General features: G+C 41.1%; 1 protein-coding gene across 1 annotated transcript; it reads right to left on the bottom strand.

The window, feature by feature from the left end:
• Nucleotides 1-3,881: 3,881 nt before the first annotated feature.
• LOC104463061 (BDNF/NT-3 growth factors receptor-like) lies at nucleotides 3,882-48,619 on the bottom strand (the record flags this gene model as incomplete). Its single annotated transcript, XM_010075242.1, has 5 exons — nucleotides 3,882-4,459; nucleotides 5,326-5,484; nucleotides 43,068-43,302; nucleotides 46,878-47,052; nucleotides 48,535-48,619. Coding segments are annotated over 5 exons (840 nt in total), but the record flags the coding sequence as incomplete, so codon positions are not given.
• Nucleotides 48,620-52,430: the final 3,811 nt, after the last annotated feature.

The raw sequence follows: 52,430 nt of genomic DNA, 5'->3' as shown, positions 1-52,430 counted from the left end.
CCGCCCAGAAATAAAGGTGTTTTAACTAAGGCTCTAAAGGACCTCTTGATTCAAAGCAGCAGTGGTTCATCCCAGCCCTCATAACAAGAAAATACAACTTCCTGTGCTATCAAAACCTTCATCTTTGATTAGAAACCCTAGTCTTATCCCCAGCCACTCCCTGCTTCCCTGCCTCACATTTTATAGCAGTATCTGAAATTCAGTCACAGGCTGCAACAACCCAGACACAGACTTGTTTTAACACATGTGCATTGTAGTTTAGTCATCCAGTGACCTGATCATTTTCTTGGATTATTTAATTTCTTTTTAAAGTGTTTTGTAGAAGTCTACATCAACCACAATAAAAACAATCTCTCAGGAAGGGAGGTGGGGATATGGGCACAGCAGGAGAGAGAAAAAGAAGAGAGAAAGGAAAAGAAGAAGGAAAGAAGGAGAAAATGAAAGAAAGGAAAAGAGAAAGAAGGAAAGTGGTAAAGAAGGAGCAAGAAAGAATGAAAAATAAAGAAAAAGAAAAAATAGGTAGTTACTTATTAAACAGTAGACAATATATAGGTATATTGTTTTACAAATCAAAACTAATGAAGTCCTACTAGAAAGGGCACACTCCATCATGCATCATGGGGTGCTGTTGCTTTACAGGTATCTGATCTCCACAAGCAGTTCCAAGTTCTGCAGATCTACTGAGAATGAAGGACAGAGTGTGGCGAATGGTGCTATTATTTCTGATGAAATTTGGCGTTCTCATTGTCCTGCAAGTTCTGTTGCAGTCTGAATAGTCCAGCTCATTCTTGGAATTATTTTGTTACTGCAGACGAGTATAAAATGCTAATGGAGCTGCACTGTTATTCTACAACAATAAAGCAACAATAGCACAAACCCAGAAATTACAGTAAAACATACTCTTGTTTTCTGAGCTTGGAAGCTTGTCTGTTCATTTCATTGTGAGAAGTCAACAACTGAGATGGGAATGGAAGAAACGTTTTTATGCAATCATCTGGGGGGAAAAAAGTGCTTGTTGTTGTATCTCTGGCATTCTAGCACTGCCTCTCTGCTGCACACGAGTTAAAAAGTTGAATCTTACAAACACAGGAAAAGAAATATCAAAAGAAAAAAAATATTTTGGTCATCCAGCAGACTTTTTTCAATTTATTAATAGCACTCTAATCATCATTTGTAATAATGTAGGTATATGTAAATTTATACATATACACACAGCCCATACATAATGTGCATGCATGTCTGCACATATATAAATAAAATACAACAGACATAGGCATACATGTATATGCTATGTGTGTGTATATATATATGCCATATGCAAACACACATATATAATATATATTATATATATGATCAGTTCATAGCACAGCCCAGAAAGACTTTTAAATTAGCCTGATTGTCGTATTTACTCAGTGTACACAATTTAGCTGACAGTGCAAGCATGAGGAATATGCACATATACTCACCCGTCATTGTGATTTGAACATATTTCTTCCTCTTCTCTGCTCATTCTGCTACACCTATCCACCTTTTCACGAACAAACGCAAACTATGAATAGCTACAGTTTTTAGCTTGTCTACTGTGATTGTACATTTTATGCACTATCAAGAACATTAATGATATAGGTCAAGGTTATCCACATGGGTAGCTCTGTAGAACATTTGGTCCTTTAGAAGTTTAACATACTGCTATGTTATTGCACAACGCATTGTAACACTATTTATTCTCTGAAATTACTCTAATAGTCTCACTAGTAAATCAAAAAGAAGATGCCACTACGTACATTTTCAGGGTTTTGTGGTTATTTTTGGTATACATTCTTTCAGTGCTTGCAAAACCCACCTGTTTGCTTTCAGGCTGGAGCCTGCTTTCCAATAGAAGAAGCATCTCAGATGCCTTTTTCTTCAGCTCATAAAGAACTAAGACAGAATACAGCAAGTAGAAACTTAGCACCCCTCTCCACCACCTGCAGCCTCCTCCCACTGCACCATAAAGAGTGGACTCTGACACCTTTCTTTTCCACCACTGTTATTTTGAAAATCAGCTTCAAACTCCTTTAAAACACAACATTCAGATTCTCAAGAGAATGGCTTTCACTGGATGCTCAGTCTTTATCTCACTTTCTGTGTGAACTTCCAGGACAGTCTAGATAAAATCTTAAGGCCCATTTTGTAGGAATCTTCCCCTGGCTTTTTGTGTGTTTCCAGTTCAGTAGCAGTTAAGAAATAACATCTAGTTTATTAAAGAAATACTGAGTATGGCTTTATAGTTACACTGTCATGTTTATTTGCAATGCTGCCTTTTCAACGACATTGAGAAGGGTAAAACTTCATCACTGTCCAGTGAACTATTTTCTTTTGAAAATGTTCAGAATCTTTATGAGCTAGCTCTAAAAGCTTCTGAAGGAAAAACCTAAAGTGCCTCAATAAATAATATATGCAAGCAAATCATATATTAAATGTGCTATGGGAACACTTACAAAAATAAAATGCTTAATTTATTAAATAAAATATCCCCAACACAAAGATGAAGGACTATTTTTATCTGGCTCATATCAATAAGAAATAACAAAAAGAGAAAACAGAAAGAAAGATCACTTTTTTTGCAGTAACGCCCCCTCACAGAGGGAGGCAAAAGTCTTGAGGAATAGGTAAGGTAGGTTTTCATTTGTAAGAATTCATATTAAAAATAATCCTAACTCTAAATTTGAAATTGTCAACTTCTGATTTGAAAAACAACAAGTATGCCCATGCAGCTGTCATCAACACAGTGGCCATGCAAATGTTGTACACATACAACGCCAATCCAACCAAAAATAAATTATTTAAGAAAGAGCGGATGTTGGTAATGACATCACTAGTACTAATACAAACATGGTGCTAAGCTCAGGGTCTTTGCACTCTGAATAGTAAGCCTTAACCTCAGAGTAATCTGTTTTCTCCAGAGATCTCTATCCCCTGTCATGGCTCAAACATGACCAGTGATCTCTGTGCTTTAGATTATTCGTGTTCTATCAGCCTATTGTATCTGTCACATTGTAAAGGCATTTGAACATGGCTAATGTCCTACATTAGCCCCTTCTTATGAGATATAAGTTATATTGTTATGAGTTTGCTATGCATATTAGAGTGTACTACAAGATGAGTGATAGTTTCTGCACAAAGGGCATTAATCAACAAAGACCATGCACAGTTTTGCTTGCACGGTTTAAAAAAAAAAGAAAAAGGACTGAGGAAGGAAAGAATATGCTGCTGGACAAGCACAGTATAAGATACACCTGCCCCAGCATCTATAGCTTGTCCTATCTCATCAAAATCCTTAGTTTCAACACATGATCCAGAAATTATTACTGTACATTAATAAGCCTAGCTTCAGCCTTTACTAAAAAAGACTAGCTGGAGAACATTTTTATACCAGTGGCATGACAATATCCTACCAGAAGACAAAATAAGGTGTTTAGTTTATCATGTTGCAATGTAGTTGTACGAAGTGCAGGCAGCATCTTTTCCCCTTTCACTTGTATCTTGCAATGAAAGGTGCTGGCAAAGCACAACGTTGAACAATCCCTTTAGTTCTCAGAAAGACTCTTCAGGGAAAGTGCTAAACCCCCTTTTCCCTTCCATCAAATCATTTCTGTGTTTTTTTGGGGGCGGGGGTTGGATGCCACCTGATCCCCTAGTTTCTCCACACAGTGTATCACACAAGACTGTCTTCTTTCCATCTGGCTTTATCTCCACAAGGAATATGCTTCATGTAGAGAACACCAGTCTTCTTCTTCCACCCACGTGCCAAAGCAAAAAAAAAATTGAGGTGAATCCATAGAAACTCCCAGTAGCTGTACAGCAGAAATCACAAAGTTCGAGTCAAATATATTTTTCCCTTTTTTTCATCCACATCAAAGGCATGAATACAACAAGGCATTGTTAGTTGTGGTGGGCAAACTGAAAAGTCTGCTGATATAACAGATCAGGTTTTTAAGGCCTTTGTCTATGCAGAGTTACAATAATGCAGAAGCCAAATTGATTAGAAAGACAGGAGAGAAGAAAAAATGATAGAAATAGAAAGAAAGAGAGAGGGAGGAGATAGGTCTCGGTAACGTCTAAAAGTCAATACTGTGTCTACAGATGGAGAAGTGTACATTGCTTGCCCTTTGAAAGCTTCTCCGCAATTTTGTCATTAATACTGTCCAAGTTAAGAACATATTTTAATGGAGTTCAGCGGCAGTTGAACACATTCATTCCCGCAGCCCATAAGAAGAAATGCTAGCAGACTTTAGCCTAAAATATCCAAGTAGACTGGAGACGCCTTGGCCAAGTTCTGGAGAAGGGAATGGATTTCTTTGATGTTAAGCCTCATGTGAGGCTCTCGCTGCCAACAGCCCAGCATCAAATCGTATACTTCCTTGGGGCATGTGCGAGGTCGCTGCAGGACTCGACCCTGAGTGATGCACTCAATCACCTAGGAGAAATCATAAGGAAAGGATCAGCACAGCTGTGCCAACTATGTGGGGTCATCCATGGAAGAGTTAATTCCTAATTGCCACAGCAGCCCCATTGTTGGCAGTCACCCAGACAACTCTGCCAAGGGCTGCGTTTCTAGGTAGACACAAGAACAGTGGGATGTGATCTGGAAAAATCACTGTAATGTAAGCTGTCAAGGAGAAATAACTTCATTGATGTTAAGTTCACCCACGTTGCCCCTTCCCATCATAAGGGAATGACGGCCAGGAAGTAATCCCATATCTCCTCTCTCTACCCATTTATCAACCTCACCTTATGTCAGAAGGAGTCTAAGTTTTCACCCTGCTTACACAGATAATCAGCGCCTCTCCCTCCTTCCCTTCTTAAACTTATGAGTATCACTGTGGCTAATCTCTGAAAAGTAGTTACTTGTGACTGCCTGGAAAACGAGAGATCTTCAGATTACTTCGATCTATTCAAGAATGGTTTTGGACAACCACTCTGCAAAAAGGACAGGTATGATACGGAATTGAAATCACCTAAAGCCTGTTCAGGAGATAGCTAAGTTCCTCTTCATTGCCTCGTGGTCTTTCTGAATACCCAGAGCAGACCCTAACCTATACAAAGGAAAAAGCTAAATTACAACTGTTATGGTTCTGCTTGGACAACTTCCATCCACCCTGAGGAGAAAATGGTGAAAAGGAAGAAATTCAACCACAAAGTTCATGACAATACCATAAATACCTGATATTAGGGGTTTTGCCTCTACTAAAAACATTTGTCACTGTCCCTTCTCCAGAGAAGCTATACCAACAGTTATTGTGCCAGTCTTCTCAATGCAGATTGAGAATGTATTACACACACCTCGTTGTTTGAGAGCTGATACCATGGCTGTTTGCCATAGGTAAATATCTCCCATAATACAACCCCCAGGCTCCAGACATCACTTTCTGTTGTGAACTTCCTGTACATGATACTCTCTGGAGGCATCCAACGAATGGGCAGCATGGTGTGACCCCCAACCTGAAAAAAAACAAATGAAAGAGTCAGAAATAATTCCTCCAGACATTCACAAGCAAGAACATCAAGACTTTAAACAAGGAAAATCCACAGTTTATTTTTTTCCCATGTGATATCATTAACTTGCAGGAGCTTTTAAGAACTAGTGATTCATGGTCCAAACTTCTCCCCCTAAACAATCACTACCATGACAGGTTTCTCAACAGAATCTCCAAAAACGTTGTTTCTGAAGGGCAAACTCATCTTTAACACTGACTTGGCACACACCCTATCCAAGGAACAGGAAGCTCTATAAAATTATTAAGTAATTTAGCCTACCAACCCACTTTAAATAAGGCTAGTTTTACTCTCCATTTTAACACTCAGGAAACTATAAAAGATTCATGAAATTAAATCTGCACTGATGATTCTCCTGGAAACTCAGTGATATAAACCAAAATCCATGAAGACACAGTGGTCTGGCTGCATGACAGCCTTGGATCAGGACCTGTATGGTTTAATATCCTAATTTTGAATAGCAATGCTATTTTCTGATGATAATTTCCAAAGTTAATGCATCAAATTATTGTGTTCCACATTAACTACCCAGTCCTACACAGCCTAAAACCAAAATCAGTCCTTTGGATACATTCCCTCGATAATAAACAACCCATAAGACACGGACTCCTACCCTAAATCAACTCATGTTGAATGGGATCTTTCACTGAAAGAATGCCTTTCTGAAAGTCTCTTAGAACATTTTTCATTTTCTCCAGAATGCTATACTTCCTTAAAATTAGGTTCCCTAACCTTAAATTAAATTAAAAAAAAATTATCTGATTTCCAGTCTCTAAACAATTTATTGTTCCTGATATGTCCCATTCTGACAGGATCACATGAATAAAGAAATCCACTCAAGTACTTTTAAAATAGTGAAACTACTGAGATACTGTGCTATACATATATAGACATTCTGATTACTTTTGCATCAAGACAGCTGTGAATATTTCTAAGGAAGTCAGAAAAAAAGGAAAGGTTTTTCAAGGACACCTCGCTTTTGATTAACTTTCATTTTCCTGTCTGAAAATGTATTTAGTTATGAAACCACATTTACACTTTCAAGATTCTGTCAATTCACCATATCATTTCTCCTTGTGGGACTTTATATTTGTTGTTATAAATAATGCTCTCCTTGTTCTCATGTTGAAACAGCAAATGGAAGAAAAACCCAACAGAAGTTCAGTCGGGGTTTACATTATTTCTAAATCACTCAGAACATCCATTTTCAGCTATTTGTCAGTAATTCTGAGTTAGCGCAGCATACCAAAAACACAGCTATGGCTGTGAGAGCTCAACCCAGTTCTGTGCATCACCATGAGACAATGCTAGTACTGACTCCACAGAAACAAAAAGTCGTGCTAAAAGTTTCGCAGACTTGGCATATTACTAGGAACTTCTTCTCCTCTCTCTCTACATGAGATGTCATGCGAGTTGCAATGGAGGAGTGTTTTTGGTTGCGATGCTGAATGAAAGGTAGGGCTCCTGAGTTCACTTCTCAGCCATGTTGTGGATTTGCTTCTAATTCAATGCGGGTTGCTCTGCACAGGTTTCATAGTGTTTCAAAAGGGGACCCAACTCCTGCAGCGTTCCACCTGACTTAAAAACATGCGAGCGCTCCATTGACAGAGAATAGACACACATTTTTAAGTGCTTTGCTCAGGTTCGTCCATTTGTCTCTCTGTTACAGCTTACCCCTCTGGCAGGCAGACTGACTGCATGGTTCTGTGCATCAGTACTTTAAATCATCTTTGACTGAGAAGTCAGTTAATGACGTGGAGAGTTTAAAGTAACACATGAACATGCTGAGATGCAAACAAAGACTCAGTTTCCCATCTTATCACAACCTAAACAGACATGGCAACAGAACAGCTCCAGATCACCCCCATCTTAAGATGTATTTCATTAGAAAGTTAGAAAAGTTCGTCCCTTATAAACATGCAGCCACATACACCCGGACAGAGGGCAAGTGCCATTAAAAGATGGTTAGTGATGAGAAGCTTTTGGTCTCATCAAATATTAAAATGGCTCTTAGATCTGCTCATTATATTGCCTCTGCTACTGGTTCTTTTCAGCAATTTCTTTGACTCATTCCTTAAAAATTAATGAAGGCTATAAACAATAAAATATGTGTCCGTATTTTTTCTTATTTGTCACTTCTTACATCCAGAGATTTTGAAATAACAATTAACAAAAACCCCATAATTCTCCAGATCTTCTTTTCCCATGGTTCCTTGCTACAGAATTATAGTGTATTTGTGGTAGGACTCTATGCTGAATTTCCAGTGTCACTCAGTAAAATGAGCAACACACTTCTAGAGTGATGATGATAAACTGCACACAAATGATGGCTCTGCGATGAACTGATCTGTAACATTACAAACCTAGCTGTCTTTCTCTGCAGTCACAGCAAGACTGACTCATCATTATTGACACCAAGAATTTGATTGACAGATAAGCACAAGCCACACGGCTCTTTGGTGTTCTTCTCACATGATCTTTCCTTGAGTTGTGTCCATTTCCATTCCTGAAGACAGATTTCACTGTGCAGAGTACTTGTCCAGGACTGAGAAGCCCTGAGGTGTCTCCATCTCTATCATTGCCAATATCAACCATTTTAGGCAAAGCTACTATCAACTCCTCAGCACCTTTGTGAAGATAATATTTAATGCCTTGAAAAATATCAATAGAAGTATTATAAAGGGTGCTCTTCTTGCCAGATGGCATTGCAATGAAGACAGGATATCTGTGCAACACTGAGTATCACCTCTGTCAGGCTGAGCATCTACCTGTGGTCCAAGAGCACCTTGAGCACCTTCAGTTTCAACTCTGATTTCAGTTTAGCCACACCAAAAGCACAGATCAGGTCCTGGTCAAAGGCACTTTTCTAAATGCACATTTCCTTCTCTATAAATGATCAGTGGGTGCTGAGTCAACACTCACTCAGCTAAGGAAAGCATTAAGGGCTGTTCTAGGTATATGGTTAAAAGGAAGCACGTGCTTCAGAGCTTTCCTGAACTGAAGCCTAGGACTTGACACCACTGTTTGCAGAATGCCTGAAACAAATTGCCAGGCAGGTGCAAGCTTCTTTTGATCTTTATTGGCCTATTGAGTCCAAGCACCCACAGTTGTGCCATAAGAGCAGTGAAGAGGGGTAGGGTGCCTTTTTTGCTGTTGTTGCCAAACTCTCAGCAAAGCTAAGGGGTGTATTCCAAGAAGGACCAATAAAGGAAAACATGACTACACTGACCAGACTTTAAAGGTGCTGAGTGCTTCAATGAGATGCTTTCTGCATATGCTTTAATAAGAAATGCAAGTATTACACAGCTCTCAAATATAATCGGCATTCTGCAGGATGAAGTCCCTCCTACGCATCTGTAACTGCAGTGCTGGTTGACATACATGATTTTAAAATTATTGTGTGCTAAGCAGACTACAGTTGCAGGTAAGTAACAACTTCATATTCAGTCTAGCTAAGGTTTAAAAGCATTGCAGTTTTAAATTAATATGCTGTCACTTTAAAACCCACACTACAACTGTCATGGTGCAAAAACAACCATTTTATGGATACATCTTTGTTGGTAACATGGACAGTGGGATCGAGTGCATGCTCAGCAAGTTTGCCAATGACACCAAGCTGTGTGGTGTGGTCAACACACTGGAGGGAAGGGATGCCATCTAGAAGGATCTTGACAGGCTTGAGAGGTGGGCCCATGCAAACCTCATGAAGCTCAATGAGGCCAAGTGCAAGGTCCTGCATCTGGATCAAGGCAATCCCGAGCACAAATACAGGCTGGGCAGAGAATGGATGAGAGCAGCCCCGCAGAGAACGACTTGGGGGTTTTGGTCGATGAGAAGCTGAACATGAGCCAGCAGTGTGAGCTTGCAGCCCAGAAAGCCAATCGTGTCCTGGGCTGCATAAAAAAAACCCATGACCAGCAGGTCGAAGGAGGTGATTCTCCCCCTCTGCTCTGCTCTTGTGAGATCCCACCTGGAGTACTGCATCCAGCTCTGGGGCCCCCAACATAAAAAATACATGGATTTGTTGGAGTGCTTCCAGAGGAGGGTCACAAAGATGATCAGAGGGCTGGAACACCTCCCCTATGAGGACAGGCTGCGAGAGTTGGGGTTGTTCAGTCTGGAGAACAGAAAGGTCTGGGGAGACCTCATAACAGCCTTCCAGCACTTAAAGGAGGCCTAGCACAGAGACGGGGAGGGACTCTTTATCAGGGAGTGGAGCGATAGGACAAGTGGTAACAGTTTTAAGCTGAAAGAAGGTAGATTTAGACTAGATGTTAGAAAAAAAATTTTCACTGTGAGGGTGGTGAGGCACTGGAACAGGTTGTCCAGAGAAGTAGTGGATGCCCCATCCCTGGAGGTGTTCAAGGCCAGGCTGGATGAGTCTTTGAGCAACCTGGTCTAGTGGAGGTTGTCCCTGCCCATGGCAGAGGGGTTGGAACTAGATGATCTTTAAGGTTCCTTCCAACCTGAACCATTCTGTGATTCTATGTTTCTATGATTTTATGATATATTTTCTCGATGCTTACCTGAAAGCAGCTGCATTAGAATGGTTCATTTTGATTTAGAATTGCACTTCTACAGATCCTTTCTGTGACTGAAGTACTTGTTACAAATGTCAGTTTATGAAAGCAAGCACTCCTCAGTCCAGTTGTAGCCTTATATTATGCTTATTAGTTGCTTTTAATAGCAATATTGGGCTAGAATCTGATCTAGAAAGCCTAGTGAATTAGCTTCTGCAATGTGCAAACTGTCCACAGGGAGGAGACTGCAATGCCACATCAGTGAACTATGATGTTCTCCAAAGAAGCACTTCCAAGGGGAAACAGCTACATTGTTCCACTTACAAAACTTTTGACAATATAGTGTCATTACCCTTGTCAACACTTTCAGCACTTAAATGAATTTAGCACTTTGAAAAGTGCCAGATAAGCCAACACTGAACAGTTTTTTAATCTATTTTTAAATGTCAAGCATCAAGGATTGCTGTAGAAGCCCCATGCCTTGAAGCAGAGCAGCTAACCAAAGACTTTGCTAAAGTTTGTTTACTTTCTGGCCTCATACATTCCTTATCCTGCTTCACAGGCATTAAGAAATGGTGAATGTCCTGGCTTCAACTGAGACAGTGTTAACTGTCTTCATAGTAGCTAGTGTGAGGCTGTGTTTTGGATTCGTGCTGATAAGAAGGCTGATAACATACTGATGTTTATAGTTGCTGCCAAGACAGTCAAGGACTTTTCAGCTTCTCTGCTGTGCCAGTGTCTGCAGGTGCAGGAGACGCTGGGAGGGAGCACAGCTCCAGTTACATGCCCAGTATATGGATGAGTGTCTGTCCGGAAGTTCTCTCTCTTGCTCCGGGTTCTCCCTCTGGGTAGTCCCGCTCTCGGGGTGGTCTCAGTCTCTTGGAGAGTTGGGCTATTATCTCCAGTCTGGGATTGTGGTTTTGGGACTCTCCCTACTCTGGGATCATTAGCCAGGAATGGGCTGAGCCTTGCTGATCGGGTGGTGAGCAGTATTACTATGTATCACTCGTTTGTATATTTTTATATATTACTACTATTATCATAATTGTTATTATTTCCAATATTATTGTAGTTCAGTTACTAAATTGTTCCTATCTCAACCCATGAGTCTTTTTTCCCTTTATCTTTTTAATTCTCTCCATCATCCCCAGGAGGGGGGGAGGGTGAGCGAGAGGTGTTGTGCCGTTTTGTCTTAATTAAACAGTCAGACTCCTCTTGTCCACACCAGTTTGAAGCAGGCTGCTGCCAGCCAGGGCAGAACTACATGAGGCTTGCCTAATGCAGAAATTTTGGTTTTAAGAAGAAAACCAGGCCTGTAGTATGAAATTCTGTGGAAGTTGATTTTTGTTGCCCAAGAGTCTGCACACATCTATCCATTGATCCATCCATCCATCCAATGTACATCTATCCTTCTTGCACATTAGTGGTACTGCTGTAGAAAAGAGCCCTCAGCTGATTGTCATCAAGGTAAAGGCAGGCAGTCACTGCAATTTCCCTATTCCAATTAAAAATACATCTGTCGACACCCTGCCCTGGTTCCTGTTTCAACTTCTACAGACCAACTGCCATGGGAACCCAAAGCCCTGTTGCCTTATGTTTGTGAGCAAATGGTTATGCCCTCTTACAAAGAACAAGCAAATAAAGCCTTGTACTCCTGCTGGAAACAGGAGGCTGTGGGTGGAGCTGGGGGAAGCTAACCTACAGAGATATGCAAGAAACAGGCCATATGTGGGGCTGCACAGATAAGATGCAAGCCAGGGTTTGGGAAAGATACAAGAAATGTTGCTAAGATGACCACTCAAAAAATTCACAAGAGGTTGGTGCTTTACTCCTTTGTACCACGAAAAGGGAGGGCTGAATGGATTCGCCACATTCTGCAATGCATGCCAGCTGCAACCTTGTTTTACTATAGCAGCACTGGGGGCTGTGGTACTGAGGGTAGATAGAGGGCTTTGCAGCTCCAGAGCCATGCTGCAGGGTGCTGCAAGGGCTGACCAAATGACAGGACAGGGACAAGCTGGAACAGGGAGTAATTGCTCTTCCTGCTAAATGCTGGTGGCCACATTTGGAGAGGTTCCAGCACTCCTGAAGAGGATGTTAAATCCAACCCCCAGCTTTCGCAGACATTGTATTATATAACCCTTTCCCATTTTTTTTTTTTCCATTTCTACCTTTAAATAGTTGATTACTCTGAATTCATGCAGTAAAAAGCACAGCAACCAATTGCATAGCCTTGGAAAACAGGCTTCCTCGTTTACGTTCCGCGTTCCCAGGTTCCCGCAATTCCCACAGAGTGACATTGCAATAATGTGTCACAGTGCTTTGTACATACTCTAAAGACTAGTGATGCTTTTTCTGCCAACAGGATAAAAGTAATTTTTTTGCTTTGTGAGCCCAGTGAACCTGAATCATTAATCCATGGGTTTCAGGCCTGATCCTGCCCAATGTGCTATCTGGCTTGACTGCTGCATTTCTCCAGAGCCTTGCTGATCTCAGATCTTTTACAATTCAGTCTGTTAAGTCTTGAAATCAGCAACACAGTGTAGTATATGCTGTCATGTGACAAGCATGTACTCAGTCTCTTCGATGCAACTGGATCTTAGTTTGTCAAACTGGAACCAAGCAATATCTGTTGATTAATTCGTTCACTCCCTCCTAAAAAATCACTCTGTATACTAGTGGGATTACAGCATTTCAGGCTAGTTTTTGCTATTTATGTTTTGGTCTTCTGACTTGCTTCCCTATCTCAGGATGATATAACTGCAAAGAAATGTTCCCTGCAAAAATTACCATGTCTTATTTCTAAAACCGAAAACCTCTTCTCTCTTGGTGAACATCTATCTGCTCTTTCCCCCTCATAAAATGCTGGCAAATGTTTCTCTCAACACAAGAAAAAGTCAATAATTGTTATTTTAATTTCTCCCATGCCCTGGCCTTGCAGACAAAGTCAATGTTTCCTCTTAAAACACCATCAGTTCTGCCATGTCCACTTGCAGAAAAGCAATATCTTATTTTCACAGTCATAACAAGCCATGCCACTCTAGCACATGAGGTTACTGAATTATAAAATAAGGCAGATTACTAGCCAATATAAAGATGTGTCCTTTCATTTGCACTTTTCACCCTACTTTAGTTCATCTCTATTCAAAGGGGGCTTATGTCTAAATTTCTTCATTAATTCTACCAGTGATCTTGTCAGAAAACTGAAACAACGTGTAGAATAGCATTTATGACATTGTAAACCCTCTCTTCGGTTATGCTATATGAGTTCAATATTGAGTGTGACAAAGAGTGCAACAACTTTGTGTTGCTGGAGATAAAATTCCTCTCATTAGTCTCTATGAAACCATGAACAGTATGGAGAAGATGAAGGCCAACTGCTCAGAGTTTCATATAATGCAAGAACCAGAAGACAACAAATGAAATTTGTAAATGGCAGGTTCAAAACAAACCAAAAGAGGTACCCTATCACATAATGTTCAGTTTCTTGTGGAACTCATTGCCACAAGATACTGCCAACCCCCAAGGCTTACCTAGGATCAAAAGGTGATTAAACACACTCATGGAGGATAAAAAACTGACAAGGGTTATCACACACAAAGATATCATCACTGGCCCAGGAAGCACTTCAGCTGCAGAGTCCTGGAGGCTAAGACTGTACATGAGGGAAATATTAATATATGCTTAACCTATTTTCATACTATTCCTCAGGCACTGGTTACTCACGGTGAGAGCATCCTGGACTAGACGGGCCTTTGGAGAAGCTAATCCTACGTTCCCATGTAGATGGGCCACACGTTGCCATATGCAGCTCTTATCAAACTTCTCAGCCATGCTTATGGAGGGCTAGAAATGATTCTGCCAAAAGGGTGGATTAGAGGAGAGATACCAAAGGGAATTAGAATATGTGAATGACCTAATGTATCTTACAATTCAGCATCTTCCGAGACCTTTTCAAATGCTAAGCTGAAAGGATATAGAAACTGTATCTGTTGCTGTGTTTTACACAACACGGTATCATATTGAGTCAGCCAAATAGAAAGGATAATTAATAAACTGTAGTAGTTACTGCATTACAAAGCACTTACTCTTCCAAGAAAGGAAGATGAAGTGCCCTAGGGTAAGATCAGATGAGTGCTGTGAAGAAGGTGACGTGATTCAGATCTCTGATTAAAAGAAAAGTCCCCTATCAGAGAGACAGAAAGAAAGTTAACTGAGTGGAAATCTGCAGCACTGAAGAGTAACTGATTACAGTTCTTTGGTGTCCCAGGATGAAGTGCATATGAATGGAAAAAAGAAGTCTATTCCTTTAAAATATAATTTATTTTCCTTTAAAATGAGAAAAAAATCTAGTGTTAAACAATAAATGGTAATCTAAGTGAAAGACAAGGAGGTATACTGTGCTAAATTGAAAGGAAAGACAACTTGAACAGTGTATTTCAATGAATTCAGGGAACATCTAGATTTGTTTCTGAAGATAGGAATCCAGGACCCTGACGAAAAAGCAGGGAGTTGAAATTACTATAAGCCACAGAAGACTTGGCATTTTGAACCAGTTGGCCTCTCCTTTCTAAAACATCTTGTATTCTCCTGATTTGCCATATCAAGTTATGCCATAGCATACAGGTACTGACCACTCCAGTGGCACAGCTTGCAACTCAGAATATTGAGCTCATGTGTAGTCCCGTGACTTGCTTTACAAAAAGTTGTCACTATACCACTTGTACCCTACCACTATTTCCACACATGAGTATCTACTGGTTGTACCAGTGGATGAAGAGAGATATCAGGTCCCAGTAGACAATCAGCTGGAACAACTCATGTTGAAATCCTCACAGGCTCTGGGATGATCATCTAATGTCTCCAAGTCCACAGCAAAATGATTTTGCAATGCAATATTAATGAACTACAGCTACTGCCTTTCTGATTTTCAAAGCAAACAGTTTACAAAATAACAAATTCCACTTTTATATTAACCCCAAGTAGTCTGGGCTAACAGAGCCAAAGATATTTTTAAAATAGCCTTTAATATGAATTGGAAAACTGGCCTCTTCAAATCTGTACCATAGTTGAAATCCTAACTTCTGTTTGCTTTTTTAAATAGGGGGTTTGAGGTGTAATGTGATGAGATGCGAGCTGAACTGCACAGTCAATATCAAGAAGTAGCAGTCACTTGAGGGCAGACTCTGAAAGCCAAGTATCATACCACGTAAGCCAGTTTGTGTTCCTAGGAAATCTCTACTCCTGATGTCAAGTCTGAAAGCTGTTTCCCAAGTACTAGAGATCACAACCCTTTCCCATTTTTATTTTACTGAAAACGACCTTTTTTTTCAAATTTACTGTAGGTTAACATAGCATGACTGGGTCTATCAGTCATGTCAAATTACATTACAGGAGAAGAGGGGAACAATAGAGCTTGGTTTGTAGCTTTACTTCTCCCTTTTGAGTCACAAAATTTTTCTATAATGTACATCACATGGGAGCACCACAGTTTTTAGTTGAAATGTCTCAGATGTTCCAGTTCTTTGAATTTTGTTAGATAGCCTCTCCTCCTTTCCATGGGTGGTTAACTTATCACATGGCTTACAAATACCAAGATTAACAAACTGCTACACTTATGTCGGGCAACAAAATGAGCAGAATCTTCAGCTTCACAAATCCTAAGAATATGGGCAAACCTACTGAGTTACCACATCTTTCCCACAAGTGAAAAAGGTTGTTTTGAACCATCAGTGCAAAAGGGAAATAAGTAAGCTATCTTGGCTTGTTCACAGACTACCTATATGATGCTGATCAAGTCATATCAGATCAAATCTGTCAAGTACTGACTGCCTGAAGAGAGTTCAGAGATGCACACTCTCTGAAGCATCAAGAAGGCAAAGTTTCATAAATTCAAAGGAAGACCAATAATCTTACTATTTCAGAGAATCAGCAATTTCTCTTTTCTGTGAAGACTAATCTCTACGGGCCTAAAGAGCAAGGGAGAAGTATGATCACAACCACAATCCTGATTTGTTTTCAGTGCCTGCACTGAGAATGTGTACACTCATAGTGTCAACAGGCTAACGTAAGTCTATGCAGATAGACAGCCACATTGGCAGGGACCTGAGAGAGGTTAAATTATGCTGGTTCTCAGCCAGATGCTAATAAACAAGGCATTAGCAAGGTTCTTGTGTTCATTTTCCTTCTCTTCTGCAGTCTTGATGATGTTTTCTGCTTCTCACTTTCTCTGGGCCATAATTTGTTTACATAGACTGGAAAACACAACAGAAAAGTTTCACTAAAGTAGAACAGAAAATTTTTTCTGTTGTTTTCCTTCCAGGAATTCTAGTTTTTGTCTCCTCACTTGTACCATGACATCATTCTGTGAATCAAAACAGGCATTTGCTCTTAAACGAGGTGTCCATCAAACAGTGTGCAATGTGATAATTAAAAATACCAGTAACTGCTATTACTCCCAAAACAAAAAAAAATTACTCATTCCTATGGAGCTCGCAAAATTCTAAATTGTTTTTATCAAATTCATATGTTGAACTACTCCTCAAGCCATGCTTAAAATATTGTTCTTGGACACAAGAGGCAAAGTGTAGCCCAAGCAGTGATGAAATCATTTAATAGCTCTTGGCTGAATTTCTACACTGGTGTAAAGGGAGAATTTACACCAGCAGAGGGCTTGGAACCACAAATTTGGTTGGGTTTTTTTTGTTTGTTTTGGAGTTGGTTTTGGGTTTTTTTCTTAATTCTTTTCAGTGCCTCTCTACTCTCAGCACTGTCATTTTCCATTTGGAAAACATTATACAGCGTTGTGTATACAACAGCTCTTGGAATTCACATGACTGCATTTGTTCAACATCAACACTGAGCTGTAAATTCTGCCTGTGATGATGAAGCATCTTTCCTTTTGCCTCTAAAATGCCACCATTTGCAGGTGTCAGGCTAGTAAGAAATGCTCCCTGAAACTTCCCTGTGTGGATCCATGCTGGAAAACCTTCTACCTCCTCCTGGGATGAAGCTGCTCCTTACTGTAACTATGCAGCACTGAGGTGATTCCTTCCTCATGCATGCTCACCTTCCTCTCTGGATGAGTAAGTATCGTATTAAACATTGAGTCCTCTGCTTGCCGCACTGCTGTAATACTATAATTAATTCAAAATCAATGCATAAATGTAATTGTAGTTTCACTGCTCAAATTAAAGTAGAATCTGCAGTAAAACTGAGAGCTCAAAGGTTAGATTAAAAAAAAAAACAAACTAGGCTGCTATTTTACACTGAAGTAGTTAGGACAGTAATTTAATTTTTTGAGATCTCTATTGTTAGAACTCCAGGTCAACTGTATCATCTTCAGTGATGATATCTATCATCTTACATGCAGCATTCCCAGACTCCAGAGTTGCCTAGATTCAAGGAGATCCTGGAGACATTCAAATTAAGCCAACTGGGAAATTAACGTCTCATTAAGACAAGATATTGCACTTCATTTGGGGTTTTCTGAGATTGTCTACAGCCCCAGCGTTTCATGCAGTTCAGGTATACTTCAGGCTAGGACTCCCAAATCAATCTCTGTACAAATCTGGTACTAAACCAAGTGATATTTAAATTAGGCTAACACTAGTTTTTTGACCTATGCCTGTGTAGTGCCTAGGTTAATGAAGTCCTGACCTGCATGAGGGTCCTACACACCCTTACAGCACCTGTCTTACATAATAATAACACCACTCTTTCTAGACACTTGTAAAAAATTACAAATAGGTTCACCATAGCAGCTGTACTTTAACTTGGTTATATGATAGTGGGCTACTACAGCCCTAATACTGTTTGTGAGTCATTGTACTTCAGAACATTTTTCATCTGCTTCAGATGAAAACTTTTGAAATATTGTTCCATATTCATTTTATCAGCTGGCTTATCACTGACTAGCTAACACTGATAAATGAGAGTGCCTTGCTAGCATGGCAATTCCATGTGAATACTGACATTTTAAATGAAAGTCCTCCAAGTTATTGAATTGTGTATTTGACCTGTTCTAATTTGCTTTTCAATTCTTTTGAACACTGTGCATAGTTATCCCTGTATGAGTGATTGGGTGCTCTGTTGCTAAGACCCATGAACTAGGTAGTGAAGGAATGGGACTAATGCAAGGTCATGAAGACTCCATCATAAAAAGTATGTCACTTAATTTTGACACATTACTTACACAGGACAATGTTTATAGCATGATAAAATGCACCGCAGTGTATTTGGTAAGGGTACTTAAGTCTTACTGAGATCTCACTGTTACGGTCAATATGACACCTTTGCTGGAAAGCAAGAGATGGTTCCAGTTTTCTGTGAGAATCACTGAGCTAGGGAATAGTCAAATGAGAGTTAGCCATTTTAAACCCAAAAATAATGCTGTATGTACTTTCTTTGTCTGTTTTGAAGAGATAACAATTGGTATCATATGTGAGCCAATGAAGACCATGCTTCTGTCAGACAGCAATTAAGTCTGACAATTCCTGAACAAAATTCCATCCAACTTCTTACTCTTTAAGGTGAGACAGCTTTCAACATCCATGTCCTCCTGTGAGAGGCCTGATGCAATAATGGCAGGAGGAAGTTACTTTCTCCAAGACTGCCTTGGCTCTAGAGAAACTAGGGGACATTAGGTTAAGCAAACCTAATATGGGTTACTCTCCCTAATGGGCACATACTCAAATAAGGGCCTCTTTATGCTCAGCTGGAGCACTTTAAGGAAGAAGCAGCTACTAAACGAAGCAACAACTCAACAGCCTAGTCCTGGGGAATGGGGAAGGGAATCAAGATTAATAACAGAAGAGAAAAGGGAGTGGGGGGATGAGAGGAATACACATGGTGAGCAGGAGCTGGGAAAAAAAGCAATATGGTCACAACCATAGACCAGGGCATGTAGGAATGGATGACCAGTAAGCTTTCTATGTATTGCAAAGCGTCTCCAATAAGCAAGCATACAAGCAGTCATCAGTGAGCAAGTGGTATGTCCCACATAACCCTCTTACATATTGCACTCACACCCCTTATGGATGGGCTGAAGCCTAGCAAGATTCTTTCAGCCCTAATCCTGCATGTGCCTTTCAGTTATTTCAGTAAATACCCACTAGAATTAACAGGTTCCTGCATAAGGTGACCTATGGTCGAAACACTGCCAAGTTACAAAAAGCCTCAACCCTTTTCTGCTCCAGCAAAAGGAATGCAATATTCAGAATAAAAATAATAAATACAATTTCACCTCTCCAGAATGCAGGACACAAAAACTGCAGTGTCCTTGCTTATTTGTTTTTCCTCTGTGAGAGAGGGGTAGGGAATGAAAGAGAGTAAGGCGGAACCGGTGCCTTCTCTAATTGAAGGCAGAGACAGCTTTCCACTGCCCTGCAGGACCCCACAGGCCCCTATGGGCAAGAGACAAGGCAACTTTCATTTGCTCCTGGGGGATTTCACAGGTCATGGGTGGCTGTCAGAAAGCTCTGATGAAGTTGTGTTTTTCAGCTGTCAGCACTAGAAACAGGGCTTTCCCCCAGGTGAGGGAGCACAGCCTCCTGGGGAGAGCCTCTGGGGTCTCCCTAGGTGAAACTCAGGCAGAGGTCTGGGGAAAGAACCACAGCATGCAGACTAACCTCAAATTTCTAGGACTCTTGGGATTATGTCTGCCACCACAGGGAGCTGTTCCCTCCAAAACAGTTAACACATTTGCATTTTGTCTTGACAAACAAGTACAGCTTTTGGTCATTCTGCATGTGCACCAGGAATTTCGTCTGCAATATCTAACACTGGGCCAATGATCCTTTATCATTACTATCCATGTCCTTTTCCTTTAAGAAGCCTCAGCTGAAATACACAATTGGCGAGTTCAGCACCCGTAAACATCTTCATTATTTCTGCCCAGTGCTTACATTCTGTGACCATACTTAAGCACTAAGGGTGAAATTCATCTCTGTGGGGCCATGCCAAGGCCATGCCATGAAAGTTGCTCATGATGCTCTCAGCTGGAGGGCAAGGGAAGAACTAGTATACACTTTCTGCTGATTATTAGCACTGGGATGGATGCCAAGTAATACAATGTATTTGCCACAAATTCATCTCCAGAGTAGTTAATTTTAAAATGATATAATAATGGAAAAATCTTCTTATCACTAATATGTTAATATTAAGATAGTTAAAAATAGTTAAAATTATAATATTATAATATTATAATATTTGATGTTAATACTATCGCTGTTAATATTGAGAATAATAGGTATTATGTATGCAAAGAAAGAGAAAAATGCACTAACTTCAGTGAAGGATAGAGCTGCATCTGTAAGCATGAGCTGGGATGCAGGTTCTAGAAGTCAACCTCTTCTACTATTCTAAAGGAACTGATGATATTTTTATACTGTGCAACAGTATCCAGAAGCAATACATGTGAAACCAAGCCCAAGAGCTTTTTGTTCTGTATTGCCAATACAAAGAAGAAAAAAGAATTACCTCTGTAAAAGAAGAGATGGTTGTATTCTGATTGATAGAAGAATCACAGTGGCTTTGGGCTGCATTAAAAAAGGGGTGGCCAGCAGGGAGAGGGAGGTGATTCTCCCCCTCTACTCTGCTCTTGTGGGACCCCATCTGGAGTACTGTGTCCAGGCCTGGGGTCCCCAGCACAAGAAAGATGTGGAGCTCTTGGAACAGGTCCAGAGGAGGGCCACAGAGATGATCAGAGGGCTGGAGCACCTCTCCTATGAAGAAAGGTTGAGGGAACTGGGCTTGTTTAGCTTGGAGAAGAGACGGTTCCGCGGAGACCTCATTGCGGCCTTCCAGTACTTGAAGGGAGCCTATAAACAGGAGGGAGAGCGACTACTTGCAGGGGCTGATAGTGACCGGACGAGGGGGAATGGTTTTAAACTAAGAGAGGGGAGATTTAGGTTGGATATTTTTCACTCAGAGGGTGGTGAGGCACTGGAACAGGTTTCCCAGAGAAGCTGTGGATGCCCCATCCCTGGAGGCATTCAAGGCCAGGCTGGATGGGGCCCTGGGCAGCCTGCTCTAGTGGTTGGCAACCCTGCCCACAGCAGGGGGGTTGAAACGAGATGATCTTTAAGGTCCTTTTCAACTTTGGCCATTCTATGATTCTATGATTCTATTATTCTATGATTCTATGACTTTTGACTATCATGTCAATATATCGTGATTCAGAAGTATCAGAAGCAGCAGAGCGTGACGACAGGATAAACAGAATAAGACTCAACAAGGCAGCAGAAAAGTTCACCTTATACTTCTTCTGGACTGAGAATGTCTCCCTTTAAACTTTTTTCCAAGAAACCCAAACCGACTTATACGAACTTCTCCCTAGGCTACTTGCAGTTGCCTTCTTAGTCTATTCAACAAAACCGCAGTGGTCAAAAAAAGAAGTTCTGCTCTTTGTGAGATTTATTGATGTTTTGAAATGCCTTTGATTATGTATCAGTCAAAAGTAGTGAACATCTTCACAAAATGAAATATTTGGAACAGTTTTGAGCTAGAAATTTTAAATGAAAAAATGTTGTTTTCCAGCAAAACAAAACAGCCAGATGCTCCCCATAGATTTCAGTTTGAATGGAAACTTAAAACAAAATGTACTCAGATAATTAAAAATAAATTGTGACTGATACTCAATTTAGGTCACACATTCTATGGCATGTTTTTTCATACTGTGCATCCTCTAAATTGGTTTTGAAGTGAAGCAAAGACCTACAGAGGTCTGTTAAGAAAATCTCAGCACTGTCTGCTGCTGGAGGGTCAGAAGGTGGAAGGAAACATTAGGCTTTCAGAGGGCAGCTTCCTGAAGGCTGTGGCACCTCTTTGAGTATGAGGGAGCCCAACATCCAAGGGATTCCAAATGTGTTTCAGGCCCTGGGCAGTTTGGCACAGTGACAGGTTGGCAGGGACATGAGAAGCAGCTCAATGCAATACCACTGGTCTCTAAATTATTTCTACTATCGCTTCCTTCCAGGAGAAATTCCTGGAGGAATTCTTCCCTTGCTCAAAACTGCTCCGTGTACAACTCAGATACTCAAGATCTGTACTGAGAGAAGGCATGTTTTACAGAGATTCACAGGAGAAAAACGAACAAACAAAGCTTCACACAGTATCAACAAGAATGTCTTAAAACAACTGGATCCCAGATAAAGCACTAAAACATACTATAGGGAACAAACACGTATTGGGAAGGGAATGGATTATTTTACAGCCTAAACAAAAACAAGCAACAACAAAATGACTAATTAATAGGCAAATCCTTCCGAAATTTCTCTATACAGATTCCATGGAAAGTGAAATGATGGGAGAAAGTGATCAGCAGTTGTTAAAAAGAAAATCAAAATCTGAAATAGCACCACTCAGTGTCCTATTAAGACACCTAGAATGCTTTCCCTTTAGAGACCAAATATTTTAGCACACTTATATGACCACAGAATTAATCTCTCTAGCAATCTCCGACTGTCACATTGCATTGTTTGTTCAGAAACATCAGAAAACATTTATAGCTGCCGTACAGCTGCATAAAATACGTACAGCTCTGAATGAAATACTGTCAGCCCAGGACAAAATATCGTAACCAACTAACAGAACACAGAAATCTTAAAAAAAACAAACAAAAAAACCCAAACCAAAAAAAAAAAAAAAACCAAACACAAAACACCAAACCAAACCAAAAAACAGACTAGGCCAAAAAATGAAGAAAAAGACTACGTCCAACAGAAACTGGATGCTCTATAGGAGGGGGCAGCTTGTTGCTCAGCACCACAACTGGAATCTAGCAAAGCCCTGTCATCTGTTCCTGTGAAAATACACTCTGGTCTCCAAGCTGCGTCTTTTCTAAAAGTCACATCCTGCAATGTGCTGCAAGCTAAGTGGCAGCAGAGAAAAATACATCTTCATCTGAGTTAAATTCCCCTTCTCCTTCCCCTCTCTGCAGTTCCCCAGCTGAATGTCACCATGACATCTGACTGGTTATCAAATGACTAAATTTCAGAATGCATAATTTTGTCCTCATTCCTGCCCAACAGGAAGTTAGGGGTTTCCCTGTTTCTGGGGGCATTTAGCTTGCAGAGTGTGAATGATGCCCGAGAGTGTGGTACCCTCCTTGCTGCCCTAGTCAGCGGCAGCTTCCCTTCAGCTCCTGCCTGCTTGTAACCAAATGACTGCAACTCCATCTTCCCTTGGTCTGCCAGGCAGCCAGGGCACCCCTACTGCTGCTCGCCTTTGCAAGCACTGCCTGCCACAGCAGCCCTGGCCCTGCATACTAATTGGCACATATAATGACTTTCTTTTGCTCTCACTCCTGTCTCCTCCTGAGCTGCCGTCTGGGAGCAGAGGAGCCCGGCTGCCATGGAAACCGAGCCTCCAAATGCCCTGAACCTGCTGTACCAACCTTTGGAGAGGATTCCGGTGGTGAAGCTCAAAAAAGGGGGTGCTTGAGGGGGTGTAAAGGCGGAGGAGTGGGAAGGGGTAAGGCTGACCATGGTGGGAGCGGGTCTGGGCTGTTCTGCCAAGGCACTGCACAAGCTGAGTGTGTACCAGGCATAAGGAAGCAGACATTCAGGGGAAAAACAGATTAACCCTCTACTACCTACATGTTCCTTCAAAATATTTCAAATGTTTCTCAACCCCCGCCCTCCCATCCACTTACAGTCTGGATCAAAGACCCCTAATGCATACACAGGGCATGCCATCAAAGGGGTCTTGACACTCCCCAACATGACTCACACATCTAAAGGACAATTTGTAGCCAGGAAAAGTACTGATTACAGCGAGCAAGAGGTTCAAGGGGGCCTCAGGCCCTTCACAGCAGAAGCTGGCAGAGGACAACCCCTGCCTGGGCAATAAGGCTGTGATTGCGTGCCCAGCCTTTCAGTCCTGCCACCCAGGCTAGCCGCAGGACTGCAGTCGCATGGAAACGCAGCCTTTTGTGGCACCATCTGTGTGCGCTGATGCCTTTTCTAGGCAGGCACCTAATTCAACTCCAGCTCTGCATCCAAATACATTCTGGACCACTCTTTAGGCTGTATGGCAATGGGAACTGCACTTCTGTCCTCAGTTCTGCCTCTTGAGGACTTCTGGGCATATAATTGGGGTAAGAGGAGTGTACACTTAAATCCGAGTTAGCACCCAAGTTTCAGCCTTCAAAGGACACCTTCATGTGCACCCAGTCACCTTGTAAACTTTAAGACCACCAATGGAGTATCTCCTTGGCTGTATTTTCCTTGGCTGTATTTTTTCTAAGGAAAGTTCCCTATGATATGATCTTTCCATCCAGAGAGCCCTCACAAGGTCAATAAAACTGGCGTGCTCCCAAAAATACACAAACAAACAAAACAAGGAAGAAAAACCCCCTACTGTTCTTTGAGGGGAACACTCAAAAAATTTTAGACTGGGTCAGCACTTTCCTGAAGACTAGATGGAGCCAATTATGTCCCAGGCAGATCTTTTAAGCAAGGGACATAACAAATGCTTGAACTCTCATTCTCTGTCCCAACCACTTCACCAACCAGCTTAATGCTGGAAATTTACTTCAGACCCTAATGCTGAGAATTTACTTCAGATCCAAGTCAGAATGCGCTGTACCATGAAGTGGTGCAGGGTTTTGGAGCTGAAGCACCCAAAATACCCAACGAAGGCCCTACTTAGTATTCCTGTGGGGCAGGGGGTTCTGGTGCAGCACTGGTTGGGGAGCACAGTGAGACAGGTCTTGGGCAGGACAACTAAGGACATCCCAACCTGCTTCCCATAGCGATACTTCATTTTCAGCTAAGACCAGCAAAAGGAAACTTCTGCTCGGACTTTTTCTTTTAGGGACTTCATGTTGTCTTGCACCTGATCATGCCACTAAGGAGACAGAATTCCCACTGCCCTGAAAAGGAAGAGGACTGCCCCATTATAAATTTCAATACACTATGTCTGTCACACACGAGTTGCTACTATGGCACAAACTGGTGCACAAAAGATAAAGACATGCAGAAGGAGTGTTTCCAAGTCACTTACAAGAACTTAACCTAAGTGAGAAAACTGTTTTACAGGGTTTGCAGCATTTGTGTAAGCCTCCCCTCTCATGGAACTGTGATTCTATTAAATAAGAAAAAATATTTGAAACAGAAAATTTTAGATGACTACAGGAAGGGAAAAAGGTTGTGTTTTGGCTTTTTTTTCAAGCAAATAGAGAAGTTGGCTGTTAATGTTATCAAGGCCATGTGGCATTCATGCGAGTATAAAGGTATGTACATGGGAAATTGCAGGTGTATGACTGTCATTAAAGAGAGCAACTGTGTCAGAGAGCTGATGCACAGATAAAACCTGCCTGTATCTTTCTGAGCAGAGTGGGAAGCAAAAACTTCTGTAGAAAGGGATCTCACTCTACCAGCCTAATGGTGGCCCACACGGGAGTCAGGATGAATGTGAACAAAGGTGATCCAGCAGACGAAGCACATATGGCTTTTCAAAACACCTTTGATAAGGCTCTACATCAAAGGCTACTAAAAAAACCTAAGCTGCTACAAGATTTACTAAAGGCCTTTTTATGGACTGAAGGCTCATTAAAGTACATGAAGCACCAAGCAGGACTTCAAGGTTGCTTCTCAGGATAGAGAGAAGGCAGCAGTGGAATCCCCAGAGGCCAGTGTCAGAATCACATTCAATATCTTCATCAACAGCCTAGAATATGGCAGGACAACGTCAATTAGTCCAAGTGCAGGAGTGATACTAAGTTCTAGGAGAAGCTTTTGTGAGAAGGATCTCGCAAAACAGGGAAACCGAGCAGCAGATGAACTTCAACACAGCTAACTACATGCATGATAAATAGGTGTAATAACCTAGTAAACTATGCTTACACCTAGCACTGGCAGCTACAACTTGGGAAGAAGATTTTGGAGCCATCTCTGGCACCAACAGCTCAGGGAGCAGCAGCTGCCAGAAGAACCCAACACATTGAGCATCATCAGCACAGATACTAACAACCTGGTTCAGGGAATAATTCTGCCACATTACACAGCTATGGGTCTCCCACATGCCTTTAGTACTTTGTGCAGTTCTGGTCTCCACAGGTCAGGGAGGCTGTAACATAATTGGAGAGGCACAGGAAAGGAGAACTAAAATGCTTATGTTGAGGCTTACAAAATCATTAAAGAGATGGATAAAGTGAGGTCAATCAGCAACAACTGCAGAACTGTTATTAGCAAAGTCTGAAATACTGTAACAAGAGGACACTCAATGAAATTAATAGAAGATAAGTTCAGAACAGACAAAAGTAAGGGGTTTTTTTTACACAATGGGTATTAAACTTCTGGAGCTTGCTGCCACAGTTATGAAGATGGTGCAAACAAGGATTGGACAAATTAATGAACAACTGTTTCATAAACAGATAATAACGGAAACTAGCAGGAAGGTACCCTAACATCCTTCATCCACAAATTATAGATTCTGGATCACCATAAGAAAACACTCACAAAAAAATGGCCAGAGATAGGGCAGATACCCTAAGAACAGGCTCAGACATTTCTTAGAAAGGCTGGAGAGTCACAGACATATTAAACTTGGTTGGGCAGGTCAGGACAGTCAGGACAGTATCTGCCTTGTCAGAGGGAATTACGCCAGAACGGAGAGCCCTATCTATCTATGAGATGTCTAATTTTGAAGATAGGCCCCAGTCTGCACCTCACTTTATTGTTTCTTGTCATATACCATGTGCATTTCACATCAGGGGGCTATGTTAAACCTTCCGTGTGGTAGGGAAATGAAAAATCTCCCTTGACCGTTTAATTAAAATATGATGCAATGTTAGAAGATCTTTGACATTTTACAAGTCATGGGAGGTTGGGTTTCTGAGAGGGCAAAGATGCTTACGGGTAGTGGGTAAAGACATACCGGAAACTGTAGTTATCCATTTTTTTGTGCAAAGAGAAAAAAGTGCTGAGGTGAAGGGCTGGAAATTGCAAGTTATGAGTTGAGTGCCAGAAGAATTCTGGAAGGACAAGTAAACTTTTTGGTTTGTTTGTGTTTCGTGGGAGTGGGGGATTTGCTATTCAGAGGGTAGTAATCTTGAAATAGCTGCCTGGTAATAACTATAATTTAACCTGCCTGTTCCCAGGAGTCTCCAGACTCCTTTCAAATTTTGAGTAGTTGCTCTGTAAAAGGCAGAGGATCATCCTATATAATTAAAATTACAGCTGCAGAGAGATACTCTCTGGGATTTCAATACGGAGCAAAAGCTCCAATGCCACCCTGGGACTTGTGTTTCCTGCTACTCAAGGCTCCCAATGCTTGCAATGAACAATAAGACCAGAACAATGCACCCAGATACCTGTTGGAAATCAAGCAACTGGTCTTGATGCTATTCAACCTGGTCCCAGTCTCAGCAACAGAAGAAAGGACGAACCATTAAGTGAACTTTTAAGGCAATTTCTACTGGTCCCTTTCTAACAGAATACTCTTTTTTCTCGGTGTTGTAGGAAAAGGTGAAGTCAGACAAAAAAACTGTTCACCTTTTGAAAACAACAAGTATAGGTTTGCTTTACTACATCTTCTGCAGTTACATCCTACAGGGAAACTAGCCTTTGTCCATCTCCCCATCTCCACTATGCAAGATGCAGGAAGACTGCCAGGACAAACAGGGTGTCCTGTTTGTCATATTAGTGTTGGACTGCTGCTCTCTTCATCATCATGTTGGGGATCTTCAGCACTTGAACAGACCTCCAGAACTTGAAAGCTCTAGACAGTGGCGAAGGTTGCAATGGCTTCATGGTCTCTGCAAAAGAAGCTTGGAGCTGGGTATATAATATGCAATATTAATGTGATGAATCTGCTGTACATTAAAACTCCAGTGAGAAACTGGCATAATCCAGCATGGAAGCCCCTATGCTTTTACCACTTCGCATGCAAAGCTGCAGCTTTTTTTGATCTAAGGGGTAACTTCCACCTTGCTGAACCAGCAAGGGTTGTAAAACATTCTCACAAGTAGCAGCCACTCAGGTTTTTGAGATGGGCACGAGTTGAAAAGATGAGTTCAAATTGTCACCCTTCTTGAAAAAAATTAAAATGTGAAGAAAATAGAAGGAAGATATAGATGGAGCAGAGGAAGAACTATTTACATGTTTTAATCATTTAAAATCTTCTTCTGACTTTAGCGAACAACAAATGGAGGACACTAGGAAACAACAAGGTCAAAGCAGTATTTGCTCTGCCTATGGTCAAACAGAAGCATCTGTAAAACTAGAACACTGCCTGCCTGGAATGTGGAAAGTTAAAGTCTAATTAAACCTAATCAAGGTCAAGAGAGAGGAGACTGCATGCAGAACTGAAAAACAGATTTTCACAAAGTTATAGAGAGGATACAAACTCAGGCCTGATCTTCTGATGCATGTGTGGTTTCGTAAGCAGTGAGAGAAGCTAAGAAGCTACAAGTTGAGAGTTGCAGAGCTACTGGCAAATATTTTCATAAATGAGAAATATTTCACCTTCTAAACTTTTACCTTGCCATGAAAAATCAGCCACTTAAGCTGTCTTTCACAAATGCTAGTGATTTTATTTTCACTATTCTGTGCAAAATAAAGATGAGCTGAAGTAACCCACACAAAATAAAGTATCTACGCTTCAAACTGTTACTCATGTTGACACTCTGCTAAACCAAATATTTATGACACAATCAGCAGTTTTTGTTCTTTCTGTGCTTCAGATTCCCTTCATAAATTGCACAGTACCACCTTAAAATGAGGCAGTTTTCTTACCGGTTCACAGGCTGCCCAAGAACCTCATTCCTCTGACAGAATCCTCTTTCTAGTCTCTTGCTTAAATTCTTTCATGGCCAGCTTATACTCATTTGTTCTTATACAAACATCATCCTTTAGTTTAAATAGTATTTTTACTTCCCTGATGTTTATTCACTCTTCTGCTGCACCCATATAGCCCAGTTCTTTTAGACTCTCCTTCAACAAAGACTATGAACAGGAATGCCCTGGTACTGTAGTTCAGTTTGGAGAAGTATTTTATCCTCACCACAACCAGGGAAAAAAATACTTGTTTTTCAGATGGATTGTTTCATCAATACAGTTTGTTCAGTGGCTGCAGAAACACCTGTGCTGGTGCAGGAGAGAGGATGACGCAGGAATTAGCTATTGAGACTAGCAGGAGAGCAGGACCTTCTCTTTGGGCAGCAGGGCTGGCTTCTGCTGCTTACAGAATTGATTGAACTCTTTATCTCCTGTCATAAAACAGGCTTTCCATGTCCCACATTGTTCTTTTCTCTATGCCTGCTCAAGGTTTAGCCTTCGTGTTCTCAGTCCCATTAGCCATTTTGCCTATGTCTTCATATTCATCACTATCCTTTCAAGACCTGATGTTAAAAATTAATTTTGCTTCCAGACCAAACTAACTCTCCTTCCCACACCATGATGTCTGTAGAGGCGACACCTTCCTCCCCATTCTCTTTACATTTAAACCATCAAGGGACCTTCTCTTGTTTACTTTAACATTCTTTTCAAAATCAACCTCAAATGCTTTTTGTCACTTTTCACTGTATCCCTCTTTGTCCATTAGCCTTCCCCTCTTGTGTGTTTTTGCTTACTCCCAGTGTCCTTTATGAGATGAACCCACAGATAGTTCTGCAACCTGTTGCTCCCCATCTTCTTCTCTGATTTAGCGACACAATTTCCAACTACTTTCTGCACCTTTATTTAAAGAAAATCCACACTTCCCCAATACTTAAGCTGATCCTAACAACTAGTTCCCTCCATTACTCAGAGCTGACCCTCTAAAACAGCAGTAGAGGGACAGTAAGAAAACCGGTAGTCCCAAAATTTTCAGGTTACAATTACTGCAAAGCCAGGAGTTCTGAGAATCCCAGGCAGTTTTTAGATCCATCATTACCCCTGTGCGCTTTACGTACAATAGGACATTATTCAACCACAGATGCAGAGTAATTGCCTACTTCATGTAACCTGAAGGCTAAACAGATCCAGATCTGCCTTACATCTTAAAGAAATCTATTACGATGTTGTAAATTACTGCCAAGTTAAAAGGAATAACTAGGAAAGAAGCATGATTTACATTTTTTTCTGTGTTAGTTAACATAATGCTGCTTTCCATAGCCTTAATGACATGCCTGAGAACACAGTGATGTAAGCTACCTTCAAAGCAGCTAGCTTGGACTTTGTCAGTGGCACAGGCAGAGAAGTGTATGCCCCAGAAAAGGAGCAGTCACCCTGCTTCTGAATAGCTTTGCAGTCTGCATCAAGCTTGTGTCACAGTTTTAGAGCTAGCAGACTAGACATACCTCCAGCCTTATGTTGTACATTGGAGCTGTATATGTGAAACTCCTTTGTATTTCATAGTTTATGCCGTTTTAACTGTGCTTAAAGCTGTATTTGTATTTTGTATTGGTGCTTTTTACTGCATGTAGTACAGAAGAGCCTCCAGTTTCTTCTTTTTCTATTTAGTGTTTTATTGTACTAACTAAAGGTGATTGGGACAGAAAACAAGAAGTTTAATATTGCATAATATGTAGGCATTACAGGCTGGCTCAGCCCCAAACCCACCATTTAGTCCCCCTCCAAACTGCCATGTAAATTTCTGTTGGTCACAACTGTTCGTGTCTATGCAAACAGGTAGGATTTGTGTAAGATGGAACTTTTGACTACTTTCAACAGAATTCCCCTCTGCAGAAAATGGCAATATTTGGCCTGCATATCTTAAACAACATATAGGCTTTATTTTGTAGATTCAAGTAGTTGTCTATTAGCTTTCTGCTGAGGTGCACATTCCACTCACTGTGTATTGGCATTGAGCTTTATTTTAACATGGTAATGCTTTTCCCACAAAAGTACTCAACACTAGATTCTTTCCTCTAAAAAAATGGCCGATATGGTATGAGAGATCAGTCTTAGAATATGAGAGGATACACGAGAAGCATGGAAAAGCCACTTGACTGAAAACTGCAAAATTCCCTTTTTCATTGGTGCTTTCAATGCAGAAGACAAGACGAGACATGCTGCCAAAATTATGACATGAAATATTCAGCTCTATTTTGATCTCTTTTTTTTTTCCTCTGTGTCTTGTTTTGCTAAAGATGATTTAAAACTCTGCTTGCTGAACCCAAAAAACAAACAGCTCATGCATGTGACAGGCTGCCAAGAATGCAGGACCCTGCCCTTCACTTAGCATACAAGCAAAAAAATCTCCTACAAGGATACTGCCAGACAGCTATGCTGCACTAAATCTCACCGTCAGAAAATAACATTGGCAGCATAATCAGCAGCAAAAGTACTGCATACAGAGCAGTAACTTGCAAAGAGCCCAGCCTATCAGTTAGCCTTTCAAAGTGACTTGGTGGTGACAGGCATCCGGTAAATCAATATGGAAAGAATCTATATTCTCTGGATAACATCACATTTTTATATTGTGAGATTGGGCTGAGGCAGTATGAGGAAGGTAGGTGACAATAACATTAGGACAAATGATTTGTAATCGTCATGTCTGTCATTCATGTTGCCTCTTTTTTCTTTCCTTTTTATATTTATATTGGCAGTGAAACAATTGCGACACTGACATGTTATCAAAGAATATCTGGCAAATATTTAATGAACAGTTCTTTATCTTCCTAAAATTTTTTATGTGCATATTAAAAAAAAAAAAAAAAAGAAAAAGAGAATGATTTCTTTGCCCTGATAAGATTTCTCCCTTTCTTTGTACACCACTAAATCTAGATTTATAGAAACATAATCTTGCCAGTCACAAAATAATTTGAAGGACTCCCTATATACACACATACCTCGGAATGGAATAAATGATGTTATAAAATAATCTTCTAAGGAAGGCTCAGACTGCATCTCATTTTACATATCAGTTGAAAAAAAACCCAACTTACATTTCCAGCAAAACTTTTGTTTGCTTCATGGTATAGCATGCAAGGATTGGATCACAGGCTGATGTGTTTTTTTTTTTCGCCCTTTAGATAACAGCAGTGAGCACAGAACTGAAAACAGATGTATAGTCATTAAAAATTTGCAGTTATTAAGGATAAAGGTAAAAATCGTGTCCTCAGGGATGTCATTGGTCTAGAAGCTAGACAAGTTTCCACTCTTTGAATACATACCAGTGTCTTTTTGTCTTCCATAAAGATTGTATAGGCTAAAACACTAACTTCTTAGATCATACTCATTTTCAATAGCAACAGAAAAAGCAGCATTTTGTACTTTAAAGTATTGCAATCTCAAGGTTCCCTTGTCTCTAAATGGCTTTTAATCTCCTTTATTACAAACGCTTATTATTTTCTGTAGATGTAGATTTGCAACCTCTTATGCTATTATCAAAAGTCTCACAATGTAGCTCTTCCTTAAAGTCCTGGCTTCTGAGCGTGTGGTTGTGTGAATAATTGAAATGACATTCATTTAAAAATGTTCACTTCCAGGAGTCACATTTGTGGAAAAAAGCTTGAGCACAGCTACATGGAACAGATGACTGAAGTAGGGTTTGATGAGCCCCAAGTATCACAAGTGACTGTCATTTAAGCTTCTTCCAAAGTGTACCCATCTCTACTTTGACAGTATTTGGGCTCCTTTGTGCTCTGCATTGCTCCCGGTGCAAAGGCTTTTCCAGACTTACTTCTTATACCTACAAAATTCTCACTTACACTCTCAGTTATGCCAGTGCATAGGCATTTGTTTCTGAGACAGTAATGACCTTTTGCTTGAATGGCTCTTCAGCCTCATGATTATACACATCTTGCTCCATTATCTCCTTCACAATTCCTGCAAAAGGGTCCAGGAAGGAAAAGACACTTTCCAGAATGCAGCATTTGTTTGCTTGTTTCAGTGTAAGAATTTAAGCTGTTCTTCTGAGTTGGTGGGTAGGGAAGTGACTGAACTAACGATTTCTTTTACTAATGAGAGCTAGCAATATTGCAGCATCCCTCATACAGAGAAAAATGGCAGCACATGTATTTTTTGTAATGTTCCTAAAAATGGTTTGGTTTCATCTACATCAACAAGGATACAGATCCTTGAAAATCCTTGCTGGTCATTCACTAGTTGCATGTCTAACCTGGGGCCTACCACATCACTGTTCTTCACTACTAAAATCTGAATAAGATGATTTAGGCAAGCTGCTCAGAAGTAAAATTAATCTCAAAAAACATTTTAATTTCATATGTTTTGCTATCCATTTGGATCAGTTTCAACCAGTTTTGCAGAATTCCTGGTCACATAAAGCATATGGGAATGCAGCTCTGCGAACAAACCCAAACTCAAGCACTTTTCCTCATAATTGTCACAAAGGAAAAAAAAAATGCCACAGCAAACTCAAAACATGATTATTCCAGGTCAAATAAAGAGTTAAAACACAGTTTAAAAGCTAACTACATTGATCAGCAAAGAGAGAAGAAGGGGGGCTGGAGCACCTCCCATAAAAGACAAGCTAAGAGAGTTCAGGTTTTTTTAGCCTAGAGAAGATAAGGTTCTGGGGGGACCTTACAGCAGCCTATTTCCCTATTCCCACTCACCATTTGTAGCTCTTTCCTATGCATGCAGCAGTCTACAGAGCCAGATTTGTAGGCTCTGCTCTATTACTAGCTGTCCTCTCATCCTCTCAATACCTCCCACCTCCCGTTACACACAGCACTCCATACTCTAATTGTCTGGTTCTTCCTTTCCCTGCTTCCTGAGTTTTGTGAGCCAAAAGAGTGCCCATTGTTCTTTGGGCCCAGCGAAAAAAAATGCATATTTAGGAAAACTGCCTAGCAACGGCTTTCCTTATAGCAAGGAGAGAGGATATTTGCATGAAAAAACCTTCCAGCTGGAAGCCTTTAAAGACTATGCTGGGAGCTGACTCTGTGACCAGCCCTGAAAGGAAAACTCTCTTTATGTCCTGCTCCCTCTGGGTGGCCTTTCTGTGCTGCACCCACCATCAGTGATGGTGGGGGCAGTGACACGAAGGTCCCACAAGGTGCACCAGCACTCTGCAGCAGCTAGGAGCTGCCACTGCACTTTCTGATTATGCTCACAGTGCTCCCAGAGAACTTTTTCTCATTTTGTTCCCACATCATCTTTTCCTCGCACTGTGTGTGCATCACATATCAGAAAGTCAACAGCTTCAGCTGCTAACCTTTGGAGTTCCGTCATTTGCTTTGCAGATTTCCTGCCAAAAGTGACAATCTGTAGCACTACAGCACAGTCTCTGTCTCTCCAGATATTTACACATGGTTCCTCCCCGCAATTACTAAATGGTATTAATGGTCTGCACAAAGACCTGGGCCAGGAGGAAAAACTACAAAAATAACTTCATCATTTCTCTTGCAATTCTACATGTGGTCTCTAGAAAATGTTGCCTGTAAACTTCTCACTTTCTAAGGCCGTGGACAAAACATTGGCTCAAGTGAAGTCAATGGAAAAAGCCTCCATCAATATTCCAACTACAATCCAGCAAATTGTGAACAGGATTGGGACTGAGGACATGGCCCTCTTATATGTTAAACATCTAAACAGCAGTCATAATTTCAGCACCTGCAAAAATGGCTTTGTAGGGCTGTGCTGCTACTTAATAGAATGCGTCGTTTTTGATCAGAGTTCTGCAAACCTCTCCAAATTGCAGTTCATAAAGCTAATTTCAATATGTGAATCATTGCTTTCCTGCAATTTATATCCATATGTGTGGTTATTTTTGAGAATGATTCCGTTTTGTATATATAATTTTAAAAGGACTTTTAAAGTTAATGAACATCTGTGCTAAGAGCCCCTCAACAGAAAAGCTTGTGTCAGCCACTGGTGATGCTGACTGTGTAAACTTCCTGCTATTCCACAGGCGTGCATATGGATCCTAAGGCTCTTACCAACTGCGTACAGCAGGAGTAAGCCTGCTGAAAACCACACTGTTAAAATGCTTTAAAAATGGGGTGGGAAACCCAAAATTTCCATCCATTTGAAAACTGTAATATCTGTTTTATAACCAAAATGGGACCAAACAGTAAATTCTCAAAGCTTTTAACAGAAGCAAACAGAGGGAAAATTTCCATTTGGAAATTTCCAGACACTATAAGTTTTTGATTGACATACATTCAGAGCTTTTAGCTATAGTATTGTTCAACAGGATTTCTGCATTTCCTGGTATATATTTCTAGGTACTCCTTTCTAGCTGAACTTATTTTCTCAAGATGAACCTATTTCTTCACATCCTGTATGAGAACTATGCTGGTGTAAATCTAGTGGGGGTGGATTTACAAAGGAATAATTAGACACTCAAATTCAATGGGTAATCAAGTAACTGGTCACAGAAGCAAGGTCACTCTGCTCTAGTTTGTCTTTTAATCAGCTCCATTTTTCAACCTAGTCATTATGTTTTTCTTGTTTCTGCTCTCTCTACACTCTTTGATCTCACAGACTGAAGGAGAATGTGCTCCAGGAGCCGCAGAGCTGGCTTCCCACTTGCATACTTCATGTGAGAGGAGGCTTAAATCTGGCAAAACAAAGTATGTCACAACCTCCCAGTTAAAATTTTCGTCTTCTGTATTACCATCTTGTCATTAACCCTGCAAGATGGAGTTTAGCAAGAACTCACTGTTAAATGCAGCACACTACACATGACGGGCATCTAATGTTCCTTCTGCTAGCACTAACATGGAAAACGTTCTTGGACTCCCCTCTTTGGATCTGTGTCAGTGAAAACAGATGGAAAGAGAACTATAAGACCAATGGCCTTGGTGTGAAGATGATGAGAAAACTTCACTTGGGAAATGACTACAGCTATAGCCATGCTAAAAAAGATAGATCTGTACTTGCTTGAGACAGAGCTGAATTTGGCCTCCCTGTGTAGAACTGAGCAGGTCAGGAAACTGCAGTTCCAGACAAAACACCAGCAGTCAAGGATGTGTAAGTAAGAGCTGGGGAAAGAGCATGCTTCCTGCACACAACAGAATATACTCTGGCATGGGCAAGTAGTAACAGTCACCAAGGCATGCCGCTAATCCTTCGGTATCAGGATAATGCCATGTCCTGGTGCATACAAGTTTCTAAATGCTGACATTGTGGCGACCTTTAAAAAGCTCCTAAAAGCCCTCTAAAATTGTTAGGCCTATTTCTGCTTGTGATTATGTTACTTTAAATGCAGAGCTTTAAATGCAGATTTTGGATTCACATCTCTCTAGCTGGCCCATTATTTCCTGTATTGTTTCCAGTTGCGTGAAATATCTATGCATGTCCTCCAGGGCTGCTGGAACCCTCTGTCCTCCCCAGCAGTACACATGATGCAATATGCCTCTGACGGAGGAGGAGAGCCGAGAAGTCCATGTAGGGAAGCGGATAATTTCCTTTTGAGCAATGGATGCAAAAATAGCTGCTAATAAAAAGCCTTCAAACTGTGCCTTCAAACTGTGACAATTCAATACACACACCTACGAAGATGCCTTGACAAGCTGCTTGACTTCTCAGTAACTCTTTCTTGTTTTCTTTAGTGCAGCCTCCTCCAAACTCCCCCACTCAGGTATTCATCTCTGTAGTGACAGCTGAGACCTGCAGGTGTTTACTGCTATTGCCCTTTCAGAATAGACAGACACCTGCTCCTTACTGTAAACATTTATATCATGGTGCTTGCCTGGCTAGTTACAGCCCAAATAATGACAAGCCAGCCTTTTCTTTTTTTTAGCCCTTTGCTGTCATGCATTAATTCTCTGCAAATAGGCATTTGGTACTGGAAATAGCTTAAGCGAGATCCCTCTCTGGTGATTATTTTACTAGCACTATCTTTTCGCAAATGTTTCGTATAGAGTCACCAGAAAAGTGTATTATGCAGTTCCCAGATATACAGCACCCTACAATATTAGGCTCACGCATGAAGTGCAGGACTGTGTCTAGTGGGCAAGATGCTTTTTGCCATTTCACTAATACTAATGTTATTTCACTATCTTCAAACTGCTACTCTGGCTTTGCTAAGCAACAGCGGAGATCAGAAGGGAGACTGTTTGCTGAGGCCTATAATACTTCCAAGTGTCAAAACAGTTTCTCAAAAGGGTTTTTGACCCTTTTGTGTAGAGAGAAGGTCTGAAAGCTGGGTATTTTTAAAATTGGCCAGGAGTAGTGAATTATGTAACCTTAGTTTTTCTGGAAGTCTTCCTGGGAGGTTAATAAGTGTAATAACTTCTCACATCCTAACTGAAAGCGCATAGGAACCCCATGTTTTACAAAGACATCCTTTCCCAAAATACTCACTTAATGTTAACTTTACATAGAAGTGATCAAGAGACAAAACATTAAGAAACAAAGCCACAAAAATCTAGGAAACTTCCTTACAAATCATTCTCACTTCCTCAGCTGTTTATTTTTTTGTATCATGATCCTGTTTTTATAGTTCTTTACTCACCACCAAATAAGACATGAATTTTCTTTTTTTTTTTTTTTTTTAAAAAAGCAGCCCCCAAAGAAGCTAAAAATAAAAGAGAGACAGCAGTCTTCCTCAATCCCTAAAGGTACAAATTGTGCCAGTATGGACTGCAAAGTCATTCACTGCGGGATTGAAACCAAAAACTTCAAAAAAAGGGTATGTTCTTCATCTGGAAGGAGTGGAAGATGAGAGTGGCCCAGGGCACTGTTTGACAGTACAGTGACCATGCCAATGACATAAGCTATGCGACTCCAGGCTATGCAGCCTGTTTTCATTAGAGGCTGGGAAGCACCTCTGATCCAAGAACAGGCAAAATCTTATTTGGAAAACAGTGCTCACAGTCCTAGTGATATCTGTACCAGAAAGAGACACCGAAACTGCTGTTTCACACACTGAAAGTCATGGGAGAAGGCTACTATGGAGGAGATGAAAAATGAAGAAGCTTCTCTCCTGACAGTGTGCCTTCTAAAACCCTCCAAAACAGTGTAAGAGGGGGCAGGAGTACTTTTTCTAAATACACTTGAGATGTAAATGCTAGGAAGGGAGGAGAATAATGTGATGAGGTGCCTGTACATTGGTCATTAGTTAATTCAGCTTGCTGATAGAAAAGAAAATTTGCAGCCATTAGGTCAGCGAGGTTGTAGAACAGCCTTCTGGGGAAATCTTTCTCAGCAGTAGGTAGCAAGATCCTCCTTATTTGCAACACTCACTTTGATGGAAGGGGCTGTGTGACAGGAGAGGAGTGATCCAGGAGTTAGAAATTCAAGCTTCAGAGACACAAGACTGCTGCTATCCAATTTTGTGGTATACTTGAGAAACATTTGAAAAGAAGCCTGTCCGTGTTCTGAGGGCTGCTCCATGTTTATAAATTTAATGGAAATTTTTCTTCAGGACTTGTGTTGGTTGCCTGCATTTTTGCTTCACTTCTTGCTGTACAATCTGGCTCCGGGTCAACTTAAGTTCCCACACTGCTCTGAGGGACTGAGGACAGGCAACAGGTCCAGATGTGCTCTGAGGAGCATCACCAAACCCCAGCAATGCCACAGGCTGGTGCAGCTGGTTCATGCATTCATGGCATTACAGAGCTTGCCAGCTCAGAAGGTAATTCTCACCAAGACAGACTGATGGGGATTGCTGTCACCTCCTGTTGTGTGTTGGGGGTGATACTAAGATCTCTCAGGAATTTTTGCCAAACATAATTTCTCTTTAGGGGCCTAGGACACTGTTGACACCCTTGACATCTCCTCCTGTTTTCCCATGGCAGACTGTAACTTCCAGGGGGTTGGTGCCTTATATACAAGGGGCTAAAGCGTTAATTAGTGTTGAGGTTTTCCATGTGGCTTGAGGAGGTCTGAGGTTCTTGTAGCTCCTGAACACCTACTGCATGGCTTCCTGCAAGAGTGGAAGGCTTGAGCTCAGTAACCTATGCTGCTTCATTCAATCCTACATGCTTTCTTTAAATAGTAAAACATGGTACAAAATATGCAGAAGATTTTAAAGAGACACTGGGTCACTGGACTTCATACTGAAACACATCCTCTTGGGTTCTTCTGCCCCATCTGTGCCAGAAGTGGAGGAAACTAATCTGTGACTTATGAACCTCTCTGTCCCTTTGGGGCACGTTGGGCCTAAAGGAAGATGGAAACCTCACTAATAGCCCCAGTCTTTTGACAGATCCTTGCACGGTTTGTAAAAGAGGAAGACAAAGGAGTCATTTTCTCCACTGTTCCTTGCGCTGTTGCACAAAGGCAAGTAAGTTATACAATAGCTAAATAGGGATTACACAACTAAGCTCCATAAATCTAAATCAGAAACAGAATCTCGGTCCTGCACTGGACAAAAATAAAAATGTGGAAGGGTGAAATTCTGGTCCTAATGAAGTTAGTGACAAAGCTCTTGCTTACTCTGGTGAGATCACAGTTTCACCCAAAATCTTGTCTCAAGCCTGTAGCTGGCTGACCAGCCTGGATATTTAAAGCATATCCCTGTTAAGTTTTTACAAGTACAGGGATAAAACAACCTTTTCTTTGTTGTTGTTGTTGTTTTGGGTTGGGTTTTTGTTTTTGTTTTAAGCTTTTTGCTTATGATAAAGAAATACAGAAAACTATTTTAAGACCAAGTACTGAGCAACCACTTGCAAACCTGGAAGCCTAAAAAAGGGCCTGATATACTGTCTCTGCGTCAAGAACAGACTTTGGCAAAACAGTTGTTCCCATGCTTCGGTGTCAGTACATTAAGCCACTGAAAGCGCCTGCTGAATCACACTACTTTGGTATCGGACAGAAAGATGGGAAACCCTGACCTGTGGGGGTTGTCAGTCCAAACAACAAAACACAGACATCAGCAAAACAAATAAAAGTCCCTAATGAATTTGAGATTTAAGCTCTGCAAGTAAATAACTTTGTGAAATGATCTGCTCTGCTACAAGAACTGAGTGTCGCTGAAGCTGTTTGGCACACAGACCACACTAATTACTTGACAGTTGTTTCAGTTTGGCCTGAGGTGGACAGCAGTGCTGGGTAAGAAAAGCCACTGCAGTTTCTTCATGTCCCCCCAGTCATCTGGTCTGACTATTGAAAACTATTGCTGTTACACTGAATGCTAGCATGTACACCAGGGCTCCCCCCACCCACAAGATTCCTGCCTGATGAAAAAGAAAGGAAAAAAGAAGAGAGGAGAAAAAGGAAAGCTTGTGCAATTAGGGCCAGGCATCACATGTATTCCCAGGCCATGAGTTATTTCTCTCCCCCTCTTCCCTGAAGCATCTCTTAACAACTGAGCTGATTCAAAGCAGAATGTCATTAACAATCTAACAGTGGACAAGGACTGGGGATTATCCCTATCTCACAGAAGCCAACTATAAATAATCATCTTGGGCAAATCTAACATTCTGACAGGGTGGTAGGATCCCAAAAAACTGATTCCTGTATATTAATAAACACAAATGCTGAACTATTTAATGCAGAGCTTTTTGTAGCTGTGTAAATCCTTCTAACAAGCATCGGATAAAGCTGTCAAGGTGGGGAAGAATTGCTTCTATGTATGTGATTAAGCCTGAGCAGTTAAAAAGACTTAGCCTGCTATAAACAATTAAGTATGGTAGGTCAGTGCCATCCCAGTACCCATCTGGAAAGTCATCATAGCCTTGACTGTTCCATGACCAGCTTGTGACCAGCCCACATATGGCCCAAGCAGGGCAAAATCTCACAGGCTCAACTGTAACTTCCAGCCTTTATACTGTGAAATATGGTGGCATGGCAGGCTGTGGCTCTGTCCCTCCTCTGCACCAGCTAGAATCCAGCTGGAAAATTAGGGGCCAGAGAAATTGTCTTTCTTGGTTTTCTCACTGTGCAGAACAAGTGATTAATCAACTCCAAGTTTCATACCCATTCATCATATTGCAAGCTTACACCATCAATTTGGATGGAGCCATGCTACTTTATATCTTCATTCATTCCCTCTGACACTTGTCTACTTCTTCCTTCTTTCATTCGCACTTGTGTCATTTACTAACAAACACCTCCCTACACTTACCTTTCCTGCCTTATTTGTTCCCTCTCTCACATCAATGATTACACCCTCTTCACACTACCCCCTTTTCTTCTCCTTTGTTATACCCTGGACCCCACAGATCCTCCCTTGGCCTCAAAAAAAAAAGTAATGAAGAGGGAGAGAAGGAAAGAAGAGAGTGATTCCGTGTAAGTGGCAGTGAGAAATGCAGTGTACCCCTTGAATGCGGTACTTTGAGAGGCACTCTAGGTTACCCAGGTAACACTGGTGAACCCCTGCTTTCTTCAGGTCAGAGGTTTTGTTCTAAATTTGTGCTTCGTTGGGTAGAAGGTTTGCTTGAGTGCTCACGTGTAAGACTCAAGGATTAAACCCAGAGGTAGATGAGCAGGTAAGATGACACCAGAATCAATGCACTCTCACATGCCCATACCAGTCGTCCCCAGGAAGCCCATACAATTACTTAGCTTCCACCCCTTTTTGCAGGTAGTTTTTCTGAAGCAGGACATTATTCATTTTTTCCAAAAATAAGCAGAGCATTTATTGTTCAAAAATGCTGCCTCTGAGTGTCAGGGTCTTTGCAAACACTTACTGTTATGCACGGACATTCATTCCAGGTGTAATGACGAACACGGCAAACAAATCCAGTCTCATTGAAGTACAGAACAGAGACACACCACCAGTCCCAACAGGTATTGCTCATACTTCGGATGCAAAATCAAGAAACCCTGGCCTTTGGTGCTCATTGGTGTCCTCGCAAACACAAACAGAGGTAGTGATTACCATTCTGTATATTTTTCCAAGTTCTGAAGTGCAGTCATGCTTGTTTTACATTGACCAAATAGCTTGAAGTGCCAAGTTTCCAAAGTAACATAATATAAGAGGAATTTGGCTCATAAGTTTACTAAATACTAGGTTTGCCTTTGAAAAGAAAAGACAACAGAGGAGACTGTTACTTCTCAGCTGTTAAGTGAAAAAAACACTCAACAATAATTCTTGTGTATAGCTTCCTTTGCCTCGTCCAGCCGCAGCTGGACATAGAGATAATGTCTTTCCGAGCATCCCACAAACACTGGCACTGAGGTGGCACTCCTTTATGAACACACCAGCTCAAACTGAGTGTCTAAAGAAGAGGTCCTCATTTTACCTACAAGGAATTCAGTGGCAACAAGTAATGTGAGAGGCAGATACAGAAAACATGCTTAAAGATGCTGAGTGGCTTTTCTTACAGGACGAACTCTAGGGTTTATAAACTACCAGCTTAGCCATGGATTGCCTTCCCAAAGCCACAAACACCTGATAGCTTCAGTTCCAATCATGAAATTCCCAACATGGTAGCAAACAGCAAATGCTGTCAACTTGCCACATAGTACAAAGACAGCATCAACAACAGTAATTAATGAACACAGTCCTGTGTATCTTAGCAACCCTAGAAGCCCTTGTCAAACTTCAGAGATCATTTTATGGCAACCAAGCTCGGGGAAAATGGCCTGGGCCAGAATGAACAAGCATGATGGGCTGCTCTTACCCACCACAAAACAACTCTTCAACCATAAGGAGTAAGACTAAAGACCTGGCTTAAGGCAGGAAAAACAGTATACTGACAGCCTTTCAGGTACTGAGTGTATACCAGTTTCTCACCTAGTCTCCTCCTGAGTGAAATAACTGGTCCAGCGCTGCTGTTCAGTACTTACACCTCCTCTAGTAAACTGAAACATTACACAATACCTGAAAGTTACAATTTCCATTTGTCTTAGTAATATATAAGAACACTTCTTAATAACTTCAAAGTGTTGGGCCAAATTTGATTACATACTCTTCCTTTTTATGTGCTCCTTCTTTTTCACTAAAGCCAAACAAACATGCAAAATTTCTGCCCAGAGAAAAAGACGTTTCTGTGATTCATTATCAGAATATAATGCCAACATACATAAACAACAGGACATGCCAATCTTGCTCTGATTAACTCTCTCCAAATTTACCAAAACCTTGTAACTCAAAACCAGCTTCTCCATATGCCAGCCTCTAAATTACCTGACAGACAGACGGTCGAGTGTAAAAGCAGCAGAAGTCACATTAATGTGGTAAGATGAATGAACAAGACCTGGGTTATCATCAATAACTTACTCTATAGTAGTCTGTGCTGTACACATCTCTAGACATTCCAAAATCCCCGATCTTCACCAGGAGGTTCTCACCAACCAGGCAATTCCGGGTAGCAAGATCCCGATGCACGAAGTGCTGTGACGCCAGGTAAACCATACCAGCTGCAATCTGCTGGGCAATGTGAAGCATCTGGGATTGGGTCAGCTCAGCAGGACGGTTGCCTTCTGCCATCAGTACTGCATCTGGTCCATGTGCCCTGCACCAAAATACAAGCTGGTTAAGTGATAGGCCACTTGTAAGCTGGAGAAGTGAAAGGCATTAGTGAGCCTAAAACCACACAACTGAAGTATAATAACAAAAAGAGCTACAAAGTAATTGGTGAAATAAGGGACAATTTGTATTGTGGATTTTTTCATTTACTGTTTTCCTTCATTGTGTGAAAGACAGGCAGTGTGAAAACCATTACGCAAGAAGTTATATATTACTCATATACGGCATATGCGTTCATAGTAATACCCCTCTGTACGAAATCACCACCTTTCTCCTGTTCTGTTCTAGCAATCTTTTCTGGAGAAAGGCTACCCAATGTAACTGTTTGATAACTGAGGAAAACCTTATCACTCTGTAAGAGTGAAAGGCAATGGAGTGAAAGGCAATGAAGTGGCATGCATAGCATCAGTTTTCCTATTTCCAGCATTCCTTGATTTCTACAGGGAGACAGGCCATTGACCCTTCCATCTTTTCTTAAAGAAGGAAGAACTAACTTCTTTCTTGGATGCCACTGGAGAAACAAAGGCAGCAATTTTAGATTTACATTTCTAATTTCCTATCCAAATGCACAGAAGGAAACCACTTTTGCTTATTTCATCACAAAGGGTAAGTCCTGCCTGAGATGGGAATTCTTGACAATAGGAAGAGGACACAAAAGACACACTATGTGGAACAACTAAACAGCTTCAGAAATACAAGCTTTTCAAGACCTAGCAAGACCCTAACATGTAATAATCAACTGATTAATCAGAAACTTGTATACACTTCAGTAGAAGGAGAACCATTTTGCATTTGGAAAGCCCAGCAAAGTACTGGAACACATGTGCTTCACCCATCTTAACTATGGTATACACATGTAACATCCTAGTATCTTGAAGATACAGATAGAACCATTCCTACACACAACATTTTATAATAAGCATTACTAGCTAATCCTTATCCAACTAATGAGGTCATCTGGCAATCATTCCTCATTTGATACACCTTATAATTTTCTGAATATCCCTTTCCATCCATTTCATTATCCTGGGTTGTCAGAAGCCTTTTTCATTCCTTTCCTGCAGGCTATTCTTTCTAAGAGACCACCTGTCCTCTTCCTTCCACAACTTTTTTTTTTAAATACTCTAGAACCGATTTTTATTTTCTCTCAAAGGTCCTTCCTTCCTACAAAGAGGAGTTCAGAGAATCACCTTTCTAATCAATAGAGGTGAGGACTTAATTCATCCCTAGAAGAAGGGCAGAGGAGTTTGGAAAAGAGTTGCAAATTAATAAAAATCTCTGAGATGAAATCTGACACTACCTATTAGTAATATGATATTAAAATTGCCCCAAGGGAAGAACTTCATAAGCAAAGTGACAGATGTTGGAAAGAAATGGAGGGCGTGTAGCATTGCTGGGACTGCATCTGGTACCGGACAAAGCAAGTCTCCGCCACAGGGTACAGGTAGGCAGCCATTCAGCTCGTCTGGGTTCAGGGGGAATAAATGGGAGGACATGAAACTTCCAACCCAGATTGCCAGGCAAATTCCTGTCGGAAAGCACTGTACCTTTTTTTTAATGACTGCTCTCTGGCATGAATCTCTGAGTTGCTAAATTAGAGAACTCTTAGTCTTTCACTAGCTTCCTTGAGGACAAGATCTGTATCCAATGAACCTTTTGGATTGTTCTTAACACTCCATCCACCTTGCATGTCCTCTTGGTTCTGGGTGTAAAGGAGGTGCTCCTCAGTGTCTGCAACAGCCAGGAACATCAGCAGAGATTTCTTTAGATCCACATCAGTCTCCACTAGCCAGAACGAGCTGGCATGACGTTGAGGCTTTAGTCCTAGATTTGAAACAGCCTTTGGCTGCATGCAGACAGCAAGGCTCATTTGGGTTAAATTTCACATTCATTTTTGCCCGACAGCCTTTGGTGGCGCTGCAGGGTAAAAAATACGGGCTCTTACGGCCCGCTTACAACTAACCTCTGAGCTGCAGCACAAGCTTCAGCAAATGTGAGAGGAATGACAACTTGGAGCTTAGGTTTAACAGCTTGTCCCAGTATAATCATTTTATGTTCTAAAGACAAGGGCTGATCAACAATTAAAAAAACAGAGAAGACCTAAAGTAGGAAATACACTGTCTGCTAAACTACCTTTCTGGACAATAATTCAAAATCAGAGTTAGGAGGTAAGAAACGGCCAATCAAAAGAATCAAAGAATAAGTTATTTCTTACAAAATAAGAAATTATTTCTTAGCAGATGCAAATCTGGCTTCTTCTAATAGAAATTCAATGTTCTGAAAAAGTACTGGGATGGCATCTTAGGAAACTGCAGTTCTCTCCTGATCCATGGCAGAGGTCCAAGCAGGCAAATGTAAAGGCTCCAACATGACTCTGACAATATACTTAAATCCTCCGCCAGAGAGACAATCAATCTGTGAAAAGTAGTAGCGTTTGCTCTGCATCTCCAGTTCAGGCCCCAGTCTCCCTGCCAAACCTGGCAGCCCAGTATGGGAGGATAGTAGTTGATGTCATCCACTTTTACGGTGTGGCTATTTGTTCAGTGGAGATTAGAAAGACAGGAAACTCATTTCACACAGGTTATCAAAAATGTATAAATGGAAACACTAACAGTCACTAGCCATTTCAGTCATAGAAAAATCTGAACCCATTTAAAGGGACATCAGTTTTGATTGTTTTACAGCTTTGTCACAAATATCTTTCCAACATGGTAGTACCCCTAGTTATCTTTGGCAGGAGAGATCTCATTACACTGAATGCTTTTGTGATATCCTTTGATGAAAATCACATAGAAGACCCTGAATGAACAGTCTATTACGCATATGTTTTTTCTACATTGGAGCAAAAGCTGTCTCTCAACTGCTTATTTTTATGTCAAAAAGTGCAGGCTAGCAGAAATGGCACATACACAAGGCCACAGTTCATAACTTCCTGATTCATGAGTTACCTATTATTGGGAACCTTAGGCATCATCTATTTATTTATGACTGCTTTACTGCCAAGTTTCAATTTCCAATGCACGTTCCTGAACAGCTTCGTGAAATAAAACCCTAATCCAGACCCCAAGATGTAGCATTTTCCATTGCACTGAAGTTTCCATGGCTCACAGTTTTCTTGCTTCAGATTAATGGCAGTCTTTCCAAAACACTGAGAGGAGGGAAGAGAAAAGGAGCTAGATTTCAAAAGCTCTTAGACACCTACAGATAGCTATAGGTGTTGAGTGGGATCTTCCCAAGTGCTACCAAAAAGCCTGCAAGAAAATGTTTCTTACTGTAAGATTAATAATGAAACATTTCAGAATACATTGAAATATATTGAAAACAGTATTTTTTTTTGTTCCCATTCCTTTGGTGCAAAGGACAAGGCTTGACTTCATGGTATTTCCAAATAGGCAGAGAAACAGAGCCCCATATCCCACTACAGAAGAAGAGAGTCGCACAGATTTGCACTCCTAGGTGTGGGCATTTTCCGGTGGCAGTAGTTAGTTTGACACTAAATACAGTAACACCTACCTTCTCTGCCCACTTCTGGTTCAGCACAGTATGTGTTAGTGGATTTACCTGAGGAATTTGTTAAGATCTCCGTGCTTCATATACTCAAAGACCATGATGAGTGGATCACCCTCGACACAGACACCGTAGAACTTGACAATGTGCTCATGTTGCAGATTAGTTAAAAGCTCTGCCTCGCGGTGGAAGTCCTTGCGGGCGTTGTCGCTGGCATCCTTCAGTGTCTGTCAGAGAAAACAAAAAAGTAAGAAAGACAGGTTTGCAGAAGGTAGCAAACATGTGGAATGGCACTGTAAGATAAAGACACTATACTGCATAAAGGATGGAGGAAGTACTTTCTTAATAACACTTTTAGAAATGCAGATGTGATGTTTAAGTGCAATTAAATAATGGCAGTACAATTTTCATTCGCCTGCCACATGTCATCCCAAAAAAAAGATTCTTCTTGTAAGAGGATGCAGGAATACCCATGATCTTACTGTGCCAAGTGTTTTCCAAATACAGAACAAATGAACTGATCTTATCCAAACTATACACTAGTACACAGCTGGTTCATATCCTTTAGCATTTAACTCAGGCAAACTCTAGTATCCTGTTGGTATTTACCTTCTTGTAAGTTCTGTAAAATGAAACTCTGCTTGCTTAAAATACTTAGTAGGAACACAGATGCATTCTTTATGTATCACTAATATTACTGTTGCTGATGTTGGCCCCTATGGTGTGCTATATACATTAGGTAGATTTATGCAAGGGTACAACCCTGGACCAGAACTTTCAACCCAAGATTTCAGTCAGGAACTCCTTTGAAATTCAGTAAATCTACTCACAAGCCCAAGACTAAGCATATGTGTAAGTAGCTGGAGGATCAATCCTAAACCGATAGACAGAGAGGAAGCAGACGCAGATCAGAATTCTGGGGTGTCAATTTTTCTCATGCCCTTTTATTTATAGAGCTCTAAACTCTTGCATATGTTCATTCTGAAGAAAGTATATCAACACTGGATCAAATATATTTATACAAATAAATGTTGTATAATGAAATAATGCTAATTTAGCCACCACACATAGGCAATTGCGGATCTTTTCTTAAAAACTATACTTCCTGAGCAAAGAAACATTTTCATGCACCAAAAAGAAGAAAATTGTGACATGAACTGAATGAGAAATAATTATAAGTGACAATAAACCACTACTAGGTTCTATCTTCAAAAGGTACAGTGGCTTCACTATACTAATTCAAACAATATTTTTAAAACAGTGAGAGAAAGATAGCAGGTTACCAGTGTTCACAAATTATTATTCACAGAAATTGATGTCTGGGCTCTGTACCTCTGGATTTTAACTACACCTAGACTTAATACAAAGCAAGATGAGACACAAAAGTGGTGGCATTGTTTTAACTAAAGATGCTTTTTCGTGGGCATCTAGTCACTTTATTTTCTATCTCCAATTCATATACAGAGCACAGGACCAACCACACTCATCAGAACAGATGCAGAACAAGTTGATACTGTGCAATCATTCTGCCAACAAATCCAGTTTTTAGCTGCAGTAGTCATGGTTTGTTCAAGGTTTTTCTTCAACAGAGACAATTCTGCCCACTTTTCCAATATTATATGTCTTCATGTGTGAAGCAGGGACTAAAAGATGACTGGCAGAGAAAACAATTTCTTTACTTGTGAAACTGCAACCACAGGTCTTGAAAAATGAACAGCTACCATAATAAGGTCCAGATGAGGGCACAAGGAGTAGGACAGACTGCATAGGCATCTACCAAGTTCAGGGACTTTTCCCTGTGGATTTCAGGCCCTATGGATCCTAGAGGCAATACAAATCACTCATGCTACAGATGTCCCTTCCCTGAGGGACCAGCTTATGAATCTCATGTGTCTTCAGGCCTGGAACTCTTCTTCTACAAGTTTTACCAGTAATGATGCAACAAAAATATCGCATCATCAAAGCTTCACAGGCTATGATATATTAGTATACACAGATGAATCATCTAAGGTGGACATCAGATTGGCTCCACACTATGGTCCCCACACAATCACATCTGAACTGAGTGAGGACTGAAATTGAAATATCTTCCGATGCTTCCTGGCTCTGGGATGATGCTTTAACATGATACAAGCACCAACCCACAGTCCAATCTACGCTACATAATGAAATCACTGGGAACAATTCTGTTGTCACTTGAGTTTTCTTTGGTGGTTTCAAGTATAAAGTAATTGCACCGTAATTCTTAACAACAGAATTAGAAAAACAGTTCATATAGAAAACATTTTTAAGTAAAAGCAACCTGGAAAAAAATTGACAGGGAGAAGCATAGGCTGATACCATTTCCAGGAGGCTCTTTGCCTGGAAAGACAGTAGAAATGCTGACAGCTCTGCCCTGTGAGGATGGCATATTGTATATTTCAGAAGATGCTTTTTATCTCACAGAAACAGCAAAATTATCATATGACAGCGCAGTTGCCATGGCAATTGCACATTTTATGTCAAACAGCAAAATGCAGAAAGGTCTAAAATGCAGGTAAAATTCAGGCAGGGTTTCTATTACCAAGGGGCAACTTGAATTTCCATCACCCACCATTGCAAAACCCCCTTTTCATTATTTCACACAGTGCACAGAATAGACACAATGCATGAGAGATAGCTGACAGGCAAGGAGGAGACTGGAAGGTGAAAAAATTAATAAGTACATAGGATTTACATAGAAATGACATTTACTAATGTATTTAGCATGTTCTCAGTGCAAAAGAAAAAAATAAAACCAAAATAAAACCTTAAGAGCAGAAAGAGAGAAAAAGACATATTCATTATTATTATTGTTACTGACAAGTATGCTAAAGCTCCGTATACAAAGCACTCTCACCAGTCGATAGGAGTTTTTCCCAAGTATGAACTGACATACAACCCCATGTACTTTCCAACCACTCAGGCCAGCAGCTAAGGAGGGGGGACATACTCCCTTGAGGAGAGGGATTCCATGGCTGTTACAGGAAATCCACATCTACTAGGTTCATCCTTGTGACAGCTGAACCACCAGCCCATGCTTATTCTCCTCCACACAGTCCTTGCCTAAGTATCCAATACCCTCTGGTCTCTGCAGACCCACGCCCTGTAGCAAGTGCAAACTGCCAGCTCCCGACACCACAGAGCTGCATTCATGGGCAAGTCACAGCAAGAGAAGGGGGCTGTGGATCTCATCAACATCAGTGTGACTTGGTAATGAAACTGTCACATCAGTCTTCCATTGTACTGTTTCAGCCTTCCCCCTGCAAAATCCCTACTACTGTTCTCCATCACCATACAAGAGCTGAGTGGTATATTTCCCAAGAATTAAAGGGGTGGGTTTGACCCTTCTCTGAACTGAAGACCTGAAGAGTTGTAAACCTTTGGTTTTCCTCTGCAGTTGCCGTGGAAATGTTTTTCACCTCACACACACAGCAGTCTGCTAGCTGAGCACAACCTTGGAGCAGCACAGGGTGAATCTCCCTCCAACCACCCAGGTGTGCCAGAGGCAGCTGCTAGCCTGTGCTTTGACAGTCATCCTCACCTTCAGCTCCAGACACGTTAAGCAAGGCTATGCCTGGGGATCCAACCCTATGAGGAGACAGGCCTGAACAACCATTGTGGCACGGCAAAATGGCCTGCAAGAGAAAGATAACTTTTCCTTCCTCCACGCTCTGTTCTCTAAAAGTGTCTGCAACAAATGGTGTACTGATGTGATGTACAAACTCACCTGGGCAGAAGGGTAGTACAGTGCCCATGGAACAAGCTTAACCTGTGTTTAAGCTCTCTGCTCACAGAGTCTGACCCACAGAAAGCATTTCTGAACACTCAGTACTCCCCCTAAAAAGCCTGGTGGTTGAAACAAATTTAAACAGATTGCCTTTTAAGGACAAGGAGGAGCAAAAGCTCAAGCACTTTATGTTGTTTATGCTAAGCCTGATTTTATATCTTCCTAGATTTTTCTGGGCTTCTTAGCTACTAAATAATTAGCTGCAGCAATGTCAGCATTTCAGATACCAGCCAGCTGAAAAGGAGAAGGATGCATGCTGAGTCACACAGTGATGCTCAGGGCCAGGCACAAACCATGCAGTTGCCCAGCAACACGCAGGCAGAAGCAGCCTTTGGGGACCAACAGCCATCCTGATCTACCCTGTGCAGGTGAGATCGTGCCTCCTGGCTGCCAAAATCCCTCTGGCACTGCTTTACCCCTCACCAAGTGCATATTCCCACTGGGCTCACTGAATCTGTTTTCTGGAGACAGGTGTGTTGTTGTGAGGCTCTCTAAAGCCTTTGCTGTGCGCCAGGAGGAGCAGCCTCCCACTGCTGGCATCCAGGCCTGCTCCAAGACTGAAAAAAAAACCCAAAATCACTCATTTTCACTGCAAAACCCTGTGCCCAGCAGTGAGGTCCAGACACAGCACAGTCCTCTGGCTAACTCTCTGCACACCAGTGAGTTCCCATCCCTTGACCTGCACTGTGACTGAAGGACATCTGTGAGCTATGGTTGGTATCATGGTGAAAGAGAGAAGTGCCAGGAAATTAATCCCTCAGTCATATGGGGATCAGTCCAATGGCACAGTTCACCAAAAATTTCCCTCTTTGATGGCAGCCAGAGTCACATCTTCAAGAACCAATGCAAGATCTTTATTCAGGACAATACAAAGAGTGGATTCAGTAAAAAAAAAAAAAAAAAAAAAAAAATTAAATTAAATTAAAAGTGACAACTGGTCCAGAAAACTGATAGATTTGTCATCTAAACACATGGAGACATCTCTCCCTTTAAACGCTGAATGCTCTTCCTTGTGAATTACACTGAGAAAGATCAACAGAGAGCAAGCACGGTGCAGCATTTAACAGAACAATTGCTAGGCTCCATTTGGTCAGGACTTACAAAGGGAAGAAATTAATGGAAATACTTTTATTTTGCTACCAAGCAGTTCCCTGAAGTGACAGAGGAAAGGCAATTTCCACTCTAACTTCTCTAAAATAAAACAGAAAATTCATTCAGATATAGATTTGCCATATCCTGTCTCTTGCTTTCTCCTGTCTATGACATAACTCTGTCCTGGTTTCAGCTAGGACAGTGTTAACCTTCTTCATAGTAGCTAGTAAGAGGCTGTGTTTTGGATTTGTGCTGAGAAGAAGGCTGATAACATTCTGATGTTTATAGTTGCTGCCAGGACAGTCAAGGACTTTTCACCTTTTCTTGCTGTGCCAGTGTCCACAGGTGCATGAGAAGCTGGGAGGGAGCACAGCCCCAATTCCTAGCCTAGGATTCGACCTTAGGTTTAGGATTGAGACTGACATTGGCCAATGGTATATTCCATATCCTGTACATCCTGCCCAGTATATAGATGAAGGTCTGTCCAGAAATTCCTTCTATCTCTGGGTTGCCCCTCTCTCTGGGTCATCTCGGTCTCCCAGCCACTTGGCTCTCGGTCTCTTGGACGCTCAGGCTCTTATGTCTTCTGGAATTGCAGTTTCAGGACTCTTCCCTGCTCTGGGACCACTAGCTGGGAATGGGCTGAGCCTTGGTCATCAGGTGGCGAGCAGTACCACTGTGTATCACTCATTTTTATATTTCTATAT

The sequence above is a fragment of the Pterocles gutturalis genome, unplaced genomic scaffold (genome assembly GCF_000699245.1).
Source record: "Pterocles gutturalis isolate BGI_N339 unplaced genomic scaffold, ASM69924v1 scaffold14252, whole genome shotgun sequence".
NCBI classification, from domain to species: Eukaryota; Metazoa; Chordata; class Aves; order Pterocliformes; family Pteroclidae; genus Pterocles; species Pterocles gutturalis.
The sequence above is the reverse complement of the archived record's forward strand: the minus strand, read 5'-3'. Positions and strand labels throughout refer to the sequence as shown.